Source organism: Diadema antillarum, unplaced genomic scaffold (assembly GCF_040938485.1).
Source record: "Diadema antillarum isolate AM-2024a unplaced genomic scaffold, OU_Dant_1.0 seq00000111_RagTag, whole genome shotgun sequence".
Taxonomy (NCBI): Eukaryota; Metazoa; Echinodermata; class Echinoidea; order Diadematoida; family Diadematidae; genus Diadema; species Diadema antillarum.
The window spans coordinates 11,375-77,565 of NW_027271195.1; the positions used below are offsets into that span (position 1 = coordinate 11,375).

Below are 66,191 nucleotides of genomic sequence, written 5' to 3' on the forward strand. Positions count from 1 at the left end.
ACATGCATAATGCATTTTTGTGCGTGACGAAAGAGCCGAGCGTTTCAATATTCACCGAACCTGCGCTGGCCTCCTGCTTTCTCGATCTTCCATCTTTTAGCTTGCAGAGACACTGGGGGATACTAAAGATGATGGTGCAGCGAAATCTCTGACATCTTCCGGCGGACGCGCACGCACACACACAATGTACCTCTACACTGTGTGTATAGTTCTGTGATGTACCTTTGCTTCCGCCTGTTACGTGTACTGAATGTATTGACGATGGTTACACGAATCTGTGTGTGCGTGATATGGACTACAAGGGCATTTACGTACAGTTCGCCATTATTGGCGTCCCCAAATGAAAACAACGAACGTTGGTTATGTAATTGTATTTTGCACAACTGCAGAATACTGTTATGCAGCTCAGGTACGTCATTTAGTTTGCTCGCCGTTTGCTCTCAAGTCCGGTGTCATTGTACGCAGACTGTTTAGGACGCGGCTAAATACATTTGCCGACGTACCCTTACATATCAGATTACACGCGCAGCTGTGTCCATTCGTTTACTGCAGAGCTGCTGTAGTCATACATATTCATAAGATGAGCGGACGTAGAGGAAAACCTCGCTTTGCCGACCGCCTATTTTTAAAATTGCAAGTGGAAATAGAATGTGTGGTTCTATGGTCTATCAAACCAAGTTTTGGTGACAAAAAAAAAAAAGAGGGAGCAAATGAGGACGAATGCAGTGATGTATATTATATTCTTCTTTCTTCCATAACATGGGAAAAATATTAAAGAAAAAAAAATACGAGGTCGTGAGAACCTACTCCCACGGGTGCCTATTAAACCTGATGACTATGATCTCCCCCTCCCCAAATAATAACAATGATGATAATAATAATAATAATAATAATAATAATAATAATGATGATAAGGATAATGATAATAATGATATGATAATAACAATAATAGGAGCAATAATTGTAGGCCTAATATTAATTATGATAATGTACAATCTGAAGCAGATGTAGTTCTATATTAATATGATATATCAAGCCAAGTTTTGGTGATTAAAAACAAAAAGGAGGGAGCAAAATTATGAAGACGAAAATATCTTATTTTTCTCTCATAACGTGGGGAAAAGAAACATGAAAAAAAAACACAAAACAAAACAAAACAAACTTGAGACCAGCCGTGGATTCCCGCGGGTGCCCGCGTGGATGCAAGAGCAGGGGGTAATCAAAGTCATAGTGTTAATATCTTCCCGTTTCGACGGGAACAACCTGTGGGCAGAACTTTCGGGGAATCTCATTTGCGTTTTTGGTAATTTTTCCCTGAATGTTTTTGTTTTTTGCCCTGCGGAGGTGGAAGTGTGTGTGTGCGTGAGGGTGGGGGGAGGGGTGAGGGGCAACAAGACAACTGTTGGACTTCAACGGGTGCAAATAACCCCTCGAAACTCAAGTTCTATAATAAAAGCAAGTAGTGGCGGGAATGATCCCTACCAATGGACCGGATCGCCTGGCATATACTACAAAAATGTATTATAAAATTTCTGGGAAGGGTGGTCATTTAGAAGACAGCACAATTAACGAAAGAATGAGAAGACTTTTCTTTTTATTTCTTCAATAAAAATGTGCAAAATCGTATTATGAGAAAAAAAATAAAACCCCTCAGACCCGTGGATTTCCACGGGTGCTGCTAGTACATAAGGATTGAGAGAATGCAGCAATATTAGTAGAACACATTAGTGAAAGTTTGAGGAAAATTGGACAATCTGTTCAAAAGTTAGGAATATTTTAAGTGTCTGCGCAGTCACTGCTGATGGAAGAGAAGACTACTACAGTGTATGATGTCACATGCGTACAATAATAAAGGAAAATAAAAAGAGAATTTCACAAAACTTTACTTTTTGAATAAAGTGCACATTTCTTCGACTTGCTACTGACGTATGTTAAGGGTAATATTATTCCCCCTGCCTTCTGAAAGAGAGAAGTCGAGTGTTCTTTTGTTATTCGAGAAAAATAGAAATATGTTGAATTTTCTTTATTCGTTCTTTATATCGTTGTACTCATGTGACATCACAAGCTATAGTAGTCTTTTCATCCAGCCTTGACTGAGCAGAAACTTCAAAAATTCATAACTTTTTAACGGATTGTCCGATTTTGCTCAAACTCTCACTGATAGTGTTCTACTAATATTACTGCATTCACTCAACCCACATGTCTATGAAGGTGAACTTTTCCTTTAAGCCATTCACCTGATGTTGCTGCCAGTAATTGCCAGCAGTTGCGCCCGGTGCGCCCGGTGCGCCCCCCTTAATTTCCAAAGCAAAAAAATATGGCTACAAACGGCAGTTTTGGGACTGTAAAATGTCAAAATTTTCAAGCTCGCTCGCTCCGCTCGCTCGCATGTAATCGTTATGCTCTCCTGATATTGCTTCCAGTAATTGCCAGCAGTGGAATTGCGGCCGGTGCGCCCCCCCCCCTTAAATTCCAAAGCGAAAAAATATAGCTACACGTTTTTTTTTACTGTGAAATGTCAAAATTTTCAAGCTCGCTCGCTCCGCTCGCTCGCATTTAATTGTTATGCCATTCTTCTGATGTTGCTGCCAGTAATTGCCGGCAGTTGCGCCCGGTGCGCCCCATACCCCCTCCCCCTGTATTTCCAAAGCGACACTAGTTGCGCCCGGTGGCCCCCCTTAATTTCCAAAGCAAAAAAAAAAAAAATATGGCTACAAACGGCAGTTTTTGGACTGTAAAATGTCAACATTTTCAAGCTCGCTCGCATGTAATCGTTATGCCATTCTCTTGATATTGCTGCCAGTAATTTGTCGTTTCACACCGTCATTCCATAATCCATTTATAGGGGGTCAACCCCCTCCCACAACAGGCACTTCCACACCCTCCACCCCCCCTTGCTCGCTCCCTCGCATACTAACCCCCTCCCCCCCCCCCCCCCCCGATGAAATCCTAGCTACGCCGGTGCCCTTTCCCCGCTTGGTTTCCCTCAAAAAACAGTAAAAGTCTATAGGGATTGAGAGCTTCAACACCCCTCCCTATCTATACAGCCCCCTTTCGGGGAGGTGAAGCTTAAGATTCCTAAATCTCTGGAATTATTAATCTTCTTCTGTCGAACCGAAAAAAATAGAACTACCTTAATGCTAAATGCAGACAGTATTGTTACTGAAATTTTAGGTGTGATGATGGCGGATCCAGGGGTGCCCTGATAGGGGTGAGTGACGGAAAGGAGGGGGATTTTCCACATTTTCTGTATGTTCTTGAAAAATCCCAACGGATTTTCACCTAATTTGATTTTCAGTTGTTAAAATGATCCCCCCCCCCCCCCTCCCCGCCGAAGAGGAGGGGGTTGGGGTTGGGGAGTTGAAGCTTCAGAGTCCCTGAACTCTGGATTTTGATATTTATCTCCTGTAGAATTGAAAAAGAATTAAGGTGCTATGAAGACATTAATGACTGAAATCTCATGTTTGATTATGGCGGGTGCAGGGATGCCCTGATCGGGGGTGGGTCGGGTGAGGGGGAGGAAGGAGATTTTCCAAATTTTCTCCATTCGCTTGAAAAAATCTATGACGAATTTTCACGTTCCCAACCCCAAAGGTGGGAGGAGTTAGAGCCCCCCCCCCCCCCTCTCAGCCCCTCAGTAGGGACCGAGACGAGGGGTGGGGTCGTTCGGGTGAAATTCAGAATTTCAGGTATTTCTTGAAAACTCTACGCATGACAAAAGGAATACAAAATGTCATATTTGAAGAAATTTTCTGTACAACTAAGAGTAATAGAAATCAATTTTATCACATTTTAGGAAGGTTGGCCTATTTTGATGAAATTTCACGTCTGCTATAACCGTCACGTGGTGGCTACCCTCGTCTTAGCCTCCGCTTTGGGGAAAGGGACCATATTGGACTTGTTGCCGTTTCGAACAAAGTGGGATTCTATTACCCTAGAGATGCTACCACGTTTGGTAAAAATCCGTCAAAGATTTCTAAAACAGATGCAGAAAATTCGGAAAATCCCCCTTCTTCCCCTCACTCTACCCCCCCCCCCCCTGGATTCGCCATAATCAAACGTGACATTTCAGTCACTATCGTCTTCATTAGCAGTAACTTACCTCTATCTTTTCCGGTTTGACAGAAGAAGACAAAAATCCAGAGTTTAGGAACTCTGAGGCTTGAACCCCCATTTTATCAATTAAGTTCACACTACCATAAACATGATATCTGCCAAGTTTGATGAAAATCCCATAGATTTGTAAAGAAGATGCTGAAAATGTGAAAAACCCTATCTCCTTCTCCCCCCCCCCACCCCCACCCCCGATCTGGGCACCCGCCATAATCAAACATGATTTTCAGTCATTAATGTCTTCATATAAAAATCACTAACTTACCTCTATCTTTTCTCGTTTGACAGAAGAAGATTTAAAAATTCCAGAGGTTAGGGATCTGACGCTTCATCTCCCCACCCCCCCCCCCCTTTGGCGGGGGGGGGGTAGGAAACATTTTAACAAATAAAGATCACCGTAAAGATGCTATCTGCCAAGTTTGGTGATAATCTGTCGTGAGATTTATGAAGATGCTGAAAATGTGGACAATCCCTCTCCTCTGCGTCACCCCCCCCCCCCCAAAAAAAAAAAATCAGGGCACCCCTCGATCCACTATAATAAAATAATGAAATTTCAGTCACAAATGTCTTCAAAGCACTGACTTTGCTCTATCTTTTTTTCGGTTCGGCAGAAGAAGAGAGAAAAAAAAAACATAGTTCAGGGACTTTGAGGCTTCAACCCCCCCCCCCCCCCTCCTTCGGTGATGGTGGGGGGACTCGTTTTAACAAATTACGGCCATATCACTGTTAAGATGCCATCTGCCAAATCTGGTGAAAATCCGTCGTGAGGTTTACAAGAAATGTTGAAAATGTTTTTAAAAAAAGACAAGTGGTCGCTATATAGACAGGTGGTGGCTAAGACATGTGGTAAAGGTAGTAATGGTTCATCCACATGTTTGATTGAGAGTAGCTCTTCCATCTATACATAATATACGTGAAATGAACGGTTTGCACATATCCCGGCGGCTTTTGCACATTTCCCGGCAAAATTGAACATTTGCTCATTTCCCGGCGTCACGTTTGCACATTTCCCGTTGATGAAATTTAGAGATTTGCACATTTCCCGGCAAGACGTCTGCACATTTCCCGGCGAGACGTTTGCACATTTCCCGGCGTTTGCACATTTCCCGGTGTTTGCACATTTCCCGGCTCCACATAAAGGTGTACAGCGGTCACAGTTTGAGCAATTGCGCCTGAAGCAAAAGCTAATTAGGCCCCTAATTGTTTACTCATCTGCCAAAGATATGTTAGGCATTAAATTTTCTAGCTTTTAAGAAGTTTGTACTTAAATTAACAACTCCGTTGATTCCTCCTCCTGATGTCATAACTATAATTAAGGGGTTAATATGTGAGGATAACCTAGCCGATCAGTATACCTCTGAAATTTTTGGAATTATGCAAAGGCTGAAATCTGCAATAGGTAACTTATAACAGTATGACGATACACTAAAGATGGACTTATACTGAACAGGAAGAAGATATCCATCACATCAGGGCCGACGGAGCGTTTTCAAAAGTGGGGGGGGGGGGGGGGGGGGGGGGGGGGGGGGCACTTCCGGGTTTCATGAGCTAACAAGCAAAAAAAAAAGGGGGGGGGGGGGCTTCAGCGCAACTTCTGGTTCCACTTCCCGGTTTCTTCAGCTGACAAGCAAAAAAAAAAAAAAAAGGAAAAAAAAAAAGGTCTTAAGCGCAAAAACATAACCTTACCGCGCTCACACTTCAAGATCTCTATCTATTTCTTTCTAGTGCCACTTCCAGGGTAGGCCAAAGTGGTGACACCTTGATTCCTTTGCATGGTGCAAAAAAGTGGGGGACCCGAGGCCCCCCCCCCCCCCCCCCACCCGGTTCCGCTGGCCATGCATGTGACGCCATGTTAGATTTATAGTAGCAATATTTCAAGGGCACTATTCTTGCGGTCGGCTACACGTCACTTCCGGTCGACTGGAGTGAAAACAAACAGCTTGCAAGCGCTAAGCCTGCATATTGATGCGCATACTGCATGCTGTGCATGTGCGACGCGTATAATTTATGTGCAACTCTACGCAGCTCGACATGGGGACTGTTTTTCATTATTCATTTTGTCATTTGTGCCATCATTCATGAGATACATGCATCATGTCTTGCCAGCAATATTCTAAAAATCTGGATCCTGTCGATCGATCGGTCCCGGTATTTTGCCAAGTTTAAGGCGGCCGGACTGGACCTGTGCCCGTATGAAATCGCGGCAGGACTCTGGATCAACGACCCGACAGAATGGCCAGATGTGCAGTAGAACCTCTTTGAGTAGGCCCTACCCCGATATCTACGCTTACTTAGTACCTCATAGAAACTTCAGGTAGGTCTAACGTTAGTACTGTAGTACTTAGGGTAGGGCCTAATTTAGAGTAGGCCTAGGGCCTAATCCTGCCGCCCGCACAGCTACAGTACCAGCTTGCGCTAGCGCTATGCTCGCGGGGCGCCCCGGCAGAAAACACGTACAGCGTTCACTCCAGGCTCACGCGAGTGGTTTGTTTTCACTCCAACGCTATCCATGACCCCGTGACACGCAAAATACCCGGATGTCCGACCATGAGAATAGTAGCTATTTTGTCTTTTTCAATCATTCGACGCGTATTGACTTGTCCAATCAATATTAGCTCCTGTGGAGTCTCACGACATATATATAATTATGTCGATGTAGTTTAGCATGCAGGAAACAAGAACTATCAAACAAACAGACAGACAGACAGACAAACAAACAAACAAACAAACAAACAAACAAACATAAAACAAAAAAACCCGTACACGAATTAAAACAGCCCCACACCCCGGATATAGCTCGCTTTCCGGAAAATCAAATTGTACCAGATCAATTTTTAGTACTGTACAAAGATATACATTGTTTCTCCACAAAATCTGTTATTGCTCGAAAAAACACGCCTTGAAAGTTGTCCATTGATCAAGATGACGCAAAACGTGGGGTACGGGCTACTTGGTACGTAAAACAGTTTATTCTCACAGTAACTAAATATCGATTAGTTTTATTGTTTCGCATCGCTTCTACGCACACACACAAACACACACGCGCTTGCTTTATTCGCTAAAGAGACGATAAAAACACAAATGTACTCGACGTTATCCATTTCGCTCAAGATCTAGCTCTTCAGCTAGGCACGCTTGATTACTCAAATGTGGGTGAATACAATCCACGGGGAAGAGGGACCTTACGTTTCTATTTCAACACAAACGAAGCATGTTTCGTAAATTTTAAGAAACTGCTGACCATGAAGGTGATACTATCATCTCTCACTAATTTTTATATGATTATTTGGGCCGATACTTGACACCATTCGTTCAGGAAGAGAAGAGTGCATGAAGAATAGGACTAGTGAGGCGTAACAGGCACTGTTATTGTGAATCAAGCACCCCCGTGTCTATAATAGAATATTCCAAATCTTCGTAGTTTACAACTGACATGGCGATGGCGTCCCTAGTTCCCACACGAAGATATTACTGATTTCATTTCCGAGTAAGTATAATTACCACTGATATAAATTCTTCTCAGTATTTGATACGTTATGGTGTTATGTACATCTCAGATGAATTACATTTGGGAATATATGTGACGTATCTAGCAAATAAGCGAGGTTTTACAGTCACATCATTCAGTCAACCCCGATCCCCTACTGTACTGTAGATAGTAGTGTTACGCTGCTGCATATATAGCAGCGGCCAGGCGCCAGGTATTCAGTAGCTCTTGATCGGTTTGAGCCCTGCAACGCTGGGACGTGTGCGTGTAGAGTCCGTCCGGCGATGCAGCTGCAGCTGGCCTGGCAGTAGGTTGCGACTTGTTTTTTACGTACAAATGTAGGTTTTCTGTGCCAGCGAGCCTAAACGTACTAGTATAAAGACTGTCGTTAGTGCTGTAGGCCTTCTGTGGTAGAGCACCACCAGCAGTCTGGCAGGGTTGTTACAGTTGACCTTTAGGCCTAGCTCGTTACATGCATAGACTTGTATCAGTTCAAACAATTTTTGTTACGTTACATTCATTCGACTTCAGTTGACTATATTTTACAAATAATGAATGTTAAGGTTATATGAGTGCGATGGACAGAATATTTCATGACACAGATAAGATGAGGTGAAAGATGAAATGATCCACTCACAGCGAGGCACAGCCAAGTTGAATGGATTAAAGATTTCATCTTTCACCAAATGAAAAATTTTGTCCATTGCACGAATGAAAAGCAAGTATTATTTGTTTTATATCATGCCTAAAATAGATCCTTGTCATTTGATGTTTTATTCAGAAACGAGAGAATCTGACTATTCTGAGATCGAGAGAGTGCTCACTGAGCGCTTTGCTTTACTAGCACACTGTTGCATACACCACTGGCACTGCAAACGCAAGTGTTTTAGTTTAGGCCTACATGCGTAGTGTGCCGGGCTTTCGGCATGCGTGCAATAGAGCAAATCGTATGAATCCAAAATTGCACGGTAAATGGAGCCACAACTGCAAGGATGATGACGTCATAGTGAATGGGACGAATGATCAATGTCAAACAACCAATCAAATGACAAGGATCTATTTAGGCATTATATGAAGAGGTCTATTAATTAGTATTATATAGACCAGCACACAGGTGACTAAAAAGCCGGCTGCACATTCTCCAGTTGTACGACTCACGACTAGAATATGACCTGAACTTAGGACCATGACTCTGAGACCTGGGCCCCATTTCATAAAAGATGTTAGGATGACAACTCTTGCTGGAATGACAACTTTCCACAGCAAACAGCCAATCAGGAAGCTGTATTCTTGTCGTTACCATGACAATAGCCATTCCAGCAAAGAGTTGTCATCAAATAAACTCTTTATGAAATGGGGCCCTGGTCGTACGACCTGGCAATGCACACTATACGATCAGACTTCACAACTAATTAACATTAGGCTTGCGACCGTTCTGGCTTCAGTACATTTTACCAATGAGTGTAGAAGCGCGCGCATTGCTTGCGCTTCTATGCTCTTCGCATAATGATGTACTGTGATTGGCTGAAAGCCCATGACCGGTCATGGAAATTCAACATGTCAAATCTATATGACTGGCACTATTAGACCCAGTCGCACGGCTGCAAACTGGCAAGGCTGGTGACATCACACTTCCGGTTTTAAGGTCGTACCAGTCTGATCGCTTAGTGTGCGGCGGCTTAACTGTACCTTGATAGTCTGCTGGTACTTCCGCCTATCATAAATTACGTCAGGAGTGCCCTAGTCCCGAAATATTCTTAATAACATTCATGATGTTGTAAAACTAAAAAAAGCCATGCGCAGGGCCAGGCACGCTTGTGCTGTAGATCTGGGCCTAACAGTTATGTGTACTGCACTCTAGTAACTAGTGTTATTCACTGCTGGAGTTCATTTTTTTCATCTGGTGACTTTCTTGAATAATTTAATTATGCCATGGAAGTGGCCTTTAACTCTTTTAAAACCCATTGAGGATGGGCTGATTTTGCTTCAACATGCATTTCCCATTGACAATGATAACCTTTTTGGTAATTTAGTGGCATAATATAAATTTTTTTGTGGCCCTGGGCTGAGCCACTGCACTTGGCCAATGCTAATGTTGAGCCCTGGACATTTACCTCCGCCAAGGGAGGAGGCTATACATATTTCATCTGTGTTTGTTTGTATGTCCATGTGCAAAATAACTCAAAAAGTTGTAAATGGATTTAGATGAAACTTACAGGAAAGTTTGAGAATGACACAGGACACAGATGATTAAATTTTGGTAGTGATCTGGGAATTTTTGTGAATTTTTTTGAGGATTTTCGATTTTCTTGTACAAGTAGGTATAGGGTCAACGAACTGGGGAGTTTGAGCTGTGCATTTGTTAGATTTTCATACACGCACTTGTACAATGTAAGTGCGTGCTCTAGTTTCTGCTAGGGCAAAGTGCAACGCGTAGTTCTGTTCATTGATGACATAACAAAAGGCTTTCACAGTATATTGGGAAATCGAGCGATTTTCAGCATGATACAGGCTGTATGTGTGGTAGGTAATTAGTGATTTGGAACAATATGGAAGAACAAGATGGTGGTGGAAATGAGCTGCTTGCCAGGGTCTGCACTCTTGCTAGTTGTATGAATTATTTGTAGTGATTACTGAATTATTATTATTATTATTGTTGCAATTATTATTATTATTATTATTATTATTATTATTATTATTATCATTATTATTATTATTGCACCATTGCAATGTAAATCAAGAATGATGTAACAATGCTTTGATCACTATCAATATTTAACAAGTATTACTTTTACAGTGTTAAGTGTTCTTTTCCTTCGAAAGGAGACTTTAGACTGAAGAAAAAGTGTCAACTAGGGACATCCAGGAAGTATAGCCCAGTCTGGTGAGTGGTACAGTAGGGTTATTGGTCAGGCGGTCAAAATTGCCCGAGTTGAGATGCTCTCAAAGCTGAAGTGAGGTGCAACTCTATTTCTTTCTTTGTCTCTTTTATGATTTCTGTTTTTAACTTACATTCCACAGACAAGGATGCTGTAAATGTGCAAAACAATGGGAAATGTTCAACTCTAAGGAAGACGGGCATTTTTGCTCTTAAAGGGACGCACTCACAAGTATGGACGTAAGGATACGTGATTCTGGATCTGTGCACAATAACATGACCTCTTCGCCAGGCAACTATGAAGTCGATTCAAGCATTGGATTCGGCTCCAACCTAGACACAAGTTTTGAACTGATGTCTGCCAGTCAGCTCAGGGATCAACTGAGAGTAAGTGTGAGCTCATTTATCACCCAGTATTATAGTATATTTTGCTAACGTACACCATTTTAGATCACTAATGATATATATATAATGTACTTGTAGCTCTTGCTCGTACAACTCTATGTGTGATACAATATATGTATTGCAAATACAAGGTGTATGTGTTTTAGGTGAAAGTAAAAATTGCTGAAGTCAATGCATTTGTGGTAGCTACACTGCATGTGTCTCAGATTTCTGCATCTTTGCAGATATACGATGTTCAACGTTGCCTTCAAGATTATTGAGAGGAAAAGAAATTATGTGAAACATTTTTAAAAGATGCTACAGGTCAGTGCTCTTTGTACAAAGTGTGTGCCATTTTTCATCATGGAAAGTATGCCACTTTATGCCAAACCAGAGAAAATACTTCCCTTTATATGATTGAGCACTATTATATATATAGTGCATGAGGCTGAATGCACTATAACAATATAAGCACCGACAAATTCTGAATTTGCCCCGAAGGCCAGTTATATTCAATGAGGCCGCAGGCCGAATTGAATATAATTGCCTGAGGGCAAATTCAGAATTTGGAGGTGCTTGGTACTTGTTATAGTGCAATAAGATGTCATGCACTATGTGATATATAAAATAGCATACATACCCAGGCAAGATAAGCCTAGATCATTTCTAACAGTTACACGTGTCTACACAAGCAATAATACCAGTTTCTTTGAACCTGTGTAGACAAAATCCTGAAGATCCAAATTCAACTATAGAGTCTAGGGTCTACGTGGTTATATCTAACGTTTTCTAGGCCCTACGATAGGTTAGGTCTAGGGCCCTAGGGGCCCTGGCCTAACGTTTTTGTACTAGATCTACGTACACTGTACTGTACGTCACTTTATATACGAGCGACAGAGCTAGTTAACACTTGACCCTACAATAGGTCTACCATGGATCTAACAGTAACACGTTAGACGCCCTACTTACTGCACTGTGGGTCCAGGACCAGGACTAGATGATGTTTTGTAGGATTAGGGATCTACTGGATTTAAACACAAGGCTCGTGCCAGGCCCCATTGCTGCACATGCGGATTCCGAGAGTGTGTTGTGAATGTCGTAGTAAAGTTCATAGCGTAGCGTGATCAAAGAGCGCTTAGCGTATACTGTACATACCACACGCTGCCCATTTCCACGGCGCACTTCCGCGTATAATGTACGGAGAAAGCGGCGCAAATCTTGGGTTGACTTGCTCAGTAATATCCGTCGGATTGATTCCTTTTTCAGAACAGTAGGAGTCCAAAATTCGTAGGGCGTATTTGATGGCATCCTTTGTGTCCTTATTGTCTAAGATACTGTTTATATAGATCAGTCTCCCTAAAAGTAGCAAACCAGTTCATTTCAGCTTCCATGTTTAAATCTACCGCTGAAAGTCTAGTCCCACACAGATAAGTTGCTGGCATAGCCAGCCTGCGAGAATTGAGAATAACGATAATATCGAGCAAAGCATATCGCGGTTGTGGCGCAATCGCGTTGATAAGGTGCGGGATTCAAGTACTCGATGATTAAAATGAGGGAGCAAAAACCGATATCAAATCGATAGTGGGTTATCGTCTGCAATCGTTATATTTTACGTGCACTATAACTTTTGTCGTGCACTGCCGGCCTGTATCATAAGTATGTATGCTATTTTATATAAACACATATTCTTCGGCATCTTTCCATATAGGCCTATCCTGATCTCAAAAGTCTGCATTAAAAATATTCCATAAATTTGAAGGTTGCTTTGTTTGGTTGTTTGTATGTTGTTAGTCTCCTTCACTGTCTGAATAAAGCTTAGAAGTCTTTAAATAGCAATATTTCTCTCTGTATTCTTTTAGTTTGCATAATATACTATGCTTTGGGGGGTAAACAAACATGAAACTCTGATTCAGGTGTACAGTATAACATACGTGTACGTATCACTGCTGAGATTCATTGTAACTGTGATGATATCCCTTATACTGTACATGTGCATTGTATGTACAGTGTACATTGTATGGAGATATACCGTATGTCCCCCCCAAAAATTACAATGGTAACCTCCACAACGATAACTTTAAAAATAGTGAATCAATCCAAATACAATTTCAGGGTACAAAATCGTATGAACCTACAGTATAACTCATTGCCCACATCTTACAGAAAACCCCATTCGATTTGCGTAAGTGGTCAAAGAGAAATGGGGTCTTCTGCAAAAAAGAGCTATAGAACCAATATTTTAAGACCCTGAAGTAGCATTTAGACAGTTTAATCATATTGGGTGTTATCATTGCGAAAATCCGATTGTATTTTTTCGGGGGGACATACTGAACATTCATATGTCACTCATTTTGGAGTGATAGTCATATTTGATCCATTTCCCATATTCAACCCTTTAGCAACTGAAAATTCTGTACATAATGGCCTATGGTTTCTTAGAAGGTACAGCAATATTGATCTCATTTTTAAAACTTTCTAATTCATTTAAAACAGCTCACTGCATGTTTATTGATATACAGTATCAAATTATACTTATTTGAAAGCCTACTGTAAACGTCAATATTTTCGCGCGATTAATTTTTCGCGCTGAGCGGCTCGAAAACATATTCGCGGGTTCTTAAATTCGCGCTCCGCAGCAGGTTACTTTACTGTAGTACACATTCACTGCTTTCATCCAAAGCCTCTGCTACATAGCTTGCTATGCCAGCATACGACAAGCGACGTAGCGAGCGGCTCGACTGCTAGTACAAGCACTCAAATACGTAGTACAGCTGTGACTGTAGTACCGTAGTCACGGGGGAATGTAGCATCGGTGCGTGCGGTGCACACATGCATGCTACAGTACACAGCAATCTATCGTCTCTTCGCACAGTACTAGTAGCGTAAACATGCCTGTACATTGTACTACGTAGCAGTATCATCGATGAAGCGCACACAATTCATCCCGTTCAAAATGTGCATAGAAAATTGTGAAGATATATTCGCGCATTTTTGAATTCGCGCTAGCCGAACGTAGCGCGAAATCCGCGAAAATTAATGTACCGCGAAAATTTCCACGTTTACAGTATTTAGACTTTACCAAGAGAATGGTGTGTCACAGAATTCTGACATACTTTTGTTGACCTTTGACCTCTTTCAAATGACGTAATTATATATCTAGCCAGATATGAAAACAAAAAATTGGTATTACTATTAAGGATACCCCCCCCCCCCCAAAAAAAAAAAAAAAAAAAAAAAAAGTGGATGAGTGATTTCGGGCGGTTCAGTTGCTGATAAAAACAACTGTGCCTTTCACTTGACAAAACAGTGCATCAGCATGAGGGTATGTACTGTAGATTTCATGTTCTTATCTTTAACAGAAATGTATGCAACATGACACAAGCTGTCATGAATATCAATGTACAGGCCTACAAACTGTTCATATGAAGGTCTGGTGAAAAAGGAAGAAGAAAATTATCAATACCATCAAATTTGAAAATTTAATGAGTCCAGCAGGACCTCAATTTGTAAAGCACCAATACAGCAGGCTATAATGTGTAATTTACAATGAATGCTACACTGTAGATCACCAGACCAGTCGGCTAGACAACAACGTAGTAGTGGTGGGCATTTTGATTGCCCTAATAGACTTGACAAACTGCAATTATTGTAAATTCAGTTGATATGATAATTGCAATTGCTGTAACGTACACCATTGTAATCTTTTAATGAAACTGGGTATAGTATGATATAAAGCATTAGCTGTGGCATTGATATAAAAATCCATTAAGGTAAATGCTAGTATCCCTGTGTGATGCTGCTGACACACACAGAGTACATTTGTGTGCACACCACCTCAAGCAATCATGTTGCAAGGGGATGGAAATGCAAAATTGAAAACATGATGTTTGGGGAAGGTGGATCTTTTCATTTGTTGGCTACATGTGTCTACTCCTCAAATAAGGTATGTATTGACTCTAGCATTTATGTTACCATGGTCAGTGGCGGATCCAGAGGGGGGCGCAACCGGCGCACGCCCCCCCCCCCCTTTATTTTTCGTTAAAAACAAAAGAAATAAAAAGAAAAAAATGGAAATGAAACCCGGAGGTGGCACCAGAAATATTAGTCACGCCACCCCCCCCCCCCCTTTACAGAATTCCTGGATCCGCCCCTGATGGTAATCCTCCATCAGTTCTATATTGCTGTGTCTTCCACTTCTACACAGTACTTAAATGATTGATGTTCACACGAAATTCCAGACTCTGAAGAAGTATGGCTTCATGTACAGTTTTACCTGTCTGGAAACACTATTTTCACAATGGAAGTGAAATCTGTTTGACTTTTGTCATAATTACTTTTATTACCACTGGTAAAATTATTGCTCTTTCTGATTGATTTCACTTCAAATGCACAATGTAAAGTGTTACAGATCACAGCAAGCCTGTCAGCTCTTCAAGTAAGCTGAATCATCCATAGTAATGTGCAGCAGTGTGATTTGTGAACATACAGACATGTATACCTACATTCGATCTGTGATGCTTTATGGCAGCATTTCCGAATTATTCCTCAGTCAGTCAAGTTCTGTATTCAATTTTCTGGTTGTGTTTAGCATATCAGTATGTGTTATTTCTTGGAAAAGCGGTCACTGTTTGGCATCATCTAGAAATAACTCAGGAGTTGAGTAATATCTGTTTATGAACCATTTTTAGTCTAATTACAGCATTGTTTTTCAACTTCTGTACAGATAGGAATACCAGGGTAGGCAGTGAAATGCAGCAGACTTGTCTGAAGAAAAACATCCATGATGGACATTGTGACCTATCAAACAAGGTTGCCTTTTGAAGACACAGGTCTAAACATTTGCAATCTGCTCTGATTGTAAAGAACTGAAACAATTAGATGATCTACAATGGTTTGTGTTTTCAAGCAGGATTATTTGATAAGTCTGGTTTAGTTACTACTTTTAGTGGAGTTGAAAAACAAGATGACAGCCCATTAAAAAGAGAAGCTGAATTTAAAAGTATAGTAAAATAGAAAGTATCTTTCTGCAATTTCATGTAAATTATATGTGTGTGCATGAGAGTTTTTGTGACACGTGTTTGTATGATTGAATGTGTGTGTGTGCGCGTGTGTGTGTGTGTGTGTGCTTGTGTTGCATCTGTCCTATATAAATATGTTACTATTATACTTCTTGTTAATATGTTTAAAACTTTAGTATGTTTTGCTTTGTTTTATATGTTTATCCGGGGCCCCTTTTTTACAAGCTCTGCTTCTTTTGGGGTCCCAAACCATTCATTATTCTTAATGCTGTATCCTTTTGTAAAATGTCAAATGTTTAATGAATTGGTTAAATAAACTTGAACTTGAAGGAGTTGAGCAATGGTGTGGAAATCTTTGAAAAACTCCCATTTTTTTATTATCATAGAGTACATTTTCATGCTTGTCTATTGTACAGCTCTTGGGCTTACTCAGAGACCAAAGTGAAGATATGGAGAGAGGTCTGCTGGACTAAAAAAAAAGAATATTTGTGTGGCAAATGTAAAAATACGTTTCGGATGCACAGTCTATATCACATGGTCTGTGTAAATTACAAGTTGTGCAAACCTTTTGAGACTGTTGTCTCTTTTCTGCTTTCATCTTAATACTAGAATAACAACTTTTGCAAGAGTCTATTTTAAAATGCAAATTGTTCAAACTTTATTGTGGGATTCATGTCTTTTTCTATGCTTTAAAATTGACCATTATACTTAACTGAGACAGTTGGTAATTGGAAGAAAGTGAACATGACATTATGACCAGTAAAATGAGTACTTTTGTCAGTAAACAAGTGGATTTGTACAATTGTAGACTGACACAATGTACATTCAAGGTAAATCTGTTATCCAAATGTGGGATGGATCCCATTCCATTTTACGCTGACGTGCAGTGAGACTGCATGTTGGCCAAGTGTGAGAGCATGCAGCTGACTACATACTTGTTAAGTCTTTTCATCCCTGCATAGAGTGTACTTGATCTGGAAAAGTGTAAACATTGAGCATTGTGCTAGTGTAGTGAGTAAACTTTGTAGATGCGCAAGAGTATAACATCACAGGCAGCAAAGCAAACTCTTACTTTGACATTGTACAATAGAGCAAGACTGTGACAGCACTATTTGCCTATAATCGCAGCCCACACTTGGCAACTAAATTGAATAATACACATCAATGCCTATAGATGATCATGATCAGTGTAAACTATATCAAGAGCCCCTAGTAATTGTGCAATAAAAAGAAGTGCAGTTGCTTTTTGAGTTGATATCGATTGTAAATCTGTGATTTTACAACTTCAATGATAAAACAACATAGCACACACTTTGTACCATAATCAGTTTCCACACTCTGTGAGACTGATCAGCTATATCCAAATCAACCCTCAATCAAAGTTCAAAGTGTGCAGTGCATACACTGCATGCCTCTCTGGTATTTTTCTTACACATAATCACACTGTGTAAAGCAAACAGAGTGAATTCATAAGTAAACTTCAAAGACGTGCACTATACCTGTGCCTTTCAGTTCCTGTATGAGTGTACTTAACAGAAATTATTCAATTAATTTTGTCTTGTCATTATTCAATTAATTTTGTCTTGTCCAAATCCAGTACATTGATTGTACGGTACACTGTACCTCTTTGCGCGCACATGTTCATCCCACAGAATGATGGGATGTCTTGTCCTCACTGAATGCCTCATCAAAATTGCAGACATACAAGTACCTGTGTAAATGTAATTTGCAAAGAATTATCATCTACATTCTTGAGCATTGTGATTACATGAATTTACTAAAATATTCTTGCAGGGCACTGCATTGTACTAATGGAAGTGGGAAGAGACACCTCCCTGATTGCATGCATACAGTAGTTGTACACTATAAGCACTGTAAATAGCCAGTGGCCTTTAGGCAAGTACAATTTACTGTATGACGTGCAGTGTACAGAAACGTACAGTACAATTGTACATGTGCCATTAAAAGAAGGGTGAGGAAAAGTATATTGTACAAAGAACTTTTTGGCACACTCAGGTTAGCAAATCAATTTTATGGATGATTACAGTTCCACTGATTGCACGAGAGGCCACTTGTACGCCATACAGCTGAACCTGCTCTGAATGCGGAAATATGACTTTTTGAAAAGTTTCTCTCGCATGGTATGATTTTTACTCAGTTTCCTGGTTGTGTCCATAATTGCACAATAATTGTGTAGAAGATCATGATCCTATTTCTATCCTAGTTTTATTGGTGGTCTGATTTATTGCCCATGGTATACATTATGTGAAGCCATATTTCCAGCATTAGTAAACGGTACTGCTCTCTCAGAATAACCTGTTGCTAGGATTAGTTACCCAAGTGATTACTCCCCTCCCCCCCCCCCCCCCCCAATAAAACAAAGATCAATATTTTCTCATCAGTTCTGGTCAATTGTTTGTATAGTGTGTACTCTAATCCCTACCCATCTGGCAGAATATCACCAGAAACAACCCCCCCCCCAAAAAAAAAACAACAACAACAACAACAAACAAACAAACAAACAAACAAACAAACAAACAAACAAAAAGCATAAAAAAATAGTCATGGTTTTGTCATCAACATAATTAATGTACATCTGTTTGAAAAGGTTACCAAGAGATGATATCTAGAGCTGTAAGAGCCAAAACATAAATTAATTTTGTGTATCATATGAACAGTTATGTTTACCATATATTGTGCAACCTACATTTTGTACAATGGTAGATCCGTAGCACTTTATATATTGTTCTCTTTTACCATATGGAAGTTGAGTGTAGTATTTTATCAGTTGCCATGTATGTAGTTTGTGGTGATTTATTTCCCGTCACATCTTTTCTTATCTGTATATTTTTTATCCATTTCTTTTTTCTTTCAGAGGGAACAAGTAAGGCGAAGAGAGAAAGAAGTAGAAATTGATGTCCTGAAGAGAACTACAGGCCCAAGTCATTATGGAGGGAGTAGTACCACACCCAAAACCTCTTCCCCCTTGCATGGGAAGTTGTACGGTGATCTGCTACCTAGCAACAGTCAAGACTCTGATTCTGGTATAAGGTGAGAGAAAAAAAAAATCCAAAGGGATGGTATACTTTTGGTTGAGATGGGAATTCAGGTTTCAACTTTTTGCCAAATGATTAGAAATCGCATCTGAAATATTAAAGAGCATACAATTCTTTTACAGGAATTCAAAGTTTATTGAATGACAATTGGTTTTTAAATGGCTGAGATATCCAAAAACTAAGTAAAACAAAGTGGTCCTAATTTGTATAAAAGATGGGACCCACCTTCTATTAGGACCACCTTGTTTTTGAATATCTCAGACATGCCAAGAGCAAGTTTCATCATAAATTTTGAATTGTTGAATTTTACCTGCACACTTTGTAATACAAAAAGCCAATGTTAAGATTATACATATCTTCTTCATGACTGTGTTTATTTGATTTGTTGAGAAATGTCTTCACTTTCTATGCTTTTGGATGAGCAGCTATACAGGTTCAAGAACCAAGTCCCCTTACCACCACATGTCACCTCCCCAGCCATCCACCTCCCTCCCCCAGCTGTCCAGCAATCACATGACCCATCGGAGTCCTTCCTCTGCCCCCTTGCCACACTCCACGCGGAGCTACGGGGGAGGAGTAGGGGCGGGAAGCCTCATCGGAGTTACCAATGGGGGTGTGGGAGGGAGCATTGGAGTCGGTGGAGGTGGGAGCATTGGGGAAGACTTCTGGAATACGTCCCCCTCCTCCGTCAAGAACATGAAGGATGCCATGTATGAGAGTGAGCAGAGGAGACTGGCTTTGGTAGAGAAACTCAGAGAAGCTCATGAAACTCTACAGGTGTGTTGATTCTTCTCTTTTTTTTTCTCATTCAGTAATTATGCAAATGTACAGTTGTGGTACTCGAATATTGTAAATACACTGATTGATTATGCTTCTAGGTTCAACCAAAAAAAAGTGAAGGAGGCAAATGTGAAGACACTTAAAAACCTTAACAACCAACAAATTTAGGCAGTTTTACATAGGCCATACACTTCAGTATCATCAGAATTGATCATATTTGATAAGCTTTGAATTCATAACCTCAATTACAGGACCTTACATGACTGACCCTGAGTTACGGCTAATGTTAAAAGCATCAAGGTAATATTCCAGAACAAGCTGATATTTTTTCTCTTAATAGATGCTCTTTAGTTTTTCCATTTAATGTCTACACCTGTATAACATCATAGATTGCTTTCAGTATTCCATGGCAATTGCAGTAAGCCCTACTCTGTGAGATAATTGGGGTTTACCAGATTTGCTTTCATTATCTCACTGTTAATCTATGATCCTGTGTTAAAGTGAATGAAATCCAATCCAATTCTTGTGAGATACAGTGTATCATGTAACACTGCGCATCATCTTCTTGTTTCGCCCATGCCTGGTGCTGCATCCACTCTGGCTCAGACTCAGACGGAGAGACTGTGCAGTAATGAGAGCATGCTGAATGACACTCACCACACCCTCTCCAACCTCTCTGCAACTAATGAGGTGAGGGTTCAGGGGTGAAAGGTTTTCCTTCCTGTGCAATGTATGTCCGTAGAGGTCATAATGTTTCTCACCTTTTAATAGGACAGCCATACTCTTTCTGTGGAGAGTTAATCTTTCTTTTTTTTTCTTTCCTGGCTTTTGCCACTTACTTCATATTTTCATTCTTTTAAAGTAAATTTTATTCTTATTGGTTTTGCATATCTTCAAATTAATGCAGAGATACCAAATTCTTTGTGTTAATTGAATAAATGTGTAGATTTGGAAAAAAAAAAGTTTGACTTTTGATATATCAGGGTCCCGTTTCATAAAACTTGTTATCAGTGACAACTGCCACACTTCTATGACAAATTTGCTCTTAGCCAATCAGATGCAAGGATTTCAGTAGCTTATAACAACTATGACAACTTGTCACTGATGACAAGTTTTATGAAACGGGGCCCAGATTATTTTGTTTTCTTCAAACAGCAACTAGGCTCCCCATATATCAGTGATATATAGAGTTTAATTTACAATGTATAGCAGCTATGCTTCTGTAATACTCTCAATAAAGGGATATCTCTCAACATGAGACACACACATCTACAAAGTCTGTAGTCCATCACTGCTGTTTGTTATGCTACAGAAGATATTTTTATCTGAATTTCATCACCCAAATCTGAGATTTAACTTTGCATATGATTTTTCTTGTATCTAAAGAATGTATGTAATGATGATATTCATCTCTCTCTCTCATCTCTCTCTAAATCAATTATCTCTCAGGCATTGCAAATGAGATATATATGATTTCTCATTCGTCTGAAGAATGTATGTAATGGTATGATCAGCTCTCTCTCCTCTCTCCCTAAATCAATGATCTTTCAGGCATTGCAAAAGAGAATGGATGATCTGCAGAAGGAAAGAGACATGTCTGTTACAGACAAAATGGATTCCATCAGGAATCAAGACTTGCTTCAACAGAGGTTGGTACTGGCTGTATCTCATCATTTTCTGTCCTCTGCTCCTGAAAAGTCAATTGCACTTTCTCATTGTTCTCTGAACCATTATGTACAAATTTGTATCTGTTGTTGTACATTGTATGCGAGGTAATACTTTTCCTGACTTCATAATGTCAAAGTAACAATACATTCCTTCCTACAAATTTAATGAGAGCACTTTGGGGTTTATTTTCATTACGATGCAAATGAGGGATATTGTTTAAGCAATGACACAGCCACTTGACAGTGGTGATTAGTATTACATTTCCAGATTAGATGATCTCATAATAGTGGCTTTAAACACAACTTATCTTATAATATGTTGTGTCTAATTTTGTTCCAATCTTGATTAATTTTGTCCCTTCTGCTTTAAGAACTATTTGAATTGCAAAAGTTGCATTGCTGTAGTTTGGTGGGATGTCTGTTTATCATGATTTGTAATATTCATTGTTAGATCACTGTACACATTATTTGAAAGTCTATTATTTGTTAGATTTGTTTCTTAATTTAGCAACACATTTGAGAAAATTCAAGGTCCTGGTTTTCTGTCACATTGACAAATTTTAAATCTTTCTGATTGTGTGTGGATTTAATGAATTTAACCAATTTCATCCAACTTTCTCCAACTTAAGATATGCCATGAAATTAAGAGTTGACAATTCAATGTCAGGTTGATTATTTCTGCAGTAAAGGCGCCCCCCCCCCTCCACGATTTAATAGGTTATGTGACAATATGAAATGCCACATTTTTCTCCCCACCCACCTATGACTTCCTCCTATAATTCACCCCACCAGGATGGGGGAACTGGAGCAGGAGCTGAAGAGTCTGCGGCTGGCCCACTCATCCCTGCAGACAGAGAATCGGAAGCGGGAGTCCCTGGTAGACCAGACCTCCAGGGCCATGATGCTTCTAGAGGAGGAGAACAAGACATTCCAACAAGTGAGCTGCTAGCCTGCCTTCCAGTCTCAAGACACAATTTACAGTTTATTTCTAGCTTTTTAGATACCAGTGGTCCGTTTCATGAAGTCATCACATAAAAGTCTTTTCATGAATCTCAGAATTGCCAAAGTTGCTCATATGTAGCTAGTTAGAGAGGAGACTCTCATAGAGAGGGAGACTCCATTTCATGAAGTCTCCCACAAGTATGTCTCAGGAGCGAAAAGTCTCTCGTAAGATTTTCATGAAACGGACCCCAGGTGTTGTTGATACGCTGTAAAACCAGCAATTTTTACAAGCATGAAGCATTCATGATTTGGAAAAGTAAAATGCATGCTATAGTTTTTGTCTAAACGATGCATTGAATGCCAGTTGCCATAGCAGGAAAGTTTTATGTCGCAAAAAAAGTCATCAGCTCCAGTTTATGAAAGTTTTATGCCGAGAATCTTTCTGGTTTTACAGTATAAACACTGTCTAACCTGTCACAGGAGACTTATCTCTGTCCAAGTGTTTTCCTGGTAGTGGCAACTAAAGTCTCAAACATAGACTAACAATTAGTGTTCATGGCAACCTCTCATAGACAACCTGCCAGTGACAGTGGCTTTTCATTTTCCAGTGAGTTGCCACAAAAGAGGAATTTGGGCTGAACAGTTTTTATAGAGTATGAAATAAAGGCTATTTACCAATTTTGTATGCATATCTGGGTCCCATGTCATAAAACTTGTTATCAGTGACAACTGCCACATTTCTATGACGAATTTGCTCTTCGCCAATCAGATGCAAGGATTTCAGTAGCTTTTAACAACTATGGCAACTTGTCACTGATAACAAGTTTTAGGAAACGGGCCCTGGTCTGCATCAAGAGCTCTATATAAATAATCTCAAATACAAGGTACTTGAATTCCAAATTTCATCTGTGAATTGTTTTTCAGACTAAAGAAACCATGTTGAAGGAAGCGATGGCCCTGCGAGAGTCAATCCAGATTGCCAAGACCAAGAATGAGAAGTTGGAAGCAGAAGTCAGAGAACTAGAAAAGTTGAATGAGGTGGGTTTGGAAAGTTCCTTCAAGTTATCCAGATGTTGGTGAATTTGTGTTGCAGCATAATCAACTAAAAAAAAAAAGAAAGAAAGATAAGGAAAAACATTGAAGAGCAACACACTTGTGCTGAGAACTCATAATGGATATAATATTGATATATGACATTGATGTACAGTCGCTCTAGAATACTTTTGAAATTTCAGTGTAAATAGCCATGATGTATTTCACGTTGAAGCAGATACTTTACTTTAGAGAAACCAGAGAAAATCAGGAACTAAGTGTAATAATTCTGGAGAGGACACAGGACAAGTATACTAGCATTTGTCACTCTTCTTCCTCACTGAGTGGATTCTTAAGGTTAAAGGGCAAGCCCATAGAACTTCATCCTACTGTAGTTGAAGGGCCACACATGTGTTACATCTGGTCAGTCTGGGTGCGTTTGAGAGCTCTCCTAAAACGAACTGAACCGTACCGTACCCGCGCCAGAGGAGCTCTTGAATGCTTTGAAAGTGTATTGTACTGAGCTGAACCAAGCCAAAAGTTGACCACATGCCAATGTGCTCCAAAAGGGTACCAATAGTTCGCATGTGAAGAATGCGCGTAACATGCACATATGTCATAATGCAAAGAGTTTATTCTCTTTGTTCAGAACATCCGTAAGTAGTTCAAGCACGCCAGTTGAATGACCCTCTTGCTACAAAATGCGTGACCCCTCTACAAATAACTCACGAGGTATACTTTCTCAACAGAGCGCTCGAACGCTCCAAATCTGGCACAGTTCAGTACGGTGCGCTTTGGTTCAGTTCACATTGGTTTCCTTTAGAGTACTCAAATGCACCCTACATATGAGGAATACGTCAAAAGAATAAATGAATGGGTGCATGTTTGCATGAATTGATCGATGCGTTCCCTGTGTGATGACAGAGCCGAGAGATGCTGGCAGCACGTAACACAGAGCTCAATGCGTACCTCATGGATGAGAGAAGACATGTGGCTGAGCTGGAGCATCATCTAGAGCTTGTCAAAGCTGACTTGATGAAGACCAGTGAGGTGAGAGGCGTAAAACAACATTTTATTCTTCCCTTTGTGACCTTTTTGACACTGCCTGAATGCCAAATATATGATTGTGGATATTGACAAAAATGCCCTTTGATCACAAAATTACACCAACTTTGATTAAGAAGTAAAGAGTAATTCCAACGGTGAAACATGAAGTTACTATTTTCAATGGTATTTGATTTAGTCATCATCTGATTTTCTGCATACTCATTGATACTGTAGGTAATCGTATTATTGAGTCCAACAAAACCCAACCCTGGTACAGTGCACACCCATTATAAAACGAACACGGTTATAACGAAATTGTCGTTACAACGAAGTAAAAATTCAGGCCACAACATTACCACTCTATGTACTTTTATTGTCTATTTGTTCGGTTATAACAAGGTTTTGATATAACAAAAGAAAACTGCAGGTCCCAAGGACTTTGATGTAACGGGAATCCACTGTATTTCAAATTGATGAATTGCCAGCCTTTTCATATTGCTTATTAAATTTCTGTGCAGAGAATAGTCGTTCCTGTTTGTACTTAAAGCCACATAGCTGTTGCATAAGTCAGCAATTTCAGCATAAGTCAGGAATTTAGTAAAGACATATAAGGGACTACTAAACACTACAGCAGATAAAAAGAGTTGTTCTTCTTGTGATTGGAAACCCTGGGAGATGCAGTGCACATAACTATTAGTTCCCCAGAGAGTAGTGTTGATGTCATGCCCATATGATAACAACTTTAAAGAATGCTACAGAAGCTTGCACCAGTTGGGAAAAGATTATATCACAACAAAGACTAAAGCTTCAACCATCCTTTCCAGTCAATAAAGGTTGGTTGAAGCAGTAATAATTGTTGTGATAAACTTTAAAGAAACAGTATGAGACTGGTGGAAAAACTTGCGGGCTATAGCTGCAAAGTCTGATAACCTGTTGAGGACAAGTCCCGAGTATGCTCAGGCAAGTGTCTATGGGAAATGCGTGTTGTAACAAAATCAACCCGTCCTCAACGGATTAATGGGATGACTCGAGGATTGTCACATGGTAAATCCACGTTGCCCTCTCTCCTTCCTCTCCATCCCAAGGAACGGGAGGTGTTCCAGAACAGGGCCATACAGCTGGAGGATAAGTGCTCTGACCTCAACGCCCGCTGCGTCAGCTCGGCCGCCTCCAAGGAGAGGTTGATGCAGGAGAAGTTGGACCTCCAGCAAGCTCTCAACCAGACCAGTCATGAGAAAGAAGACATCATCAAGGTACGTCAGTGAGTGGGAGATGAGTACTGATCTGTCTCTTGCTTTTGAATTCTAGCTCTCCTCCTTCTCTTTATCTCTCTCTCTCATTCTCTCTCTGCCTGCCTCTCCTCTTTCTTTTCCTCTCTTTCTGTCAGTCTATATCTCAGTCTGTGGAAGAAGGCCTTCTTTTGGTTATATATTTTATGAGAGATTTATCTCTCAAAGTTCCATGGGTGACATATATATTTTTTGCCTTAGTATCCTTCATCAAAGCTTGATTAACTTTACTCACATACTTAAAATTTGATATCATGATTGTAACAGTTACATATTGTCGCTGGGGCAACAAGACCATGTACCGGTATCTACAAAATGTCAAATGTGCAGGAGAGAAAAAACACAACAACATGGCAGCCAAAGCATTATATCAAATGGGATAACTTTTCCTTTGACATGCCGTGGTGGCTTCATTTTTGGGAGGTAAGACAGCTAGGATTTGGACGGGACATCACCTACCTGATTATCTGACTATTTATCCAAAAACCCATTTTCACCAAAATTTTAGATCCAAGGTCTTGTCACCCCAGCAATGATGTAAATATCCGTCCATGTCTGAAAGAATGCTGAACATTTAAACAGATGTTTAGTTTACCTAGGTGAGATTGTTTTTTGAGGTAAAAAGACAGATTCTATGCATGAATGTCAAGGTGTTGGGTTGATGAGGTTTTCATGCCATAATCTTAGGGGCACAAATGTTCCTTTATATTGTCTTCCCAAGGAGTGTTAGATGAAGGTACGACTTTGTAACATACTTTCTGGTTGTACTCCCGAACACAAGTTATGGTGCTCTTCTTAGGAGCACTAGTTAGTCTCATTCAAACCTAAACATGGTATCAAAATTGATGACCAGTGTGCCCTTGATGTTATGCATCTGCCTAGTGACTGTGTCTGTTGTCCCCTTTAGGTCAAGCAGGATATTGATGGTCAGTTGACGCAGGCCCAGCTGGCTGTCACCCAGCATAAACTCATGGTGGATAAGAAGGAGGAGGAGTTGGAGAGACTAGAGGAGGAACTGAATGCCACTAAGAAGGTAAGCCATCTAAATCTCTTTCCAAATTTCTTACAGGCCATAACTTGCCTCAATATTTCATTTAACATTTTCTGATGTGCAGACGAGGGAATACTAAGCACAATTTTCTATATGATTGCGTGTGAATAGATACAGAGATGCCAGCTGTTATGTTTTTTGCAGCATTTTGCACGATTTTTTTTTTGCCAAAAATATTTCAGGTTTCATGAAAAATATGTTTTTCACTATTACTACCCATGTCTGTTGCAGGAAATACTGGTTTTTCACAAGAAAATACACCTCTCTTTTAGCCCTCAGAATACTGAAATGCCTTTTGCAAGGCTAGTTTCTCTGTGGATACTGCCAGTTACTTTTCATTTTTAATAAATGACTATTGTAAATGAGAATGTGGTATTAAGAGTGGCAAATGAATGACTGAAATCTCTGACATGGCTCTTGGTGTATTAGGTGAGTGAGGTGCTGTCAACGGAACTCTCGTTGCTGAAGACGAACCAGGAGCGCCTACAGGAGGAGCTGAAGAACACAGGAGCCGACAAGCGCTCCATCGCCCAGCAGCAGGCCTACTGGGAGGGGGAAGCCAGGAGAATTGCAGGGGAGAGGGACACCCTGACCAAGGTGAGTGGTCTGCTTCTCTTTTCTCTGAAGAGGCTCAATTACTTTGTGCATTGTTCTAAAAGACAATTGAAATAGGGAAACAATGATACCGGGGCCTGTTCCTGGTCCCCCTAGGTATATTTAATAAGCGCGGTCAGACTGGCAAAAGATTGAGAAGTTTAAGATCGCGAAGTTTGGGCCATTGGTACGCGTGCAAGCAAGAGTGCGCCGTCCGATGGTTAGTGATTGTGACGTAACAAAGCACATCTGTACATTACAATGGCCTCGCGCTTCGGAGACACCGCCCGCAAACAGATCGAGTAGTTTCGCGGGAAGTTTCGTGGGAAGTTTGCGGTCACACTGGCAAAACTTCGAGATCTTAAACTTTGCGATCTTTTGCCAGTCTGACCGCGCCTATAGTTTCTTTGCTGACCTACCATAAAAGGAGCACCACTCTGCAGGAAGATTACACCGAGGTCAATGATATCTTGGAATGCAGCTGAGTGTGAAGCCCTTCAGGGCTCTTGTTAGAAATGACCAATGGGTAGTTATAGCATTGATCTCTGAATATCTTTATTATACCCCCGCCAAACGAAGTTTGAAGGGGGTATATAGGAATCAGCGGACGGGCGGTCGGTCGGGTGGTCGGGCGGGCGGTCGGTCGGGTGGTCGGGCGGGCGGTCGGTCGGGCGGTCGGGCGGTCGGGCGGTCGGTCCGTTGCAAATCTTGCGTCGCGAACTACTTCCTCAGTTTTTAACCGATTCCCATAAAACTTGGCACAGATGTGTGCCTTGGGTTGTAGATGTGCAAGACGTATTTTTTGACAATACCCAAAAGTACGTTGCCATGGTAACGGCATATTATGGGCAAAAATGGGTACAAATCTTGCGTCGCGAACTCCTCCCACAGTTTTTGATCAATTTTTATGAAATTAGGTACAGATGTTCATCTGAATATGTTAATGTGCAAGACACATATTTCCGCAGTGGCAAAAAGTGCGTTGCCATGGTAACGGCATGTTATTGGTAAAATATAGGGCAAAATGCTTCATGGCAAAACTGCTTCATCAGTGTTCTTCCAATTCTCATGGAATTCATATTGAATGTTTGTCTTAGGATATAGGTCAGCATGACACATTTCTTGACAGTGACAAAAAGTATGTTGCCATGGTAACAGCTCACATATTATGAGCCAAAATGATGGAAAATTTTGTGTTGCAAACTACTTCCTCAGTTTTTGCCCAATTTCCATGAAACTTGGTACATATGTGTGCCTTTGGTTGTAGATGTGCAAGACGCATTTTTCGACAATACCCGAAAGTACGTTGCCATGGTAACGGCATATTAATGGCAGAAGATCAAGGAAAGATCTTGCGGATTTAACTACTTCCTCAGTTTTTTGACCAAAGCTTATGAAATGTTGTTTTGACCAAAGCTTATGAAATGTTGTTTGGCGGGGGTATAACCAGTCGCTGTAGCGACATTTCTAGTTTTTTGATGGAGTAATTTGTGATCATTATTGCCTACAGGGTTGTTGTGGGAGAAGGGCTCACACGGCCTATGTAGGAAATGTCTATGTTGAAATCTCACTGAGTGTATGCCATCATGCGTATAAAGCCATAGATTTCAACTTAAGTTCTATTACTGTACTCACAGCCCAGTCTAATTGAGTTAAGCATTTACTGAGATATGCCAATTCAATGTCGCAAATCAAGCCTCAGAAGTTGAATTCTGGAAGAAATGACTCTGGAAGATGCCCACAACGATAGAATTCTTTAGTTATTACCATGATGTCTTATTTGTCATACATAGTGTCTGCTGAAAGATTTAGATATAAGGTATGTGTTTCTGTAAATTACCAGGTATGCGACAGATAACTCAGATAAGAAGTGAAAGTACCTTTACACATGTATCCACAGTATTGCAAATACACTGGACAGTCATTCACTTGAACACACCCCTGTGATGTGGTTTTTTCCACCAGGCTATTGAGCAGCTAAAGGCAGACTTCCAGAGGGAGAAAGAACAGTATGAGGAACAGCTGCAGTCTGTGCGAGAGAGTGCCAGGGAGGCACGCAGTGAGAAGACCAAGTCATCTTCAAAGGCCCAGGAACTAGAGACGGTGAGTTAGCGTTTGATAACCATAGAATTGGCCATGGACTTGATAATTTTTCAATCAACGGCAAGATGACAAGGGTTACACACAATCAGTAGGTGAGAAGTAATAGTTGGCACTTTAACTCCACTGAATCTTCAAAGGAGTGAAATGCCTTCACTTCTGTCAATATCTTTAGCAGCAGCTTTATGAGCTGAGAAAGCCTGTGATAAACCTGACCTGTTTTGGTCTGCAATGACTAATAATAGCAAATTGTTGTGTGAGTAATTCCCAGAGCATGAGACTTTTGGCAATTATCTTGTTCCCCTGTGTTTTCTGTAGCCATACCTGTTTTTGAATCATGTATGACTTATTTCTCTGGAGTATGCTTCCATAAGATCAACCATGAACAAATGGATGAATGAATGAAAGGATGCATGAATGGATGGATACATGAATGGATGAATGTATGAATGAATGAATGAATGAATGGATGGATGGATGGATGAGTGAATGACTGAAGTGATGGATGAATGAATGGACAAATGGATGGATGAATGTATTAATGGTTGAATGACTTGATGGATGAATGAATGAATGGATAGATAGATGGGTGAACGAGTGGACAAATGAATGGATGGACGGACGAGCAAGTGAACAAATGGATGAATGGATGAATAAATAGATGAATGAATGGATAATTGAGTAAATGAATGGATTTATGAATGAATGGCTGGATGAAGGGATGGATGATTTAATGGATGTATGGGTGAATGGTTCACCGATTCATTATGTTGCTGCATCCCTCTTCCCACATCCCCTAGATGCTTCACCGTGCCAACGAGGACCTGAAGGATGCCACCCTGAAGCAGCAGAAGGAGGAGGAGGAGTGGAAGTCCTCCTGTGACCGCCTCTCCAGCAGTCTGGCACTCAAGGAGAAGGAATCCATCTCACTCAAGGACAAGCTCAGGGAAGCCAATGAACAGGTGGGTGCTGTAACAAGGTTTGCACGTCATCATCATCAACATCATCATCATCCAGTTTTGATTTGAGTTTGCCCCCTATAATGGGGGTGGCTGGATTTACCTCATTCTAACAGCAACTGCTCTCTCACCTTTTCCCTATCTTGCCCAATTTGGGGCATCCTCCTTCCTCAAGCCATCATTGCCAAGCTCTATGTTCACCTCTCTTCCATGTTTTCTTTGATCATCTTTGCTTTTGTGGCTCATTCAGTTTAAACTCCAGCACTTTCCTCAGAACACGATTATCATCCCTCCCCAACACACGCCTGCACATGTACATTACAAAAACCAATCCAAAGGTATGACACATTAAGCAACAGGCATTACTACATCATGATTGTATGGCACTTTCAATTTCAGTGCTAATATGTAGGTGAAAATAATGGTATTAGAGTAAGGAGAAGAAATATTTTTGTCTTTAATTACTTCCCCTCCCACTACCATTGCTAAAGATGTCCTTATGTGGTCATTTCAATTAATTTTGTTTGTACAGTAATTATACCTGATTGATTAGTTCATGCAGGAGTAGAGAACACATTATAATTTTCATGCTGTTTAATTGGTAGGACATTGAAACCTTTGTTAGTGACCTACTGGTATTTACCAATTAGTATTATTTTTCAAGTAAGTGACATACACATTTTTTTTTTTTTTTGATTTCCTCTTTTGCAGATGATCAAAAATTAATACACACACATGCACAAACAAAAAGTAGACATGATGCAACTTAGTTGTCTTCAAATGAATGCCATTACCTGGTGATAAGAATAAAAATATGTGATTTTGGAGCAATATGACTACATAGCATGAAGATATCCCATTCCTGTTCATTTCCTCATTGATGTGAAATTGTGGTGAAATTGTGCATGCCTTGATAGATCTAAGACTCTTCTGTGGAAACACTTGATGTGCTCCTTGCTATGGTTGTGTTGAGAATGAATTCCTATGAAGGATGAATGAATGAATGAATGAATGAATGAATGAATGAATGAATGAATGAATGAATGAATGAATGAATGAATGAATGAATGAATGAATGATGGATGAATGAATGAAAGAATGAATGAATGAATGATAAATGAATGAATGATTGCCAATGCCAATGGACTCTGATAGTGTTATACACTTCTTCCACCACCTGCCAGATATCAGTGCTGAAATCAGAGATGCAGTCCCTGCAATCCTCCCTGGAGGAGCTCGCCGTGGTGAGAGAGACAGCCCAGGAGCTGGAGGAGGAGAACAAACGGCTGGCCAAGGAGCACGGAGAGGACCAGCAGGTCATCCAACTCCTGGAGATGCAGAAGTCCATCTTGTCCAAGAACCAGGTCAGCATCAGGCCTACAGACAAAAACTTGTGTGTACATTTGACTTGTTTTGTGAACCTCGGTTTTTTTGCAAAATTTACAAAAGTTTCATGTGCATAAAAAAATTCTAGCTTTGTAGCATAGGCCTTAGTACAGGACTAGGTAAAAGCCTAGGCCAGTGCCATACCCAGTTTGGAGTAAGGCCTGAGCTGTTTTGGCATTCAGTTACTAATGCTGAGAAGCCTAGACTGGTCGTATAGCCCTATCTGTTGTTTATTTACATATTACCCATTTTCCCATTCATTTCACCACAGTCAAAGTATTCATTATCTTGCTTTACTTTCATTTGTTTGGTAAGTCTATAACACACATATATCATACTTGCAGGTAAACGTAAATGAGAACTCCAAATATTATTCACACTGTGACTGCAGATTAGACATATCAAATGACATCATGCAAAATCACAGTTCACAGTCAAATGTAAAGGATGGAAACATAAGATGAAATGTGAGAAATGTTGTTTTCTCATTGCAAAACCTGGGTGTAAAATGATCCGCAATATTAACATGATATTCTGCTGACAGCTGCGATCAACAGTCATCTGGAGGTGTTGGTTTTGCAGTCGAATGAAGTGCTCAAAACAAGGTCAGCTACAGTCTGTATTTAACCCGTTGAAAAGGGGTCCTGAGTATACTTGGGGGAAGTGTATATGGGAAATGCATGTTCTCAAAGGGTTGATATGTGTATGCATGTGGAATATTCAGCAGAGTAAATTCTGTTTGTGATTTACAGACGACCGGTGTCCCCAAGCAAGCTGCTGAGAAGCTACAAGCTGAGATTGATCATCTCAAGGCTGAACTTGGTCTTTCAGAGTAAGTGTTATGTGGAAAGTCCTTCCCAGAATGCCGTCTGTTCACTTTGACTTGGAAGAGACAAATGATAATATTATGGATTTCCATTTCTCATGGACTTGTGTACATTGTATTTGATATATACATATCAGATTGACCTCATTGTTGTGTATCCTTATTATTAGCTACAACGATACAGGTGATACAGACAAAAAATGACTCCTAATGTTCCTAACATTCATAGCACAATGTGCAAAATGTTCATGCATTGTACTGTATTTACAGCAAATGACACTTAAGTTAGGTGTTTCATCGTAACATACTTCTGATAAGTCAAAGAGGTATGGTATTTATCAACTGATAAATTTGCAGGAATATGTTCGCACTGTTTGGGAGCAAATTAGCCTGAGTGTGTGAATTATAGCTGCTTGGTGCGTGGGTGTATGTGCATGTGCATTCATGAGGTAGGTTTTCAGTCAGATTACATTATATTTTGGTAATTACATGTGTAGCTGCAGGGTGCAAAAGTGTTCTCTATGATACCGATATTCTCCAGGAGGATGCGGTTCAATGCAGGCCATGGCCGTAACCTTTATGAAATGAGCCATGTGTTCTGTTGAAGTTTTACTGGTTAATAGTAATCACTATTTCTGTGTAAAGTGGACAGTGTCATAATTCCTTAATTTTTCTTGCATGCTACAGATTTTTTTTTTTAAATGGAATTATGGTGATCCACTATGATTCTAAAGTTTCTCCACACATGCCTCTTTCTTCTCCTCAGAGACAAGATAGCAGAGCTGAAGGAGGAGCTGGCTCGCGAGAGGACTCCAGGAGGATACCGGTCTGCCAGGGCCACGCCCGTAGCCTTTGAGAGCAGGGTGGACCATGAGGAGCACATCAAGAACCTTAAGGAGATGAACAAACTCCTCCAGGAAAAGATCTCCAAGGTGAGGCAGGTTTCCTCATCAGCATGCTTGACGTGGGCATCAAATCATCTGTGTGAAAAGTTGAATTATAAATTTGCTGAAGTTGGCTCATTATGTGGATAACTGTTTATGTATATTGACTGGGTAGAAGGTGTCACCTGTGTAAGATGTTTGTGTCATTGCGACATATACCTTGCAGACGTTGTTAATGTTGTTATTAGTACCAGAATTGAGTTCTGATTTAAGACTTAATGTGTTGAAGAGGTGAGAACCCTGGATGGCATTTTTGCTTGGATAATCACGTGCGTTTGATTTGCACCAAATCTCGATGTCAGTTCAAAAGTTCACAACAGAATTTTGAAATTACATGTTATATTAGAGTGAGAAAGAGCAGATGTGTGCATGGCATACAATGAATATTTTAGATTCACTATAATCACCTTGTGCTATGTACTTCGTCTTCCTATTTCTTGTCCATTCCTAGCTTGAGGAGAACTCAGCTCAACTCACTATGCGTGCTAGGATGGCCGACGATGCAGAGGTCAGAGGTCGTGAACTGGAGGAACAGGTCAGATCCATAGGTGACCTCAATAACATGCTCAGTGAGAAGGTCAGCCGGCTTGATAGGGAAAACGCAGAGCTTCGCATCAGAACGCCCAAAGAGGAATGGGTGCCAAAGTTCAACTACGACACGTGAGTATCTTTGTGGATATCAAATCTACTTAGCACTCACAGACGTATTTGAGGGGATATTTGTATTTATGCATGTGTGTGTAGGCCTATGTGCAAAGATGTTGAGTTACAACATGTTAGCAATTCAGTGAGACAATACTTTATGAAGTTCAGCATGTTTGATCAAAATACAGTTGCAGTTACTGTTACACGCCGAATGTTTCGCGAATTTCACGAATCAGGTGCTATTCGCAAAAATATTGACTCTGACCCCGATGTGAATGTTACATACGCGTGTACATTTCTCTGTTCAGTACAGGACTCCACGCTCGCAAATTTAACCACTCGCGAAATCGTCGGGAATTCCCGATTCGCGAAAATTTAGACTCGCAAAATATATGGCGTATACAGTATTATCTGAGTAATTATTCACTATCAGCCAGGTATGAATTTTGCATGTTTTTAGCATAACATAATAAAAGAAATGGATTATTATGACTTATGAGAGGCAAAAATGTTCACAAGCTTTTATTTTCACAGTGTAGTTTCATATCATGCAAAATGAAAAAAAGAAAATCTACTCTCATGATATAAGAATGTATACAGTAGAATGCATCTAATTGCATAGAATGTCACCCCCAAGAAAAAGAACATGTCCACACATACATTGATGTATTCCATGGATGATTATTAAATGCTTGTGTTTACCATGTGAACTGTAAGTTTGTGTCATATTGATTCTTTATGATAGTGTGTACAATTAGAGCTTCATTTATAAAAAATAGGAAAAAATATGTTTGAGAGCTTGCAATTTGTTCACCTTTCTCTGTCCTCGAGTTGTGGTCTCAAATGAGTTGACCCAGTTTCTTTCTGCCCTTCCTAACCCCCTCCTCCCTCCCACCCCATCTCGCTCTCATCCTGGTGTGTATATCACCAGCACAAATAATGATATGAGTGTCTCTCTGTTCACCCCGTACCCTTTTCATCATTGTGTGTGTACCACAGCATAGAGAAGGACAAGATCAAGCTGGAGGCGGACTATGAGATTTTGAAGGCTGAGTACACAGAGCTGGAGAACAGACATCAGAAGTTTCTGCAAGACCACCTGGCGAGGACCGTGGATGCGTCGGGTCTCAAGCTGTCACTTAGCAACCTGGACAGACGAGGTGAGCTAGCAGATACTGTAAAAGTGGATATTTTCGTGTGACTAATTTATCGTGCTTGGCCGGGTAAGAAGATTTTCACATGTTTTTAATTCCGCGTAATCAAGCCATCAACTACTGAATATACAGATGGCACACAAAAATATTTGCGTGCTTTTATTTTCGTGCTAGCTTCTGGTTGCACGAAATGTGCGAAACTTTCCAACACCATGAAAATTTCCACTTTTACAGTACTCCTCGGGATGAAATCAATGTATGGAGGGGGACAAGTTATCTGCTTTATTGCTCTGTTTTAATGGTCAGATTCTGATGAAGAAGATACAATGCAGGTATAGTCAGCATGCTCTGATCCATGACTGTGAGCATTGAATAGAAAGTGAAGAAAGTAGGCAGCAATTTGAGTAAAGGAAAAGAACAAAGCTGGTAAACATGAGCAGAGATTAATCTATATATTAACAAATGATTTATTGTTGTAGGACAGAGCTGACAGACATGGTCTGTGTTGGAATACTTTGCCAAGAATAGACTCTGATTGTGTAGATGACACACATTATGACCAATGCAGCTATGAAATACTGTAAATGTCATAATTCGTGTGTGATTAAATTTTCATGCTGAGCGGCTCAAAACATATTCAAGGGTTCTAAAATTTTGCGCTGCGCAATTGCTTGATCGTATATTTTCCACCAATTCACATACAAAAAAGGACAGAATTCAATTTGACATTTCCAAACATGAAAATCAACGTAGCTGTGCAACATGTATACTGATATGTGTGCATCATGCCTCACTCTAAACAATTACGCATTACACAAGTACCCACAAACAATCTATTTGAATGTACAGCAATGGAGCATGCTCAGAAAGCTACTAGCATACACACATGTGCCCAGATGAATACTAGGACACATACAAACACAAACACACTTGAAGGGAACCCAAACCCAAAGAGCAATCATGTGGATTGAGTGAAAGCAGTAACTTAAGTAGAACACATCAGTGAAAATGTGAGGAAAATCGGACAATTGATGCAAAAGTTATGAAATTTTAAAGTTTTGGTGTTGGAATCGCTGGATGAGGAGACTACAGTACTAGAGCTTATGACGTATGTGTGGACAACAAGATAAAGAAAGTATAAGAAAATTCCACAAAAATTCACTTTTCTAGCATATTGAAAGAGCACTTGACTAACCGCTTTCAGAAAACAGGGAACCATTGCTACCCTTAACATATGTCAGTATCAAGGTGATGGAATGTGTAATTTTCATGAAAATTGAATTTTTGTGGAATTCCCTTTATATTTTCTTTATCTTGTTGTCCACACATAGCATCATAACCTCTAGTAGTCTCCTCATCCAGCAGTTCCAGCACCAAAACTTTAAAAATTCATAACTTTTGCATCGATTGTCTGATTTTCCTCAAACTTTCACTGATGTGTTCTACTAATGTTGCTGCTTTCACTCAATCCACATTTCTGTTTGGGTTTGGGTTTCTTGTAAATGACCTTGTGATGTCAGACATGTGACTCTGCCTCTTTTCTGTCTCTTCCTCACAGAGGAGATCAATGAGCTGAGAAAGCTGCGTCAGGACAACGACTCTCTGGAGAGACAGGTGGATGTCCTCAAGGGTCAGAGTGTGCTGGCGGAGAACGGCAAGAAGAGAGCCGAGGACCGCTTGCGTAAGACCCTCCGATTTCACTTCTCCTCCTAAACTTGGTGGTTTGCGGTGATGGGTGGCTGGTTAATCGGTGGTTGGTTCCTATTAACCCCATTTACATATCATCGCTAGGGCGACAAGACCTCGTGTCTACAAAATGTCAAATGTTCAGAAAAGCAAAAAAAATGTGGCAGCTGAAGCACTATGATATCAAATGGGGTAGCCTCTCTTTTGACATGCTATGGTGGCTTCATTTTTGGGGTAAGACAGCTAGGATTTGGACAGGATATCACCTAACTGATTATTTGACCATTAATCCAAAAAAGTCATTTTCACCAAAATTTGAGATAGAAGGTCTTGTCACCCCGGCGACGATATATGAAAAGCATATTGTTCACATGCACCTCCATCAAGTGGTTAAAGAGTGTAGTTCTCCTGCACTATCAACACAACTTTCCACAATATGTAACATGTACAAGTAGACCGTTTTTAAAAAATCATGTAATAGACAACATATCTCATATATTTGATATCAACTGTGTTTTATTTGTCAAGAAAGCATTAGTTATCTTAATAGAAGTCCTAATTTTCTCTGTCTTACTGTAAATACTTGTGCTACTTAACATCAGAATGTGTTCGATTGCTAAAGTTTGTTTTTCACTGTAACCATGGATGTCAAGTTTTGAGTGACACATGCCTAGATTTTAGGAGCTATCCCCATTTCACTGTTGAATATCTTATGAATTTCAAAGTTTCTGCATCTTTGTCAGTTTTGATTAGTTCTCAAAAGTATTATTTGAAAGGATATATAAAAACCCCAATCAATGGACACTTAAAATTCCATTGATACACAGCAAAATAGATAATCAGAATAGAAGTGATAGGCTCTTTGAGAAATGAATGAGTCTGTCAAAATGCCAGGAGAAATATCCTACAATTTGTAGAAAAGAAAAGAGGCAATTGCCCAAAGTAAAATGACGAAAGAACGCCATAATGGAGAAGAAAAAAAGATGCCCAGTCTTTTTGTTGCATGATGTTTAACATGGCTTTATTGTTGTTTTGCTGTTGTGATTATGCTAACTACTACTCTATAAATGTAAAAGAAATTGGATCAGAGTTTGTTTTGTTGTTGTTGTTGTTGTTGTTGCTGGTGTTGTTTTTGGCCATAATCCATATAGTACTATGAGTTCTGAACAATTAATTCATAGACGGTGCCATCCCATTTTGCATCTTAATTTGTGATATTTACAGTAAAGAGGAGGCACATTCAGATTGCTTTTGCAGTAACAAAATCCACTGCTAGATGTCGCATATTTCAAAAATGGATTGGTACCTCAATTAGCTTCCCACAAGCATGAGCCTTGCATGCACTTTGTAAATATTTTTATCATAAATGTTCATAATTCTGCATCATTATATGCATGATTAGCTGTGAATCATAAGTGTAGTTATCTATCACCTTGAATTAAAATGTCACAGAGTGTTTTACATGTACCTATAAAAAAACTAATGTTCTCTTGTAGGAAGACAGCAACAATATCTGCATGCATTTAACTGATAACATATACCTTCTTACAGAAATGTACTTTGTTAAATATAATCATAGTGATATCAAATCTTATCACAAAGACAGACGTAACACTGAATGTGATTCATATCTGAAAAGGAAAAAAGAAAAAGATTCCAAGTGAAATTGCTCTTGAGGAAGATCCACTGAAGTGCATCAAATGCTTATGATTTGTATAATCTTCAAGGTACATGGTTGATGCTTAATATTTGCTTTGTTGTTGGTGTTGTAGTGCTAACAGTTTGTTTTCCTTAACATGGTATTTTGATATTTTGTGTGTGGTGATTGTTATGCTTTTACATGTTTCAAAGAATTTAAAAGTAGGCCAGAATTGCCATAAATTTGATTAGGTTTTATTGCTAACGTAGGTAAGTAAGAATTTTCTGAAGCAGTATCTACTTCGAAGCTACAACCTTGTAGGTGTTATGTTGCAAAGGACAGTTAAATGAGCGTTCAGATGAATGCAGTAAAAATGTTGTAGCTCTATAGAAAGTTACATTCAGGGTAATGTGTGTTTTGCATTTTCATGGGTAGTATGGCCAACATATTGTTGTTCTGATAAAGTAATTTTAAGGCTGCATCACACTAGAGCATATCAAGCTAAAGAATGCCCAATGAATTCAAAAATTTGGAGATATGTTTGCATCCATTGTTGATACTAGAATAGTGTGTGACATGTTTGACATTCTTTTTATTTGGCGCTGGAGCCAATTTTTCATTTTGGACAATCAAAGTAAACTATCGGCTCCAGCCTATCTCTGTGGATCTCTAGGAATAGCTAATTAATACAAAGAACATCAAACATGTTACGAACTATTCTAGTTGTAGCAACAGAGGTGAATGTACATTATATCTTCAAATTTTTGAATTCATTTGGCATTTGTTGGCTGGACGTGCTCTAGGGTGATGTGGCCTTTAAGAAACACAAATATCTGTTTAACAGTTTCTGTATCTGATATGGAATTCAAAAGATACCTTAGTTTTGCTTGTTTGTAAGAATTACTTTCACTTTCATGTTTTGCACTATTTATGTCATGATCCCAGTACTTCATGCATAGATGTTCATTATTCATATGACAATCATGTTAATTTGAATTACATGTATCCAATGAATATTTTAGATATTTTCGTATGTTCAAGCACATGATATACACTGATTTATCTACCGTATATGCACCCAAATAACAGGGATCATCACCTTCATTAAATAAGTGCACAATTTCCATCCGTATTTATGTATAGACACATAAATGTACATGATATATTTTCCATATCTGCCTCATTATGGAAACAGACCACATACAAGTATACCCACCAAGTAAGTGCCTGTGTACACTCATTCTAGCCATCACTAGTTGCACCAACTCAAATGCTGCATTGCTGTACACTAACGCTGCCAGTTTAGCAGTAAAAGGGCATGGTGATAGAATGTCATATGCCATGTGATTGTGTGTACATATTTTTGATGGAATTGTGTGTATGCATTACTTGTCACACTCTGCAATATACTTGTGTGCCACATTGCCAAGCTGAGTTTTTAGTGCGTGTAGTGCATGGCACACATTTAGCAAACCTGTCCAGCTGAAATGCAGATTTTCGTTGTACCCTTCTTGTAGGAAATAAAAACCACATTTTACAGACCACATTGATGCAGTAGCACTGCATTATGCACAGTGAGGTTAACTTTAACTAACATCCAGGTAACAGGTGGATTAAGGAAAGCAAGGGGAAAGTGGGATTTTCCTACATACAGTGTAGCATTGCTTCTAACTTGCCCACCCCACTGCCCCATGGGATATGATATAGCCTTTGGAACCATTTTTGACAATATCTTATAACTTCTTTCATCTTGATGATAAATGACACTTGTCAAAAGGATTTCATGCTTAATGTATGAAAGCTGACTGCTTTTCATATGGTAAGACTTAGGGACCTTTGTGGACATAGTGACTGAGTTCTGAAATTGGTTTCCCATCATGCATTCATGATGTATGACAGTACTTCAAAGTGTACAGTGTGTACATAGTGCAATTCTGAATAAGCTGTGCATTGATAACATAATTAAGTACGTTGTTACAAATTTTTTTGACTCTCTGCACATTGTGTGAATGTAGACACTATAGTTCGTGTGCATATTTGCCCCCAGTTGTGACATTTCATGAATATTCAAAGTGGCAACCTGATTTGTGCTAAAATGTCTGTCCGCAGGGCATATGAGAATAATAAAGTGAATCATGATTGACATCATATACCTCTGACTTCCCTGTCTTAAATGTCATTAAAAGCAGATTAAGGTTTTACCTAGAGGCTTCTGCTCTCACACCAAGCTATGTAGTTAGTCTGAGGCAGATCTTTTTTAGCTTGAGGTCCTGGGCTGAGAATTTTGCAATTGACATCTGTGGTATGGTGTATATTTCTAGGAAAAAAAAAATCAACGAATGTGGAGGCATTCCCTCATAAATTTCTTTTGCAAGTTTGTGCTCTCCTTGTTGAATCCCTACAACTGCCATGCTATGTTTGCCCTGTTGTTTTCCTTTATTCTTCTGTTCTGGGAGTTTTCACTTTCGTGGCAGATCCTTTATTAACCTATCAAAAAAGTGACTTTCTTATATCCATGAAGTATGCCAGAGGGGTGCTTGGAATTTTGATTTTTTTTTTTCCCCAGTGCTTGTTGCAAAGGGTTTTTCTCAGTAGCTACCCACGCTCCAGCAAAATATGAAGACTCACTTTTGCCTGTGGTGAAGAAAAACAATTATGGACTGTAGTTTCTGTCTCTGTCTCTGTTTGTCTCTTTCTCTCTCCTCCACCCCTCTCTCATATGTATCTGATTTACCTATTTATCTATCCATCTATCTATCTATCTATCTATCTATCTATCTACCTATCTATCTGTCTTCCTATCTATCTTTTTATCTATCTATATGCCTATATCTATCTATCTATCTATCTATCTATCTATCCATCTATCTATCTGTCTATCTATCCATCTATCTATCCATCTATCTGTCTATCTATCTATCTTATCTACCTATCTATCTATCTTATCTTCTTATCTGTCTGTACATCTATCTATCTACCTATCTATCTGTCTGCCTATATGTCTGTTTATCTATCTATATACCTATTTATATCTATCTATCTATCAATCTATCTATCTATCTATCTATATCTCTGTCAATCCGTCTTCCCATCTGTCTGTCTACACGTGTATATACCTATTTATGTCTCTATCTATCTGTCCATCTATCTATCACTGTCTATCCATTTATCTGTCATTCTATCTCTATTTATCTTTACTTTCTTATTTATTTTTTCTTTCTGTCCACTAAATCTCTTTCTCTTATCATTTCTCATGTTTCATTATATTTCTGCTACATGGGTCTACCTTCTTTATATAGACCACTGTGCTTCAGACAAGCAGATGCACAATTTTAATGTCTTTCTAAAGCATTGCAGAAAGCTTCATCTTCAAATTTGAGCAAGAGTAGAAAAAAAATCTTACTTTTATCAGCACATATATTCCAAAATATTACATCAGTATTCTGCTTCTTCCTTTTTCAAGATTCACTCTTCTTTATGGTGTGAGGTTTGCCTTGTTTGATTGTTTTCTTTTAAGTTTTGCAATGACATTCCAAATAGTTTAGTTATTTGCGAAAAAAAAAATCTGTAATGTGTAGCATAATGCATCAGAAGTTATCCGTCACTGGAACACTGCTTTGACATGTATGTCTTGTGCAGTATAACTGCCAATGGAGTTGACAGAGTGAAATATTTGCAGTGGATACATCCTGGTCTTCAGAGGAAAATAGGCTATACTTTACATTCAAAATCAAAATACTTACCACACTGTAACTACAAAAAACTGTGTGAGGTGTAGTTGTACTAGCTCAGAGAGTAAGACATGGTGTTAACCTGTAAAATATGACATTTGGGACACTTCATATGTAAATGCGTAGTCATTACATGGCAAAGTGTCATTCAGGACTATAGTGCCATAGATTGATTGATCAATATGTGTGCATTGAAAACATCACAGATGAGACATAATTATGATCCAATATGTATGCAGATCCATTTTTATCCACGTGCAATACATCTCAGGTATCCATCAGATATATTTAAACCTCTATCACCTCTCTTACCATTGACGCATAAGAAGAAATGGATCATGTATTGAGTGTTTCAAAAGATTAATACTAAACACAAACAACTCTAAAACTCTCAATATAATACATGTATGTGCCAAATATCATCTCAGATATTTCTATGCCATCTTGGTCATATTACACACCAGGTTGTTGCCTAATTAGTGCACATGAGCAGATGTACATAGTCAACCATTCAGAACCTGTAGTTTCTGTGCAATGATTTTGACAGATTGAGGGAATATTGTTAACAAATTTCATTGTTTTCCTCACACAGGCCAAGTGGAGAGTGAGCTCAGTGAGTTACAAGGAAATCTCACCAAGGAGAGGTAAGCTACATGAGCCAGATGCAGAAGATTGTGTCTTGAGAGGGACTTATTTTCATTCATGTTGTAGAGTACAGTGCACTCCCTTTATGACAAACACATATTATAACGAAATTCCGGTAACAATGGAATAAAAATCCAGGTCACAAAATTATCAGCTCTATGTTTTTTATTGTTTATTTGTTCGATTGTAACGAAATTTTGATACAACAAAAGAAAATTGCTGGTCCCGAGGACTTGATTATAACGGGAGTCCACTGTATATGGTTTCTTGTAATTGCTGTCTAAAGTTGAGGCAAAATTTAATTGATTCTCTTGCTTTAAAATAGCGCTGGATTGAGCTAGGTGAGAACCAAGTTAGTGGCTGGAAGCAAGGCATGATTTTGTGATTTTTGGACTGGTGTAAATGAACTTGAATAAAAAATAAAATGAGAATTCAGAGTCTTGGGAATCATTTACCTCAGCTATTTTTTGTTTGTTGTGGGGGAGGGGGTATTGGGGTAATCTGTTTGTAATAAGAAGTTTGCTTTGTGAAAAAGAGTGGTGTTTAAAGGGATGGTGTAGTATAGGTTTAGATGAGGATTATTAAAAAAGCTTTTAACTTTTTGCAAGATATTTAGAAGCCACTCTATAAAATGATAAAGAGCATAGAATTTTTATGGGAAATTGAAAGTTTATTTGATGAAAATCAGTTTTGAAATGACTGAGATATCCAAAAACAAGGAAAACCAAAGAGATCCTTAATAAAAGTTGTGGCCTCTCGCATTTTATTAGAATCGCTTTTTTTTTTAATATCTCAGCCATTTCAGGGGTAATTGTCATCACATAAATTGTGAATTCCTTTTAAGAATTAAATGTTTTTTCATATTTTATAAGAGATTTCTCATTATTTCACAAATACACACACAAAAAAAGTTGGAAATGCAGCCCCATCTAAACCAAAACTGTACCATAACTTTAAGGGCATTGTGAATAAACAATGGTAATGTTCTCGTTCAGGGAAAGGAATCGCTACATCGCTGACCTTGAGATCGAGACCTTGCTGCGAGCCCAGCTGGAGGACCACAAACAAGCCATCAAGCAGCTCCAGACGGAGGTGGCCACCAAGAACGTCGCCCTGGAGACGGCCAACTTCACCCTGGACAACAAGATGGCGGAGAAGGCGCGGGAGGCCGAGCAGCTGATGCGGGAGAGGGACGAACACAGTGAGGCGCGACGGAGACTGGAGCAGGAGAAGATGGTTCTAGAAATCAAGGTGAGACCAGAGGATATAATGTGATGCATCTTAGACTTTATGTCACAATCATTTCACATTTAAAATGTAGTTGAAGTTGTTCACCTTTTGCAAGACTTCCTACATCTCCAACTGAACTTTCAGCACAAACTTTCTGAAGTTTTATCAGTGAGTCCAAAAAAAAAAGAAGTGTTCAATTTGCTCATGTCGTTTTTTGTGTCCAGTGGATGATATTCTTCAAAGTCATCCATTCATGAACATTCATTCCTCATTCCTAAGTTTTGTATCCTTTTGGAGAAGGGAAATTGGACATTTGTAGAGCACTGGAGATGGCTCTCCCACATACAAAACCTTTTAATCTCTGACTTGTGGGACAGAGTGATTTACTCATTTCAGAAGGGAAGGCATTTGCCGCTCAACTTATTCCTCTAAGACAAGAACCCAGGACTCTGTGTGTCTGATCCAGATGTGCTAATCCACTGAGCCATCTGACATTAGAAAGTCGTAGTCAAAATGAGAGCCATGTCTTGAAGGATTTGCCAAAAATAATGGCAGGCTAATTGAAACATTCAAAACACCCCAACAGATATTATTGGTAATGCCTCATTAAATCAGCTGCCTAGGAATGGGAAAGAAACCAAACATAACCTTTTGACGAACACGAGGCATTGCTCCAAGAATCAATACAGGTATCATGATCGTCTCTTTTGTGGCAGATTGAAGAGCAGCGAATGTTGCTGGAGCAACTGAGAGATGAGAAGCCACGGCTGATGCAGGAGAAGCACGGAGAAATGGCCATTCTCCAGGACGAGCTCAGCTCCACTAGGAAGAATGTCAAGAAGCTCGAAAATGATGTCAGGAATCTTGAGGTACGTCTGTGTTTGTGTCACTCAAAGCCACGCTGATTGATGTGATAGAGAGTCACTGGAAAACATGTAAAATCTTTGAGATGTGTAAATGCATCACACCCACCAAAAGGTGACTTATGTTCACGCACACATACAAAATCATTCCACCCTGATGAAGGTAATCTTGAGGGAACGCTTTTATCACTGAATGTCAGTGCAGTCTGACTAGAAATATTTGTAATGTTGAAGTATGTGCACATCAATGAAAGCCATGCAGATTGACACTGATGGGATCACATTGGAGAATGATTTCAAATGTTCTAAAATGTTCTATTCAAAATAGTGTACTTTTTATGGCATATATCTAGCAAGTCTAATTTTTTGCAAATCGGGACTTCCAACAATTTTGCGAGCGGTTAAAGTCGTGATTATGGAGTACAATTAGGAACAGAGAAATGTACATGCAAGTTTCATTTATGTCGGGATCAGTGTGAATTTTTTTTTTTGGATGTTGTTAAAGGACAAGTTCACCTTCATAAACATAAGGATTGAGAGAATGCAGCAATATTAGTAGAACACATCATTGAAAGTTTGAGGAAAATCGGACAATCCGTTCAAAAGTTATGAATTTTTGAAGTTTTTGTGCAGTAACCGCTGGATGAGAAGACTACTGCAGTGTGTGAATAACTTAGATGTCACATGCGTACAACAATATAAGGAAAATATAAAGAGAATTTCACAAAATTTCATCTTTTGAAAAAAGTACACATTCCCCTGACTCGTTACCGACAAATGTTATGGGTAATATTATTCCCCCTGCCTTCAGAAAGAGGCAAGTCAAGTGCCCTTTTATTATGCAAAAAAAGTGAAAATATGTTGAATTTTCTTTACATTTTCTTTATACTGTTGTACGCATATGACTCACAAGCTGTAGTAGTCTCCTCATCCAGCGGTTCCAACACAAAAATTTTAAAAATTCATAACTTTTGCATCGATTGTCCAATTTTCCTCAAATTTTCACTGATGTGTTCTACTAATATTGTTGCATTCTCTCAATCCTTATGTTTATGAAGGTGAACTTGTCCTTTAAATTTGTGAATAGCACCCGATTCGGGAAATTATGAAAGATAAAAACTTGGTGAAATATATGGTGTATACAGTAATTGCCTCACCCATTAGTCGTAAAATTTGACGTGAAAGGCAATTGCAGCTTTGCTTCGATATTGGTATGAAAGATTTGTATCTCTGCTACCACTCAGTGACAAGTGCACTCAAGCAAACAATAAGTGTTCATTACAAGTAATGTTATAAACACCAATGGGCTGCTTGCCAGTTTGAAGCTCTGTGGAATAACCCCCTGCAATTAGATACTGTAAGAGAGGACATTTTTGTGCAAGTGACTTTGCATGCTCGGCTGGATAAGATAAATCATATAGCAAACGTTTGCTTTTATTTTCGCGCTAGTTTCTGGTTGGGCGAAATGCACAAAACTGTCCACTTTTACAGTATTAAGCTTAACAAAATTTCATGATTCCTCCTCATGTTTTTTAATCCCAGGAGCAACTCCACGACAAGGAGCTCGAGCTGCGCAAGTTCCAGCTGCGGCAATCGTCGGAGATCGACGGGATGCAGGAGGAGGCCACGAGGCAGGTGAAGGAGATGCAGCTCCAGATCCTGAAGAAGGAGAACGAGTCCTCGGAGCTCCGGCAGGAGCTGACCCGGAAGGACGACGAGATGAGGCAGCTGGTCCAGGGCAAGACCAAGCAGGAGCTGGAGCTGGACCAGGTTTGTGGACCAAGAACTGAGCCAGAGATTGAACGATTGAGAGATTGAGGGAGAGATACACAGATTACTGAGGAGAGAGAAAGATAGTGAGATGGGTAGATGGAAGAATACTAGATAGATCTAATCTATTATCTATTATCATCTATATAGGACGTTTTAGCGGCGCATTAAAAACGCGTATTGTAGTCCGCTCAATTTTTACCGTTCAATATCAGAGCATATTGAACAAAACGCATAGGCCAACGTATTAATTCCTCATAGGCTACCGTTGTTACTTGCCGTTCAAGATCACACCATATTCAATTCTGTCTCATTAAATGCGCGAGCGCTTGCTGAATGCGCAAACGCTTGCTACTAGTGCGCATCATTTTGTTACAATTCACAAGCGCGCAAACATCTTGCCAGTTGTTTGTTTGATACGCAGTTTTAGGGGTTTCCCCTTTTCAGCGCTGGGATGTGACTGCCGAGTCAACTTCCAAGACGAGTATAGAAGCCGGCTAATTTTGTGCGTTTTATGCTTGTTCTGCTTGAATGTATAGATGATAATAATTATATTGGATGGCCTTGATTCATGGAATACCAGGGAATATTGCACTCGTTAGGGTCAATATTGCACTCATCTTCGATTCATGCAATATTGGCCCTAACTCGTGCAATATTCCCTGGTATCCCATTCATAGCCTTCCAATATAATATAAATATCTGTCTGTCTGTCTATGATTGATCTATCTATCTATCTCTCCCTCTTTCTATGTACATGTATAGATAGATAGATAGATAGATAGATAGATAGATAGAAGGATAGAAAGGTAGGTACTAGATAGGTAGGTAGGTAGGTAGATAGATAGATAGATAGATAGATAGATAGATAGGTAGATAGATAGACAAAGAGAGAGAGAGAGATAATTCCTGAGGAGAGAGGTGCACTGTGTAGCAGGAAGAGCTTGTATTAATGTGTGAGTTTGTATGCTGCCAAGATATTTTATCATCACCAATTGAAATCTCTCATTTGTGACATTGAATGAAAATTACTTTGCTTCTTATATAGCATCTTTCTGCCATATCACATTGATCTTTTGCTTTTTCATGTTTCATCATTTTCATTTCATGTAGATCCATGTTGGCTCATTCTTGACCAAACTTAGAATGATCACCAAACTTACTGAGGCTAATCCTGGTTTTTTTTTGTTGTTGAATAGAACAGGAAGAAGAAAAGAATACTTTTCATTAGGTGATTCCAGTCAAAATGAATGTATGTCATACCAGTCGAATATGTGCAGGAAAAGATGGCCAAATGTGTATTTTGGAGGATTGAGTAATGTTTTCCTTCTTTCTCTCATCTAAGATTCGAGGAGAAGCTGGGAGAACAGTTGAACACTTGACCAGCATCGTGGAGAAACAGGAAGGAGAGATAGGCAGACTGAAGGATGAAGTGGAGAGAAAGAGTGAAGAACTGAGACAGCTCAGAAACACTCAGGTGGGTACATTTTTTTCCCCTCTCCTTTGACTGTTTCTTTGGAAATGTAAACTTGATGGCCCCAAGTTTAGTAAAAGTATTCAATTGTTATTCAAAGGCATCCTCAACATGCTGCACTTCCAAATAATGACTCAAAGAGAGAATTATACTTTTGCCATATTAGTTATGATGTAAGCATTATTAAAAATGAAATAAGTTCCTTCTCTGTTGCCTCGTGGTCCCTCCATCTATTCATTGGTCTGTTCCCTCACAGTTCCCTGTAATTGTACTATTTTGAGGACACCTTGAAGTCATTCGTTATTTTGCACGCTTATATATGGCATGACTTGGACAAAGAACAAAGTTAATTCTGGCCAAATATCGATAAACCTCTATGTGACATGGCCGGCGCAGCCGTGGGGGCCGTGGGGGCTCGGGCCCCCACACTTTTTGTGCACCATACAAAGGAATACATAAGGTGTCATCACTTTGGGCCCCCACACTTTTTTTAACCCGGAAGTACATAAGTGGCACTAAAATAAAAATAGAAAAGAGATCTTGAAGTATGGCGGCGGTAAGGTTATGTTTTTTCTCTGAAGACCTTTTTTTTTTGCTTATCAGGTGAAAACACCCGGAAGTGGACGGGGAGAAGAGATGAGCTGACATGTTTTTTTGGGTTTTTTTTTGCTTGTTAGCTCACGAAACCCGGAAGTGGGCCCCCACACTTTTGAAAATGCTGCGCCGGCCCTGTGTGATAACTTGTATCGGTCCAATATTCCACCATTCATGCCCTATGCCAATCACAAGTGATGCCAATACAAAGCAACATATGGGGATGAATGAATAGCATTCTTGCATTACCAGTGATCTGTTTTGGCTCTCATAAGCAGAAGCTTTATCACGGAGGTTACTGGCGGATAGTTTTCACTGCTCCCGGGAGCTCATCCATAGAGCTCAAAGGCCCGAATTCACGAAGGTGGTACAATCTTTGTCCATAAACCATGGACAAAGACCGTAGTTTTGTATGGGGCGCCAAGTGTTGCATGGCCTATTTCGTTATGAAATCAGTAATTTCGTGGAGGAAATGATCATTTCGTAATGAAATGACAACATTTTGTTGACGAAATGGTCATGTCATCGACAAAATGACTGATTTCGTAATGAAATAGTCGATGCGACACTTGGCGCCCCATACAAAACTATGGTCAGCAAAGACGAGAAAAGCTTAAATAATAACAGCACGTCCAAGAGTAGGATCCATCACCAATAGTTTGGATCTCATTCATTGGAGATGTGTTTCTCTCTTTAGGAGACGGATGTGGAATCCCTGAAGCAGATGCTGTCGGACACGAACAGGGAATACTCACGGCTGAAGGAGGACAAGGACATGTCCGTCGGGGAACTGGAGGGCGCCCTCAACAGGCAGGAGCAGGAAATGAGACGAGAGATCGACAGGAAGGACAAATTAATCCGCTCCATGACGGCAGAGCTGGAAGACGAGAAAGTCAAGAATCCAAAACTTAAGGTTCGTTTCTCCTGATTTCAGTGACACACAGTAGCCTTCATGCAGAAAAAACAGTCTTTAATGAATGAAAAGATGTGCAAAGGGTCAAGATAAATAGTCTCCTACACCCATTCATATATGTGTTTGTTGAGTATTTGTTTTTCTTGCCTGTGTTTTGCATGATGTTGGTAGACATGATACTGTAAAAGCTTTTATCTTTGCAAAGGTTTAAATTTTACAAATTTGAAATGAAAATATTGTAAACAGACAGGAATCAGTGCATTTAAGATACCGTGTTTCAAATCGCAAAACAATATCTTGTGAAAATGTCTGTGACTTCCTCATTTGTGAAAATATTGCTATGTTAGAATAACAGCTTTTACCGCAAGCTACTTGTAGAGAGCTTAACCACACATAAACACACACAAAAAAGGCATGGTTTGTGACCAAAGTATTACAAACTGTAAGACCCCAATTTTGCTTGCTGAAAATTATTTCTACTGGTGTGAAGCAGAAAGTAGCTCACAGAAAAGGAAACTGACAGCTTCTAGCACAATGTTAGATTTTTTTTGTTTGTATCATATGGTATGCCATGAAACCAGCAAGACTGACTAGAATATGTGTAAGGCAATACAATTTATTGAACAGAATTTAGAGAAATATAAGATTTCTTGAAGCTAAAGGTGTTGATGCAAACTTAGTGTTGAAATTCAAGACATGATATTAGATACCATTTGATGAAGTGTATGGGACATCAGGAAGTATGAAAGAGAAATGCTAAATGTCATTATTGTAAAGATGACCAAATAGTTGCTCTAATGTATAAGTGTAGATATGGTATTCAATGTGCTTTGCAAACCTTGCTTTGTCTCCATTTGAGCTGTTGGGATGTAAATCGTAGAAGGTGTGCAAATGTATCAAATTTCTCTTGGCAAAGTTCGCATTCTAATCACTCCTGACCTCTAACCTTTGACCTTTGACTTTTGACATCTCCAGCAAGCCATGGACGAGGTGGAGCAGGAGCTGATGAGTGTACGAGGGGAGCTGGCCAGGGTCAATGGGACCATCAAGATAAAGGAGGCCCAGATCAGGGACCAGGACTCGTTGCTCAGGGATTCCAACGCCAAAGTATGTTGACCAGGTCTTCAATCTTTCAGCTGGAACAGGACGAGTTTTAGATAAAGTGGTGAAGAGTTGACTAAATGTAGGAGAAGTTTAAGCAGAACCATGTCAGTTGTTTTAACAATGATGTGACCATTTCAGTGTCAATAAATTTGATGCAGCAGATTGTGGGAATTCAAGAATGACTTAGGTTTTCTGTGTTTGTGATGTCTTTCAGAACTGCCTTTACATTGCTATGCATGTAATAAGTCATGAAATTCGTGTTAATTTCTTTCCAAAGTACTGTATATGCCGAATATTTCACGAGATTTTTATTTTCGCGAATTTCGCGAGTCGGGTGCTATTCGCAAAATTGAAAACACGTGAAAATATTGACTCTGATCCCAATGTGGATGTGACGTACGCATGTACATTTCTCCGTTCAGTGCAGGACTCCCTGATCGCAAATTTAACCACTCGCGAAATCGTCGGGAATTCCCGATTTGCGAAAATTTAGACTCGCGAAATATATGACGTATACAGTAAGTCTTTTAGCATGGTCTTGCTCATTGTTTCAAAGTATAAATTGATTCATTACTGCGATAAGAAATATTTTATTTTCTTCGAAAGCTTGCAGGAATGACGCTATATCAAAATCTTTTCTTTGTAGAATGATTGTCAGCACTTTCTGTGTGCATATCTAAATTGTGAATGTGGATTGTTCTGACTGCAAACTTTGATCAACTTTCCAGTATGACGAATTGATGAAAGAGAAGCTTGACCTCAAGCGGGAACTGGAGTCCAGATTTGACAACAAGTAAGTAAACAGCATGTCACTCCTCTTATGTTACAACATTTAGGTAAGTGTCTCATGGAAGCAAGAGGAAAAAGCAGAAAACAATAACAGCAACAAACCACAGACAATCATACTCTGTCATTAGTATTTATTTTATTTATTTATTCCTTTCCATTCATAGGGTGGATAGCTCTTTCAGCTCAAGGCTGATTTCCAAAGGGGTCCACATACAGTGGTATATCTACAGCAAAATTTTGATGTTGTCATTATTATTTCTTCCAGATCACACTACAGCAATCTTCACCGAACTTTTCTTATTGCAGCTGCATTTGAATTTCCCTTTGAAATTCTTGCTCACTCCTTTTTTGCCAATTTTTAATGATTAATTTGTCATTGTTTCTAGTAGTTATCTTTTGTGTTTTCTTATCAATTCCTGGAAAGTAGTTGATTTCACATTCAGTTGTCACATTACCATCTTTAAGCTATCATCACATGGCATAAATTTGGATGGATGAACCTTCATTCTAGATCTCATGTTGAGCATTCAAATCCTGCCTCCTGCCCAAGACAGTTTGACCACTGGTTTGTCAGCAAGGCAACAACATTTGTTTACATTAATCTACCAGTATTTGTTTGTCTGTTTCAGAATTGGCCAGAAGTATGTTGTCTCTCCTTTCCAAATGTGTTATGAGTATACGTCAGAGGGAAGTTAAGTTATTTGAAATATTCACTACTCACAGCAGGAGTGTAATCATTTTGGGGTTTCAGTGCATTCATTCATATTTCATCAAAATACAGGTACACATGTACTTGAATATCTGTTTAGACAGCATTTCATTGTAAGGGTGACAAGGCCTTGTATCTCAAATTATGGTGAAATCACTTATTGGATTTATTTACATATAATCAGTAAAGAGATTTCCTGTCCAAATCCTAGCTGTCTTATCCCCAAAATGAAATCACCGCAGCATGTCAAATGAATGTCAATTCCAATTGTTAATGTGTGTTGGCTGCCATGTTTTCTTGCTCTCCTGAGATATTTGGCATTTTTAAGATATGAGGTTTTGCTGCCCTAGCAGCGATTTGTTTCAGAGACCAAAATTTTAGGAGATAGCTCACCAGGTACTGTTTGAATAGCAGGTAGTGGCTGTCTAGTGACCAGGGTTATTCTGGCTTTAACACTGACCCTTTCACTGTTGCCATGTGACATGATGATGTTGTTTCTGCAGAGATGAGGAGCTACGTGATATGAAAAAGAAGCTGGACTACCACAAGAATGAGCTGACTCTCATGCAGGATATGGCCAAGGCCATGGAAGGAAAGGTATGCTGAGTCTCCGCTTTAATTTTCCATGGTTTCCTTTCACTGGCTAATTCCTTAACATTGATTTACACTCATCCAGTATTTCACGTTTCTTTATTTTCTTAGTTTGCTCAGTATGTGAAACCTAATGTGTAACTTTGACAACACCAAATGTCATATGTATAGCTCAATGCTGCTCCTGATATATATATTCAATAGATCACCCTGCTGTTAAAGATAATTCCACCCCTCCTTCCTAAGAGTATTAATGTCACTTGAGCATCATAAAACTATGTTTTGTACATAAATGCACAATACGTACACTGTATGTTGTGTAAAAGAAGCATTCTAAACAATCTTGTGCTGGCCTGCACTCCTTTGCCTGTGTAAATAAAAGCATGTGTTGTATTATTTGATATCTTGATCTCAAGGTAGGTATCTTGTAGGGGTATGGCTGTTATGTTATTTGTCAAATGTGGCCATTAGGAACTTAATGAAAATGTCAGATATGGTAGAAACTTCAGTAAGTGCATCTGTCAATGAATGTGTTTTGAAGTTTTTTATGAAGTTAACTATTTGTACAATACTTATGGTTTGCTTTACCTTACATTGTTGTTTTTTGTTCTCATCTATTTCCAGGCAGAAGATGGCAACCTAAAAGTGAAGAGGTAGGTAATGTTAAGCTTTCAGCAGGTGGTACATTTTATCTTTTTCCCTTGAAAAAACCAAACAAACAAACAAACAAACAAACACCTGCATGAGTATTACCATGGTAAATCAGCATACACTGTGCTGGGATATTGATGCGACAATCAACATGTTCACGTGATTGCGAAGGAAATGATTCACATGCCAATTGTTGTGTTTTTAAACTCTTTCTCTGTGAATCTCTTGTCATAGCCCTTTGCTTATCAAGCTATATTGCAAAGTCAAAAATTTTTTCCATGATCTGTACAAAGTTTCATTGTCTCACCCGTTCAGTAGAAAATATTCTTTTCTAGCAAGCTACAAATCATTCATCCTTTTCACAGCAATATGGATCATATGTAATATATAGACTCTTACAAAAGCAAGATTTATTGAAAATAACTCCCATGTTGCTATTGCTACAAAATGCCCAATACTCTCCCCGGGCCTCCCCTCCCCCTCCCCTACCCCCTTTTCCCCTCCTCATCCCTTATTCTCTCCCCACTTTCCCTATCTGCCAATTTACCTACCTACATTGTACCTCTCCATTTCACCTACACTGATGTCTTCCTCCAGAATGGAAGATAAGGTGAAAGGTCAACAGGAAGAGATAGGTAACCTGAACCGGCTGGTGAACAACCTCCAGAACAGGAACAAGAGATTGGAGGAGAGCAAGGAAAACATCATCAAGGACATGGACACTCTGAGAGAAGGTCAGTATGAGGACACAGTGGTCATTATAGATAGAAAGCTACGGTAGAGGACATTCGAGACCCTAGGATGTTATGAAGTGCTGTATTAGATTCAGATACATCATACAAATGACACCTCAGTACAGCACAGTCTTTCTGTGTTGTTGTGAAGCATTTCCTTACAGTGACAGCAGAGTATTCAAATTCATGAAATTCCTCCGTCGAGATATTTTCATTGCAACTGATTGACAAATTGACCTACATCAACGTAAATAAGCACTGAATTGATCAGTGTTTTAGTACTAGCCATGATAAAAAAGAAATCATGGGCATACATACTCAAGCAGGATTTGAACCTCCGACCTCCTGATCTCTGGACAGGCATCATCTCCACTCAACCACAGAGCTTCCGCCCGACAGCAACTGTTGATTCTAATCCTTATAGCATGCAGCGGGTACTGCATAATTATTCAAATTCATGATCAATTCAGTGCTAATTTACGTCACTGTAGGGCAATTTGTTAATCAGTTGCAAAGACAGCAGAGTATATTGTACAATAAGAATGACAGAAAGAGATCATTGTCAGAATTTATATATTATATTCTTTTTAAATCATGATAAAAACAATGTTTATAGACAAGGATTTTAGATGCTGAAGTTTGAGAAATTGTGTCTCTTTTTACAAGTAAAAACAAGGAGAGAAAAAGATAAAAAAACCTAACTTAATTCCATTTTTGTCTAAGCCATTTAAATCCACAGTAAATTGGATTGGCACAATGATAAGGAATAAAGGCACTATGTCAGAATGGGTAATAATGGCAATAGCAATGGTAATGACAGTATGAGTAATAGGAGTAATTATAATCATAACAATTATGATAGTCACATTAGCAATAATGATGTAATGGTAATTATTTTTATCAGTAGTAGTTGTATTGTTAATGACATCATTGCTGTCATAATTTTCATGCTTACTGTTAAAATTGATGTCCTTGTTATTATCACTGTGATCATTACAAACTGATGCCCTCTGCAGAGAAATCCAAGTGTAGTAAGTGTGGTCGCCTGGAGACCCAGTACCAGGAGGTGCTCACTGAGAAGGAGAACCTTGAGGAGGATAATGAGGAGTTGCAGAAGGAGGTGGCTCGTCTTGAGGCCCTCCTCAATGTCAAGGAGAAGGATCTCAGAGAAAGGTATCGTACTTGATTATCTGTGCTGTCACTGTAGCTTTACCGGTATTATCATTCGTCATCAGCATGTTAGTCAACTTGAGTGTGGATTCACTTCTCATTATCATCATCCTCAACATTATTTTCATTGTCATTCAACATTGTCATCACTGTTTTCATCATTATCTTTCTCATTACATTGTACCATCATTATTTTCATCGACACCCTAATGGCTGAATAAACAAGTTACAATTGTGATAATGTGGACACAAAACTGAGATGAAAATGCAACAGAAATTCAGGGTTACCTTCACAGCACAGGTATGTAGGATTATCTCAGATCAAAAAAGAAAAAAGAAAAAGGAAATGCAAGAAAAACATAACAAAAACAATTAAATGAGAGATTTAAATACTGAGTTGGTACTCCTATTTTTATGCCTCCGCCACGAAGTGGTGCCGGAGGCATTATGTTTTCGGGTTGTCCGTCCGTCCGTCCGTCCTTCCGTCCGTCCGTCCGTCCGTCCGTCCTTCCGTCCGTCCTTCCGTCCGTCCTTCCGTCCGTCCGTAATAAATTTTGTGGACAGGGTAACTATTAAAACCTTTTAAGGTATCCTAATGAAACTTGGCATGTATGTGTATTAGGGGGTGAAGTTGTGCCTATCAACTTTTGGGTGCACATGGTCAAGGTCAAAGGTCAAAAGGTCAAGGTCAAATACGTAAAATTTCACTATTTCCTCCATATCTATGCAATGCCTGAAGATATTTTCTTGAAACTTAGTGTATACATGTATTACCCAATTAAGATTCTCTGGTGAAAGTTTTGGGTCATGAGGTCAAAGGTCAAAGGTCAAAAGGTCAAGTTAAAATATTAAAACTTAGCTTTTTTTCTCCGTACCTTGGAAATTGTTCAAGGTATCTTCATGGCACATAGTATATAAACATGTACTGACTGGCAGTTATTATCTAGAGAATCTAGGGTTCATAGGGTCAAAGGTCAGGGGTCAAAGGTCAAGTGCAACACTTCAAATTGTTACTATTTCCCTCATATTTATGTAATGCCAGAATTTTTTTTTTTTTTTTTTTTTTTGCACTTGGTGTATGCATGTATAACCTAGATTATCTGGAAAGTTTCTTTTTCTCTTTTTTTTTTTTTTTTTTTTTGGGGGGGGGTTTGCCTCAAAGGTCAAAAGGTCAAAGATCAAGGGAAAGTGCTGAACTAACTTTTTCCTCCATATCTCAGAAGTGGCTCAAGTTATCTTGAAACTTACTACATATTTATGCATGTTCTGCCTGACAGTGATTATCCTATGAATTTTAGGGTCAAAGGCCAAAAGAAAATGGTAACAGTGTACTTTTCAATACAGAAATTACACTTTTTCTCCATACCTTGAAAATTACAGTATTCATACACTTATGAATGGGTCAAAGTCAAGTTAAAGTCCTTGAATCCCCAAATACATGCTCTCCTATTCATCTAATTAAACCTAGGTAAAGGAAGGTGAACATTCAACACATTTGTGACAAACATGTAATTTCAATATTTTGCCAATATTGTGAAAATGTAATTATGCATTGTCCACATGTACTATAGACCTATTAGGAGAATCGTGCATTATGGCGGAGGCATAGCAGTCGCCTTAGCGACATTTCTAGTCAAATCTAGCGTTAGGGCAAGGTGATTTGTAAACCTTGGTGGCACATATGCATCACAAGTTGTCTCTGTTCATATCATACGGAAAAATAAACATAAGTACATCATCCCTCCCCCCCACCCCAGTAGTTTAATGATATCATACTTGGTTGTAACCCCTTTGAGTTCTAAAAAGGCATTCAGACAAAAACATTTGTTTGCAGTTTTGGAATGTCTTACTAGTATTTGGTTACATAAAAGATATTCTATGCCCCCTTCTCCCAATATACACAGCCAACAAAAAATATCGCCCGTCAAGCGTACCACCACCTCCGTCCTTGCCGACCGAGCCCAGTCGTCCAGCAGGGCATCTAGCCGTGCATCCCCGGCTGGTTCCACCACCCCGTCGCCGAAGCCAGGCTCCGGACGCTCGGCCACGCCCCAGCAGCTGGCTGCAGCCCTGAAGAGGCTGTCGGTGAAGCCCAGCCCCCAGCCCTCCGGGGGAGACAAGAACCGCCTCTCGCCCGTTCCCATGGACCAGCGTAGGACCAGCATTAAGGATCTGGCCCAAGGGGCCGGCTATGATGAGAACAGGAGGACCTCACTGAACAACATGGAGGCCCGGCTGCAGGCCCTACGTTCATCTCAAGTGAGTCAACAGTACTTTACAAGAAGGGATTTGTGATGTAGACTGCCTGTATCTATTATTCAGGGAAAGAGATCATAGACTGTTAAACGCTAGACATTAGCTCTTTTGATTAAGCTTACCTGAGTCACATGGTAGCAGTCTAGAATCTTAAGATTTTAGGAAAGTTTGCCTCAGATATGCTATGGAGGCAAAGTGAACTTTTTCCCCCCACTATTACACATGCTTGATGCGTGTGAACAAAAGGACATTTATAGATGATGAGACTAGCAGGGAAGACCTTCAGGCAAGAAATTAATACATTTTGTGTTTTATCACAAATGAATTCTTTTTTTTTTTGCATGTAGTGAAGGTGCATTTGACTACTAGTATTTGAAATGGTCACAATGCCTTTCACCTCAATCACGCACATATCTGTTGAATGCAAAACAGAAGTGCTGATTGAAGTCACAGGAATGCAAATTTAATTTCCTTTTCTGTAATCTATCACCCAAATGAATGCAAATATCCCTGTCATCACAAACATATTATTAGTTTGATAAAAAACAAAAACAAAAGAGCTCCACGGACCTTGTGTACAGTATCTCATGGTCTAAAGCAGATGCATGTGTGTTGATGTTTACAGGTTTTTGCTCTTTTCAGGATCTGGTTGTGAAGTTATGTGGGTAAATGTAATAACCAGTCCTTGTAAAACCCGAAAGTATGCAATCGTATGGAAGATTTTTTAATGTTCTTTTTTATTCTTTTTATTTTTACATTACTTTCAAGATCTCATAATGGTAATACTCCCTTTCCTCTGTTTTTAGGATAAGACGATAAAGGACATGAAGAAGCCAGCTGTGAAACGGGACACGAGTCCAGGACCGACTGCCAGCGGGGATGGGGCAAAGAAGCAGGCGAGGTTCGTCCTTCCGTCCAGCAAGAAGTTTGAGAAGTCCCTGGGATCGACGGGGGGTTCTTCTAGGTCAAAGTGAGTACTGTCAGTGTGCCATATTTTCAGTATTTTAGACCATTCTTACTGGTAGTAGACTCCATGCACTAAGCATTTTGGGTAACAAAGCTGTCAAGTTTCCCTAAAGCTACGAGTCTCCATGGAAAAAAAAAAATCACCTTTTATTTCTTTTCATCCAGACAAAAGAATAACCTTGCATCACAAAACCAAGTTTCCAGATAGGTATTTTTGATTAAGGGAAGATTCTGAAAGAGTAGACTTTAATCTTTAAAATGATATACAACTCAATTGATATGGACTGTCCTAATCTATCTAAATATTGGAAAGAAATCACACACTCTATACCAGATAGGTATTTTTGATTAAGGGAAAATTCTGAAAGAGTAGACTTTAAAGGGGATGGCTAGTAACCGATCAGTGGGAATCAGTGGGAATGCTGAGGGATGATTGTTCCAATCCTTGTGGGATTCATTTAAGAGCACATTATATATCTACTGTTGTGTGAAGATTATTTGCTTCAGAACGGTCTCATATTCAAGTAATGTGCAGATTAATGCCCCGTCACTGACCAGGGACGCTTACCTGGAAACATTAAACTGCACATTACTTGAACATGAGACCATTCTGAGGCAAATAATTTTCACACAAGAATAGATATATAATGTACTCTTAAATGAATCCCACAAGGATTAGAACAATCATCCCTCAGCATTCCCACTGATTCTCACTGATCAGTTACTAGCCATCCCCTTTAAGCTTTAAAATGATATACAACTCAATTGATATGGACTGTCCTATTCTATCTAAATATTGGAAAGAAATCACACACTCTATGCCAGATACGTATTTTTGATTAAGGGAAGATTCTGAAAGAGCAGACTTCAAGCCTTAAAATGTTGTACAACTCAAATGATATGGATTCTCCTAACATATCTAAATATTAGAAAAGAAAGCACACACTCTGGAAAAGTGTGTACTGAGAAAAGAGGCTCTGAAGTATAGGGTCTATGTCAGTGCTTAATCCAACCAAGCTGTGCTCTGTGTGATAAAAGGGGCATAAACAGGTTATGTCAAACTCCTCAGCAACAAACAATGAATGAATTATCAGATTAAGCTACACAAATTCCCATTCGTTTTATCCCAAATTTAGGATGATGTAGAAGAAGAACTGCTCTTTCAGAAAATACGAAAAACTCATGATTGACTAAATTGACCATTTCACGCAGTTGGAGTCCTCACGTAAAATCTGAAGTGCGACTTTTTGTTGGTTTTGTGATGCAGTCACATATATAGGCCTTTCTGATTTGAGAATTTTCATTCCCTATTGAGATGCTGCTAACTCACAAGTATCTACATTATGCAGATGTGTGAATATTGGCAGACCTGGGGAATTCTCAACAAAGAAGAGATATCAGTAAAGCTTGAAATGGTGAACCCTACACCAGTGGTATCTGAGAATGTGATTCATGATTCCAATGTGCTCTGAACTCCAGAAAGTAAATACTGTTTTTCTCAGGTATTAGTGACAGTATTCAACGCTGTGCAGTGGTCTGAACTAGAAATAAGAGAAATTCAGCAGACGTTTTCTTTCTCATTGTAAAAATAGTAAGGAAGTTATGTCTGAATATGTACTTGTGCTGTTATGCTGATTATTATTTTTTTTTTAATGACAGTTGGTGCAATTTGTGGACATAATTTTAGATTCACAGAGAAAGCTGTTCAACTTCTAGGCAGGGGTTCACACCTAACAACCTCTAATGCACTGTTTACAGATCTAACCTTCAGCATTATTTGAAAGTCATTAGTTTCTAGTAAGCTCTTTCTGTATACATAGTTACTGTGACAGATGTGTGCATATATAGTTAGTTTTGATTCTGTGAACATGTGAGCACCAAACTTGTGTTTTCTTTTCCCACTACAGGTCTACACTATCTGGTATAGCTGAGAAAGGAGGCTCATGAGGGCTTTTTGTTTTTATTTTTTTATTTTTTCTTTACATATTTGACTGCAATGGATCAAAATATTCAAAGCCTATGCATTGTACAAATGTACAAATGTGCCACCGTAAATAAGTTGGTCATTTTACCCATTCCCGAACAAAATTCATAATTGAGGTCACTTTATTTAGCTCTGCTGAATTTATCTGTTGGAAATGTTACAGCTTAGGAGAGATTGTAATGAAATAGTACTGTGTGATCGTGAGTCGATAATGTCTTTCAATGTTCCGTCTTTCTCTTTTTTCTCTTTCTCTTCAAATAGACACCAAATGGAGGATAATGAAGTGTAAAAATCTTGTAATGTATGTATGAACCAACCAATGCACAGTGAAAAGCTCACTGTTGTAATATTATATAATTCGCTTTGTGTGATACTGGTCTAAACCAGTGGGAGAGAGCCAGCCCTTCTAATTGGAGGTTACCCTAACATTGTTCATTCATGCTTTTATACTAACAGTACCATTTTTATCGTGTAAACCTCATCCAAAATGGGCAGCAATTCTTGGACTTTTTAATGTGTGTTTGTGTGTTGTATACATACATATATATGTATATTTTCTAACAAATATGTGCAAGTTTAAATGTTGATCTGACTTGATGAATTAAAGTGCATCACAATGAGCTTGTAGTCTGGAGCATTTGTCTTACCACGTGAAACGAACAAACGATGAAAAGATAGTGGGTGCCAATAGCATGCAAGGCAAAGTATGATATGGTTTGTACTGTTGCACACGCAGCACTGAAGCTGTTTGTTTTGATTATTATCCATACATCAACAAGCTATGAGATCAAAGTCGTAATCCCTTGATCAAATACTTTATCAATTTTCTGTCATGCGGTTATCATGGTGTAAGATCATGGTCGTACAATGCAAACTTTACGCATCAAATTTAAGTAAAGAACGTAATTTCGCAGGAGAGTCAGAAATGTGCCAGTAGGAAATGATAACTCCACTCTAATTCTGCCTGTATGAAATGTGAAAGAAATGTCGACAAAGAATAAATAGTTAGTCAGATTTTTCAATTGTATACCAGAGCTTCCACAACACAGAGACTGAAAAGAACAAACATAAATGTGTACTATGTTTGCATTGTCAGGTTTTGAAGTTTTTTTTGTGTGTTTTTTGAGCGCTCATCTAACACCAGTATTTGGCAAACTTTGGGTACATTGATGCAGTTTTATCTTTTTTTTCCCCCTAACAAATAACCATGTACATACTACCCCAGCTTACATGTATCCATCAGGTTTTACCACCAAAATGCGTCACCGATCATACACTTGGTATGACGATGCATGATTGATGTGACAGTATTGAACAGTGACTCCACGATGTGTGTTCATGCCTCATTGTACAGCGCCATGTTGAACAAAAGGACATTTGTCAGTAATTCTGCCATGTTCATAACTTTTAACTATGATGTGGCAAATTATGCTATGTTATTCTGCTTAAAGGGATGGTGACTGTGTGATTTCTACTGACTTCATGATGTGTGCTAAAAATGTTCTGCTTGCCCTGCTAATGGATCAAGCCACTTACAATTGTATAGTGTTTTACATCAAAAAGAGTGAAAGCAATATACATATACATACCTTGTGATGGAAGTACAGTGTGTCTATTAATGCCCCACAAAATAAGTAAGTGGATTAACCCTTGTGTAAAACTCTGATGTTCTGAAGCAGTTCATAACAACAATAACAGCAAAATACTAATTTTTACCACTAATGATGACATAATTGATTTCTAACAGTAATCTTTTCTGAGTGGCAATTAATGTGTTCATAACATTACGCAGGCATTCTAAACCCTTTCTACACCAATGAGTTAATGTGTACAAATTTCCCACACATACCAATGGACAGGAGATTAATAATGGCATGCAAAGGGTTAATGGGGTGGATTCGTAAATTGGTCCACTGTGCAGAACGAACCATGACATGCTGACGCTACTTAATGCATTGTGGGTAAACATCAAGGTCAGATACTGCATCATTTGACAATGTATGCAGTAAGAAGCTCACTTGCTCATGAGATACACCATGGCCCTCTCCATAAGGGTCGGTCTCTCTGTTTTATTTGTTGTATCACCAGATATTTTTCATTTATGTGATTAAAATTCCATGATACACATATTCATGTCACAGACATCTGAACTTCGGCTAGCACAAATCTATGTGTTGCTCCATTTCTAGGACTTTTCATTTTTGTTGAAGCATACACATACAATAGTTGACATCTCTTTTTAAATTCTCAAACATCATGCTGCTGGTATCTTGAATGGGATCCCATCCAATAAAAGGCAACACAAAGACAAATACTCAAAAAGCAGCAGGCTTTGTGCGTTGACCTGCCAAGCACAAAGACAGCCCACTTGCAACCATTTTGAATTTTACATCAAAGGTCATGCCTAGTATCCAATTAGCACATATGTCAAATGACAGTGCAGTTTTCTGATTTTCATAAAGCAGCAACAAAGAAGAGCTAAAGTCTTGAACTTGCCTCATGTTCAAATATGAAAGTGATTTTTCAGTCTGTTATAAAGCCAGAGCTGCCAACTAGTACTGATTTTCAGTAATTTCTACTGAAATTGGACAAGAGTACTGAAGGTTACAAGCAAATTACTGATTTTAGAAATCATTGTCTGTGATAAATTCTATAACACTGTTAAGGATTACTGATTTTCACTCAAAAAAGGTGCAAATTACTGATTTTCAGCCATCAAAGTACTGAAAGGCTTTTACAAAAGTTGGCCGCTCTGTAAAGCATGATGGTGGCTCACTCACACAGGATTGCCACCCAATTTTTCGCTTCCTTCCTAACCACACAAAAATATGTCAGTGATGCCAAAACTATTCAAGATTTAGGAATCTGGACATAATGGTGCATCTGTGTTGAGAGGGATGTTTTCTGCAGTATGAACTATAAAGAGATAGACCCTCACAGTGCAACGACAGTATAATACTAGACTAATCAAGTCTTGGTCATAATGCCTACTAATTGGATTTTCTGACAAAAGATGATTACTGCCAAATGGACTGTGGTACCGTACAAAGCGATCAACAATTATTAGCCAATCGTATCAAAGTTATTGTTCATTTTTGCTTTGATATCTTGCGTATGTGAGGGCTTTTAGATCTGTAACAATGTCATCCCCTCTTCCTGAAGTAAGCAGTAACTACTACACTATCACACGAGTGACTTTAGAAAGAAACACACGCAGGTAAGGACAGCCACAGACAAATTTGAGTGCTAAAGGGTTAACCTCAATCATAATGAACAGTAGGGGCTCACATGCCTGTGATTACCCTATACTTTACCCTTTCTGTGCCAGGGACTATGGACAAAGACTATTTAGCAAAGAGCCGCACGCCTCATTTTGCATGTTCTGTGTGCAAACCTGACGATAATAGAAAATACTTACCAAAATATTCGAAGATTGTGCCTTTTGTCTTGCTGCACGCAGATATGAACAAATAGAATATGAACAAGCAAATATATCAAAAGCCATAGATTGAACTGTGTGTTTATAATTAGAATAAAAAAAAATATATATATATTTATCAGAGAGTGAATAATATACATTGAATCTTGAATATTCAGAACTTTGTACGTCTCTTCTTGTGTACGGGCTAACCTTTGAGCCTGAACATTTTTTTTTTTCCTCTGTTGCATTTATTTGAATTTCCCAAATTTGGACGATGTAAAATTTATTCTGTTGATTGCGCAATTGTTGATAGCAGATGCAGTAGTCTCTTTGAAGCTGCATTTTGAATTGATGTGTAGAGAAGTGTGGATGAACAATCAGTCTTGAAAAAGAGTTCTAGATGTAAGCCTTGCAATGAAAATGTGTCAAAGATTTGTTTTGGATGAGTCGATATGTGGAGAAAACTTTTTTTTTTTCAATTCTTGGTTATCGCTATTGTGTCTGCGCTGGGAGAAATTACATCAAATATTTGATTGAGACATATGCAACCTCTCCTCCTTTTCTGTATTTGCTGTACCTACTTCCTAATGATCTGTTGCTTTGCTATAATATGTTCATTGCTATCATTATTACAATAACATCTAGTACTATCAAGTCTGGCACTTGTGACCTTCTATTGTAGAGTTGATAAATTGAGTGGCATGTGCAGTGAGTAAGGTCACCAATGCATTGCAGTGGCAAATGCTGAGTATTGGACATGATTTTTGTCACACAGCATGCAAGTCATGCAAGGATCTAGTTCATCATATTCATATGGTGTAAAAATATTTATGGCACCTGTGAACATGGAGTATAGCCTCATTCCAAAGAAGGTTGTCATTTTGTTCGACAGTTTTCCCCAAGTCATCAAATGTTTCGGTTCCAGTTTTACTCAGTTTATTTCTCCACATGTATGTAAGAAATCAGTTTAACAAAATCAAACATTTCACATGAAAATATAAACAAGAGTACTCATAAGAACTATAAAATTATGTCAGTAATATGTACATGTAATGTGATGCTATATGACAAAAGCATCCCTCCTTTCTCATTGGACCTCCGCTTGATTACCAAAAGAGAGAAATTAAGGGATTTATATTGCAGAATATGACAATACAACCTGTCCACGTGGATGAGATCACAAGAAATATATGGCACAAAGGTATGTCCCCATACAATAGCATTGTCAAAGGTGACCACCTTCCTGCTTTTTCTTTTTTTTTCCAATGAGCAAAAGTGAGAGTTACAAAACAAATGTCAGTCAAGTTTCTGCCGTGAAAGTTTGCACCCAGTCAGAGGGAAGGAGAAAATGTAGAAACTGAGTGCCAAATGTTAGCAGGCAGGATGAGGACGAGGCTTGTGGTCAACATCTCAAACGGTGACGTGCACATCATTGAATCCGGCAGTTGATTTTTGTATTGCGACAATGTAAAATGCCTTTTTTATTTTTGATAGTCTAATTCTCAGCCACTACATGATTGCACTGTCAGGCCTATTGGCCAGAATTGTTATGTATTGCTTTATTGGCAGAATTTTTATTTCTATTATATACCATGGATTGCCTAATTTGGAGAGTTGTAGCTTTTTTACAAGTTTGCTGTGGATGTTTCCAATTGTACAGAAGATCAAGAATATTTGTGAGTTTAATACTACTGAGTTTGTATGCAATTTTAAATCTTTGTACATATATATATACTGCTTTGCAAAAGATGGATATTGAGGTGGTTTTTTGACAGTCCCTTGCCATGACAGATTCTTTTTTTTTTTAATGTGTGAGGTACAGCTTTAGAAATGGAATACAATATATATGTCAGTCATTTTAATGTCAGAAAACATCAAAGATATGCAAGGACAGAGCCATGAGAATCTACCAACTTTGC

At 39.1% G+C, this 66,191-nt stretch overlaps 1 protein-coding gene across 1 annotated transcript; it reads left to right on the plus strand.

Annotated features, from left to right (window-relative positions):
• Nucleotides 1–7,481: 7,481 nt before the first annotated feature.
• On the plus strand, nucleotides 7,482–58,875 carry LOC139727015 (uncharacterized). The gene is made up of 34 exons (XM_071637996.1): nucleotides 7,482–7,600; nucleotides 10,622–10,865; nucleotides 18,756–18,931; nucleotides 19,362–19,713; nucleotides 20,323–20,406; nucleotides 21,268–21,365; nucleotides 22,176–22,320; nucleotides 23,250–23,363; nucleotides 24,282–24,407; nucleotides 25,490–25,657; nucleotides 26,601–26,726; nucleotides 27,174–27,341; nucleotides 29,304–29,441; nucleotides 30,239–30,400; nucleotides 31,582–31,761; nucleotides 32,536–32,615; nucleotides 33,376–33,541; nucleotides 34,005–34,213; nucleotides 35,198–35,358; nucleotides 36,911–37,033; nucleotides 43,001–43,052; nucleotides 44,049–44,304; nucleotides 45,000–45,152; nucleotides 46,689–46,916; nucleotides 48,262–48,393; nucleotides 49,682–49,897; nucleotides 50,873–51,004; nucleotides 51,730–51,794; nucleotides 53,003–53,096; nucleotides 53,715–53,743; nucleotides 54,339–54,475; nucleotides 55,492–55,648; nucleotides 57,550–57,904; nucleotides 58,708–58,875. Exons 2-34 carry the CDS (start codon nucleotides 10,713–10,715, stop codon nucleotides 58,873–58,875), a joined length of 5,103 nt encoding a protein of 1,700 aa, XP_071494097.1. The 5' UTR covers nucleotides 7,482–7,600; nucleotides 10,622–10,712.
• The last annotated feature ends 7,316 nt before the right edge of the window (nucleotides 58,876–66,191 follow it).

Coding starts and splice junctions, on each gene's coding strand:
- LOC139727015 (XM_071637996.1), top strand. CDS start 10,713: ATGGACGTAAGGATACGTGATTCTGGATCTGTGCACAATAACATGACC. Junction 25,658..26,600: donor AGAAAGAAGACATCATCAAG/GTACGTCAGTGA, acceptor TGTCCCCTTTAG/GTCAAGCAGGATATTGATGG. Junction 27,342..29,303: donor AGAGGGACACCCTGACCAAG/GTGAGTGGTCTG, acceptor TTTTTCCACCAG/GCTATTGAGCAGCTAAAGGC.